Source organism: Vicia villosa, unplaced genomic scaffold, assembly GCF_029867415.1.
Source record: "Vicia villosa cultivar HV-30 ecotype Madison, WI unplaced genomic scaffold, Vvil1.0 ctg.000893F_1_1, whole genome shotgun sequence".
Taxonomy (NCBI): Eukaryota; Viridiplantae; Streptophyta; class Magnoliopsida; order Fabales; family Fabaceae; genus Vicia; species Vicia villosa.
Window position 1 is genome coordinate 316,634 of NW_026705402.1, and position 72,089 is coordinate 388,722.

General features: G+C 33.0%; 6 protein-coding genes across 6 annotated transcripts; 4 read left to right on the forward strand and 2 right to left on the reverse strand.

Annotated features, from left to right (window-relative positions):
• The first annotated feature begins 1,896 nt into the window (after positions 1–1,896).
• LOC131632013 (uncharacterized) lies at positions 1,897–6,301 on the forward strand. Its single transcript, XM_058902777.1, has 8 exons — positions 1,897–2,208; positions 3,448–3,578; positions 3,688–3,843; positions 3,933–4,076; positions 4,166–4,368; positions 4,577–4,666; positions 4,763–5,204; positions 5,353–6,301. The coding sequence occupies exons 1-8, from the start codon at positions 1,897–1,899 to the stop codon at positions 6,299–6,301; spliced, it is 2,427 nt and encodes an 808-aa protein (XP_058758760.1).
• A 1,188-nt stretch (positions 6,302–7,489) lies between these two features.
• Positions 7,490–11,112, forward strand: LOC131632015 (uncharacterized). Its single transcript, XM_058902779.1, has 5 exons — positions 7,490–8,606; positions 9,247–9,465; positions 9,555–9,891; positions 10,003–10,415; positions 10,535–11,112. Exons 1-5 carry the CDS (start codon positions 7,490–7,492, stop codon positions 11,110–11,112), a joined length of 2,664 nt encoding a protein of 887 aa, XP_058758762.1.
• Positions 11,113–12,071: 959 nt separating this feature from the next.
• LOC131632000 (uncharacterized) lies at positions 12,072–21,637 on the forward strand. Its single transcript, XM_058902764.1, has 3 exons — positions 12,072–12,593; positions 20,526–20,702; positions 21,205–21,637. The coding sequence occupies exons 1-3, from the start codon at positions 12,270–12,272 to the stop codon at positions 21,331–21,333; spliced, it is 630 nt and encodes a 209-aa protein (XP_058758747.1). The 5' UTR covers positions 12,072–12,269; the 3' UTR covers positions 21,334–21,637.
• A 5,537-nt stretch (positions 21,638–27,174) lies between these two features.
• On the reverse strand, positions 27,175–30,270 carry LOC131631995 (mitochondrial pyruvate carrier 4-like). Its single transcript, XM_058902760.1, has 5 exons — positions 30,111–30,270; positions 28,823–28,921; positions 28,506–28,558; positions 27,850–27,923; positions 27,175–27,504 (listed from the first exon to the last, which is right to left on the reverse strand). Exons 1-5 carry the CDS (start codon positions 30,163–30,165, stop codon positions 27,462–27,464), a joined length of 324 nt encoding a protein of 107 aa, XP_058758743.1. The 5' UTR covers positions 30,166–30,270; the 3' UTR covers positions 27,175–27,461.
• Positions 30,271–47,434: 17,164 nt separating this feature from the next.
• Positions 47,435–49,407, reverse strand: LOC131631997 (mitochondrial pyruvate carrier 4-like). Its single transcript, XM_058902762.1, has 5 exons — positions 49,268–49,407; positions 48,478–48,576; positions 48,257–48,309; positions 47,884–47,957; positions 47,435–47,676 (listed from the first exon to the last, which is right to left on the reverse strand). Exons 1-5 carry the CDS (start codon positions 49,317–49,319, stop codon positions 47,637–47,639), a joined length of 318 nt encoding a protein of 105 aa, XP_058758745.1. The 5' UTR covers positions 49,320–49,407; the 3' UTR covers positions 47,435–47,636.
• Positions 49,408–64,720: 15,313 nt separating this feature from the next.
• LOC131631984 (uncharacterized) lies at positions 64,721–65,728 on the forward strand. The gene has a single exon (XM_058902748.1). It carries the CDS (start codon positions 64,881–64,883, stop codon positions 65,520–65,522), a length of 642 nt encoding a protein of 213 aa, XP_058758731.1. The 5' UTR covers positions 64,721–64,880; the 3' UTR covers positions 65,523–65,728.
• The last annotated feature ends 6,361 nt before the right edge of the window (positions 65,729–72,089 follow it).

The following is a 72,089-nucleotide window of genomic DNA, read 5'->3' on the forward strand; positions in this document are numbered from 1 at the left end:
GAATTCTGCGTTTTTCAAAACAGCCCTATCACTTTTTCATTTATCTATTGTACAATGCACAACTCCCTTTTCCAGCATTGCACATTGGGCCACACAAATTACTCTATAAAACTGTCCTTCTCTGCGCAGGTACAGCAGGTAGATTGGTACACATTCCAGCATTTTGGGAAATTCTAGAGATATGTGTCACATCAACCTTAAATGCCATGTACTCCTTGACACGGTAAGTCAAACATGTTCCATAGGTTCTGTTTTTTTTTAATGACATCCGTTTCATAATTATGTTAAATTCTGATGTGCACAAGCAAAAGTAATGTAGGATGTAGTTGTAATTGTATTGTTACTTTAAACTACATCCCAGGCACTGCTGCACACTTGCAGCATGTAATGATGTCCTGTCTCTAGCTGTGGCTGCATAAATTTAGCTTCTGTAACCAAGTAGTTTATCCATTGTCAATTTTTGATCCATTTTATAAATAGTTTTCGTAACTACATATTATAATAGCCAACTATTTACCTATGTTTGCCGCGGATTATGAATTACCACCACATTTTCACTGCAACCCAACATGTGATGACACTTAACTTTGGTTTAAGGGGGGACTGTCACGATTTGTTTAAAAAATTTACATCTATTTTTACTCTAAAGAAATTAACTTTAATAGGTTCTAATATTATATTCATTGGACAAAAAAACTGTACTGACCTTGACAAACTTTTTTTCGGTTGAGCCTTTCCAGTGAGTTTGCCTTGGCATTGAGCACAAATAGGAGCATTTGTTAACATCTATTTCGTATGCAACAATCTTGCAACCTCATTGTTCCTGCTAAACAGGGTCGATACATGAGATTGGAATAACTTCATCAGGTGCAAATCTACTAAACTTACCATTGCTTGTCATCTTTTTGCCTTCCTGCGAATTTGGTATGCCAGACACAGCCTAAATAATGAAAGAGATATTTTAATGGGATGAAACTGAATATAATGGGGTTATATGAACTTATGTTCCATGGCAGAATATTGCTTAAACTTATATATGTATGCTAAAAATAGGACTAGATAGTTTAACATTTTCAGAAAATGCATAGATAGATATTCAGCAAAGAATTTCCTTGAAGTGATGATCTCAATAGTCAATGCCATCTATGAAACAAAACCTAATTGCCACTGTGTTCAATATACAGCAAGAATCATGTATGGGACATCTAAAATGTGTTGAGTTCAGCCTAGCTTCTGTAGTACTTCTACAAAATAATATCTGCTCAACATATTTGTAGAAGTTCTATGCTTATTAATCACTGTGATCAATATACAGCAACAATCATGTATCTAAAAATATTAGAAAAAACCTAATTACCTTCCCTTATTTATCACAGTGCTTCCATTATTTATCATGTGAAGGAGCATGAGACTCAAATATCACAATGATCCCTTATTTATTCTGATTAGGAATAGCCAAAATTTGTTGAATATTGCACACAGTGGCTTCTCTCTATATAATGGCAAACATCGTTTAATTCTTTTAGATAGCACGGATTGGTATCTCTTTATACAAAGTGAGGTTTGTTGAAGCATTTAATGTATGGCACATCTACCTCAATAAGAGCATTAACTAATGTATCAACTGTTTTTATAACTTTTCTAAGTCATATAGATGATGTCTTTTTTCTCTACCATTGAGAATTTAATGCTATATGTTATTTACTTTGAGTGAGGAGCAGTGAATATTTTGTTCAACCAAGGATAGAACAATATTAATGGTTCTGAGTTAAGTATAATATGACTGGTTGATGCACAAGTGTTTTTAAGAATCATTTGCTTTAAGATCGTCATCATTTACCGATTACTAATTGTAATATGATTGCCACTGTTGTAGATAATTTTCTGTTGCGACAAATGGAACATATTCACAATGCATCAGGAAAAAAGGCTAGAGCTAGAAGAATGTTGATTTTGAAAGAAAATCGGTCTAAACATCAAAAATTATCTCCTCAACAAATACTCCGTGGGCAGACTGTGATTAATAATCCTACCTTCCACACTCCGAGACAACCTTTGTCCGACCTTACTCAGGCATTCCAAAATATTATTACAAGAACACCAGTTGATCAACATTCTATTAGTCCAAATGTCAGCGACGCAGGGACAGAACCTAGGCTATCAATACACGGTTTTAAAGATCTGAGAAGCTGCCACATTGGCTCCTTGGTGAAGGATAGAAAAACACTTAGAAGGGGGGGTTTGAATAAGTGTAGTCTAAAAACTTGAACGATAAAAACAATATGCACAGTTATTTTTATCCTGGTTCGTTGTTAACTAAACTACTCCAGTCCACCCCCACGGAGTGATTTACCTCACCTGAGGATTTAATCCACTAATCGCAACAGATTACAATGGTTTTCCACTTAGTCCGCGACTAAGTCTTCCAGAGTATCCTGATCACAACCTGATCACTCCAGGAACAAATGCTTAGACACAAGCTAAGACTTTCTTAGAGTATCCTGACCACCACGTGATCACTCTAATTACAACTGCTTAGACACAAGCTAAGACTTCCTAGAGTATCCTGATCAACACTTGATCACTCTAGTTACTTACAAATTAATGTAATCAAATAAGAGTTTTACAATGCTTCTTAAAAGCTATAATCACAACAGTGATATTTCTCTTAACGTTTAAGCTTAATCTCACTAATATATTACAACAGCAATGTAGTGAGCTTTGATGAAGATGAAGTTTCTGAGCTTTGAGTTTGAACAGCGTTTCAGCAAGTTAATATTCACAGAATTTGGTTCAGAGTTGGTAACCTTGCTTCTCATCAGAACTTCATATTTATAGGCGTTTGAGAAGATGACCGTTGAGCGCATTTAATGCTTTGCGTGTTCCGTACAGCTTTGCATTTAATGTTTCACGCTTTTGTCAACTACCTCGAGCCTTGTTCATGCTGTGTCTACTGACGTTGCCTTTAATAGCTTCCAACGTTCCTTTTGTCAGTCAGCGTAGCCTGCCACCTGTACTTTCTTCTGATCTGATGTTTGTGAATAAAATATTTGAATATCATCAGAGTCAATCAGCTTGGTGCATAGCATCTTCTTGTCTTCTGACCTTGAAGTGCTTCTGAGCGTGATACCATGAGAACTTCAGTGCTTCTGCTTCTGATCTCAAGTTCTTCTGATGCTTCCATAGACCCATGTTCTGATTCTGCCTTGACCATCTTCTGATGTCTTGCCAGACCATGTTCTGATGTTGCATGCTGAACCTTCTGAGACAAAGCTTCTGAGCGCTGATTTGTGCATACTCTTTATATATTTCCTGAAAGGGAAATTGCAATGTATTAGAGTACCACATTATCTCACACAAAATTCATATCCTTGTTATCATCAAAACTAAGAATATTGATCAGAACAAATCTTGTTCTAACACTTGGGAACAAATCTTTACTCAAAGTTTGCATCAACTTCTACACTTAAGGAAAATGATACTTTTGGTCTTCCGAGCATAACTAATCAGCACCCCCTTCCGCTTCATGAAAAGAACGTCGTTCGAGCCGGAAGTTCTTCTAATAGAGCCACGCTATTGTAATTATTTTTCTTTCATACATACTGTTTCAACCATTGTTTATATCTAATATGTCAACTGGCTATAGGTAAATATTTCTAATGTATTGCCCATTTTCTTTGTCAATAGATGTCCACCGGATTCCAAGACAGCTCGGGGACGGCCTAAAAATCAATATGGAGTTCCAAATATGGCGCTTAACTTGTGCAGAAAGTTTCCTATACCAACGAATACGCAAGAAACTGCCATGCAAACTCAGACCTCAAATGCAAACCCACAGCCTAGGTAGAATATTTGATCATGTAATTAAATTACCCTTCAAACCACCTATGTATTTGTAAGTTTGATCTTACTAATCTTTGAGAATTGAATAGGTGTTCAACATTCCATAAATCTGGCAGGGGCAGGCCTAGGAAAAAAACCACTGCTCCTAATCTCCCTATGAATCAGAATACAGATATCAACAACCAAACAATTAACTTGCAACAATATATTCCAACTGAAGTATGCAGATCAAGGTACCAAACATGACATTCTAACCATTGCTTTGACAATTTGTTTCAATGCTAACTCTCTAATATGCGAATTGGAAATTTCACTACCACAGCGAAGTCGTTACACCATATGTCCATGGGCTTCAAGTACCGCAAAATAGGGGCAGTCTTGGTGCGGACGAGCATACGCCGGTCTCAACGCCTACACATGGTCCCAACAATCGAAAGACGCCAACATGTCCAATTTTTACACCTACGGTCAATTTGGATTTTAATAGCGACTCAGACAATGACAGCGACTATGACCCTTTTGCAAGTAAGTTTAATAATTCCATATTAGAGAGCCGTATCTTTGGTGGAAATTCATAACTGTCTCAACAACCCTTTTTGGAAGTAAACCGTATTATTGGTTGAAATTCATAACTGTCTCTACAATGGTAGATGGCCATTATGTTTCAACTATACCCACACATGTGATTATTTTCCTTTACTCAGTTTAAATTTTGTTTATCATAACATTACAGCATATCTATCCGAGGATGAGTTATTATCGGAAGACAAAGATTATGATGCACCTTTCACAATTCATGATAATGCTGCCGGCCATTCTGAAGGTATCAGTTCTTAAACACAGCCAGCATAACACAAAAACAGTTATGCTTAAATATTCCATTTCTTCTAAAATATTGATATATTCCATGCTTTTGTAGAATATTACGATATCGGATCCCCTCTTATTGAATGCCGTTATTGTAAAGCGATGATGTGGTATCAAGAGAGAATGCATAAAAGTTCTCATTCCGCCAACCCAAAGTTTATGATGTGTTGTGGGAACGGGAAAGTTGAACTCCCACTTCTTAGAGAGCCTCCAGAAACCCTTGCAAAACTTTTGTTTGATCACGATAGTTTGGTTAGCCGCAAGTTCCAACAACAGATCCGAGTATACAACATGATGTTTGCATTCACGTCACCGGGGGCAAAGGTTGACAATCGATTTAACAATGGACGTGGGCCTCCAACACTAAGGATACAAGGTCAAACATGTCACCGAATAGGAAGTTTGTTGCCTCCGCAAGGTCAAAAACCTAAGTTTGCTCAGTTATATATTTATGACACCGAAAATGAAGTTGAAAATCGAATGCATGGACTAAGGTTATTTCTTGAAACCCATCCCTGTGAATGTGACATATATATATATATATATATATATATATATATATATATATATATATCTCATTTGTAAACTTTGTTACTGTTTTAATATCTTTTGAATTAATATTCATTTTTTGTCCATATCAAGGAACAAAGAAGATTTTGATCCGGAAGTTGTCAGTCGATTGGCAAGCATGCTGTATAAATTCAATCCTCATGCTAAAAGTTTTCAAATGGCAAAACAATGGTTAAATAATGGGGAAACTCCAAATTTAAAGCTTTGGCTCATTTCCAACCGATCCACCGATGGCAGGGTCTATAATCAACCAACCGTGTCTGAAGTGGCTGCTTTGGTTGTTGGTGATATTGACACGGCAGAAATGAGGGATATCATAATGCAGACAAAGGGAGGAAGACTTCAAAGAATCAACGAGCTGCATGCGACTTACATGGCTTACCAGTATCCTTTGATATTTCCTTATGGTGAGGACGGTTATAGACCTGATGTTGCACATAGAGACTTGCTCGTCAACGAAAACAGCATAAGAAATAGGCTCACAATACGCGAATGGCTTGCCTTCCGCATTCAGACAAGGTTATGTGAAGCTAAGACTTTGTTATCTTCAAGAAGGTTGTTCCAACAATTCCTGGTCGATGGTTACACAATGTTAGAATCCGAGAAACTAGAATGGCTACGTAAAAATCAACCAAAGCTTCGAGTGTCAAAGTACAACTCTTTAGAGAAAGAGGGCGATCAAAGTCAGGCGCCAGGAATAAGCATAGGTAAACGAGTTGTTTTGCCTTCTTCCTTTGTTGGCGGTCGTAGGTTTATGGATCAGTTGTACTATGATGGGATGGCTATATGCAGTAAAGTCGGATTTCCCGATTTGTTTATTACTTTTACATGTAACCCAAATTGGCCGGAGATTCAAAGATTTCTCGGACCTCTACATTTGAAGCCTCAAGATCGCCCGGATGTCATTTCAAGAGTTTTCAAAATCAAATTCGATCAACTCCTTTCAGATTTAACCAAAAAAGGCGTTCTTGGAAAAGTGCTTGCTTGTGAGTTACCTTTACCCATTTACTTAAACATTTGAATACCATTGCTTTCATGTTTTCTAATTTTGTTTTATTTTGCCCGTGCTAGATATGTACACCATTGAGTTCCAAAAGAGAGGATTACCTCATGCCCATATTTTGCTGTTTTTGCATCCTTCAAACAAATATCCAAGGCCCGATGACATTGACAAGATCATTAGTGCGGAAGTCCCCGATCCCAGAAGACACCCTCAGTTATACAATTTGGTAAAATCTCACGTGGTCCATGGTAGGGCTGGACAAATAATCCATTTCGAACCGAATCCGACATGCCCGTTGATTATTTACAGCTTTCGGGCGGGTGATTTTCGGGTATCGGGTGAACCGTTGAAAGGTTGTCAGTTTGAAATGGTTTGTGATGGGCGGTTTCGGATGTAGTAATTCAATCCAACATAATCCAAAACCGACCGATTGTATGGATTTTATTGATTATATATTTATTATTTCTGGAATGGCAAGTAGGTTAATGTTAATAAAAGCAATTTATTTATACGATGTCATTCACTTTTCTCTCTCTAAAAACATCAGCATCTCTCACTTCTCTCTAATCCAAATCAATAGCTCTCAACTTATCCTCCACTCTTTCCATTTTTCTTTCCTTTTCAAATCAATATCTATCTGGTTTTAAGTGTTTCCATGATTCCATCTTCATTGATAACTTAAAGAACTTTTCACAAGTCTACATTTTTCTAGAAGAGTGTTGGTTTGCTTTAGATCTAATAAGGTGAAATACACATGCAAGGAAGGAGTATCCTTAGATCTCTGATCTACCTTTCAAGTCTACACCATAAAACATCAGATCTGTTTCTACCACCATTGTTTTGCTTTTGATTTTTTATCTGTATAAAAGTTAGATTTGTTCATCAGTCTTCTTTCAGTGTTGTTCTTAAGTGAAGAATATTTGTTTTATTGATAGTTAATTATTTTTTAATTAAATTTGTTTTCTGTATTTCTTCTTGAATCATGAAGATATGAAGATGCATGTAATCTGTTTACAAGCTAAGCTATTAATTAAAATCAAATATTTTTTTCTAATGTTTATATATGAAAATATGGGATAAGCTTCTATTTTTTAAAGCTTTTGCTTTAGATCTGAAGCATACACTTGAACCGTTCCAATCCATCCGTATAACCGAAGATCCGTTTAAACCGAAAACCGACTTAACCGATTGCAATGACGGACGAAAATGGTTGGGATGTTCTCACCCGCGGTTGATTTCCGGTTCCTTATTTTTGGTCCGCCACCGACCAAACCGAACCGTTGTCCACCCCTAGTCCATGGTCCTTGTGGTTTGGAAAATCTCAACTCACCTTGCATGAAGGATAACAAGTGCACCAAGTTTTATCCTAAGAAATTTCAGCCTACGACTATAGTGGATCACGAGGGCTATCCGGTTTATAGGAGAAGAAACAACGGACACACAATTGAAAAGAACGGCATCATCTTTCATAGTGGTCATGTGGTTCCTCACAATCCAAGTTTGCTATTAAAATTCGAAGCCCACATCAACATGGAATGGTGCAACCAAAGTACTTCCATCAAATACCTTTTCAAATATATCAACAAAGGTTCGGACCGTATTTCTGCAATCATACAAGGTCAGGACAAAAACAATGTTGACGAGATCAAGCAATATTTGGATTGTCGATACATCTCCCCAAGTGAAGCATGTTGGAGGATCTTTTCTTATTCTATACATGGAAGGAAGCCCGCTGTAGAGAGACTGTTTTTTCATATGGAAGGTGAAAACTCCGTGTACTACAAAGACTACGAGCAAGTTGGTGATGTTTTACTCAAACCAAGTGTAACTGAGTCAATGTTTACATCTTGGTTTGAGGCAAACAAAACTTACGAGGAAGCAAGATTGCTAACTTATGGTGACTTTGTTTCTAAATTTGTTTATCATAAAAGAAGTCGAACTTGGAAGCCAAGGAAAAGAGGATATACCATTGGTCGACTCATTTGGGTTCCTCAAAGTACTGGTGAATTGTTTTATTTAAGAATGATGCTCACTGTCACAAAGGGTCCTTTATGCTATAAAGACATTAAGAAAGTTGATGGAAAACAACTTAAAACTTTTAGGGACGCATGCTTTGCGATGGGATTTCTACAAGATGATCGAGAATTTGTCGAGGCCATCAAAGAGGCACATCTTTGGGGTTCCGATCCATTTTTACGCAAGTTATTTGTGACAATGTTGTTATCTTCTTCCATGAACAGACCGGAACATGTTTGGAGAAAGACTTGGATGTATTTATCAGATGGCATTCTCTATGAGCAACGCTTATTCACAAGAAATCAAGGTATTTGATTTTTACTCTCACTGTCATGTTTGTTTAGATATATTGCACCCTTCATGCATTTAACTATCTTGCTGCATAATACTGTTTTTATTTTACAAATAACATGCATCCAATATATTAGAACCAGAAGATCCAAGTAATTGCATTAACTTAGAGTAAACAGTGGGGAACACCAACATATAATAAATAAAATACCTTGCCTATTTAAACATATAAATGTCATTATGATTTTAGTATTTACAACCTATGTACTACATGCTGATAACGATAGAGAGAGTATAAATCACCATGTACACGGGTTTTTTTATTTTTATGACAAGCTACCTTACTGGTAGGTTACAATATATGCTGGTGTTCAATGGAATTTGTAATGTACAAACTATGACTCAGACCGTGTTTTCTATTTTTTCATATTATCATATGCGAAAATATATCACTGCCAGGTTGCATTGGCAATTTAAGAAACATGGAAAGTAGACTATAGAAACAGTGGCTCATTACGTTTGTACACCTCTTCATTTCCAAAACTGATACCTTGCCTATCATCCATAAGTAACTATCAGGATTACAATTGTCTGAGTAATATATAGTTCTCATTTCTAAAATGCATAACATTCTATTATTACCAATTATGTCGTAGGTCTGACAATGAGCGATGCCGAGCTCAAAGAAAGGACACTTATGGCCATTGAGACACTTTTACAAAATAATAATCGAACTCTGAAAGACTTCAAGACAATGCCATATCCAAAAGATTTTGTCGTCTCCTTTACTGGAAATAGGCTACTTTACGATGAACTTCAATATGAAGTTGTTGCTCAAAAACAAATTTTTGATACTTTGTATGCTTCTCTTACAAGTAAGTAGACTCTATTGAATAAACATTTGAAAATACATCAATTTTATGTTTTTATTAACACTCTGTTTTGAAATCACTATTATACATAGATGAGCAACGAAGCATTTTTGAGGAAATCATGGATGCTGTAGAAAAGCAACAAGGTGGGGTGTTTTTTTTATATGGCTATGGTGGGACTGGTAAGACCTTTATGTGGAACACTTTATCAGCAACACTTAGGTCCAAAAAGAAAATTGTTTTGCCGGTTGCTTCGAGTGGAATTGCAAGTTTGTTGTTACCAGGAGGAAGAACAGCTCATTCTAGATTTAAGATTCCCGTTCCTACTTTAGAGACTTCTATTTGCAACATTGAAAAAAAAGATGATATTGCTGAGCTTCTTAAGTTTACAGATTTAATCATCTGGGATGAGGCTCCTATGGCTAACAAGTTTTGCTTCGAATCTTTGGATAAATCCTTAAAAGATATCATGAGTGGCCCCACACATGCATCTAAATAAATATTTGGAGGCAAGGTTGTTGTTTTTGGTGGTGACTTCAGACAAATTCTCCCTGTTATACCAAGAGGTACTAGATCTGATATTATCCATGCAACAATTAATGCTTCTTATATTTGGGATCATTGTAAAGTATTGAGACTTACAAAGAACATGAGATTGCAAAGTGGTCCACCTACTACTACAGCTGATGAGATTAGGAGCTTTTCTGAGTGGATTTTAAATATTGGAGATGGGACCATGTGTGAACCTAATGATGGTTATGCTGATATCTGTATTCCAGATGAGTTCATAATTTCAAACTTTTCAGATCCGATTCAGGCCATTGTTGAAGATACCTACCCCGATCTCATTCATAATTATCTTGATTCCAATTATCTTCAAAGTCGTGCGATATTAGCTTCAACAATCGAAGTAGTTGATGATATCAACCAATATATCACTAACCTTCTTCCAGGTATTCATATGCCACTGAGTTCATTTCCTAAATGTTAATCATAAAGATCTTTTATACTATGATATAACCTTTTTTCTCTTAACATTATTAACTAATTCTTGGTATTTTTCATGATGTAGGTGAAGAGAGAGAATACTTTAGTAGTGATTCCATTGATAGATCAGATGTAACTAACTTTGATGCATATGAGCATGTGACACCCGAGTTTTTGAACGCTCTTAAAACCTCAGGATTGCCTAACCATTCAATCAGGTTGAAAGTCGGGGCCACTATTATGTTAATGCGCAACCTAGATCAGTCAGAGGGCTTGTGCAACGGCACACGACTAACTGTAACCAGACTTGCTGCCCATGTCATTGAAGCCAAGATCATTTCTGGAAAAAATATTGGTAACATCTTTTATATTCCTAGAATGTCTTTATCCCCCTCACAGTCTCCATGGCCATTTAAATTGGTGAGACGCCAATTTCCAATTATTGTTTCCTTTGCCATGACTATTAACAAGTCACAGGGCCAGTCACTTGACAATGTGAGATTGTATGTGCCAAAGGAAGTTTTTAGTCATGGGCAATTGTATGTCGCTATCTCAAGAGTCAAATCCAAAAAGGGATTAAGGATTCTTATTCATGACAAAGAGAAACAACCTATGCTCTCTACCACCAATGTTGTTTTCAAGGAAGTGTTCCATAACATTTAAAAGGTGCGAGGTTTAATATTATTTCGTACCAAACATGTATCAAGTTGGTTAACACTATGAATTATTATTCATTTGCAATTTAACTGAAATTGTGTTTTTTTCATATCTTTCAGGTTATATTCATTCACTTCATTTTGGAATGTCATGTTGTAGCTCAACTTATTTTTTATAAGCTTTTGTAACGCATTTTGTATTTCTCTACTTATTCATAGCAGCATATTGTTTGGTCAGTACTAAGCTTATAACATTTGGAATTTTACTAGAGCCAAAACAATTCAGACGGAGGCTAATACTTCTTCATTATCATGACATTAACAATACTATCAATATATTTTTTGGCTGATTATATCTTTTCATTATAGTCATATTCCATGTGTTAATTTCATCCGGGACAACACAACATCACTAAAAAATAACCCGTGCGGCAGCACGGGTCTGTTACTATTTTTTTCAAATCATATCTTACACACTAAAATATAGGACATTATTAATAATGACAGTTATAGTTAATTATTAATTAATTATATTATTAAATTATCAAATAATAATTTAAAGATATGACACATATGCACAATGATTTTAGTTTTAAGAATTTTTCAAATGATAACTTACATACAAAATTAAGACTACTAATAATAACAATTTAATTATTTAATGAAAACAATTTTACTAAATTAATATTTAACTAATTAAATTCTTAAATTAACAAATAATAAATATGACAAGTATGCCCACTAACGTAACGTTCCTCTTAAAAATTTCAAATCATAACTTACCCACTTAAAAAACACTATTACTAATAACGATTTTAATTAGTTAATTAGTAAAAATAAAACTATGGCCTTCTTTCCTTCCTATTAAGTCTATTTTATTAATCAATTAGTAATTAAAAATCAATTATGAATAGTGGGTTAGTTTCTTCTAATATTTATTGATTTTATTTACTACTATTTCTTTTACTATCATTAAATCGTTTCTCAATCTTTACAACTACTACTCTTTAGAGAGAGAAACACAGGGTTCTTGAAAAGAGCAAGATCGAGAGAGTTCAAAAACCAAATTCCCGAAATTTAGAAAAAAAAAAACAAAAATTCGTCACTGTTAGAGGTGGATCGGAGGCCCAGACAGTCGGAGGAAGGCGGATCTGGTTAGTTACCATGGAAGGAGTTGGGGCCCGACTGGGGCGGTCCTCGACCCGTTACGGACCGGCAACGGTTTTCACCGGACCGGTGAGAAAGTGGAAGAAGAAATGGGTTCACGTTTCACCTTCTTCCGCTTCTTCTAATTCCAATAACAACGCCAATCACAATCACGGTTCTTCTAATAACGGTAATAACAACGGTTCTCATCTTCTTCTTTATAAGTGGACGCCTATTACTCAGAGCCAGAACACCAACAATAACGGCAGTCATGGGAACGTTAAGGACGCGCAGATTGAACCGGTGGAAGAGCCTCCCCGGAGGAAATTTAAATATGTTCCGGTAATTTCTTTACGATGCAATTCTTTTGTTTTCTTTATTGGTTTAGGGTTTTATTGGATGAAGATGAATTGATAGGCTTTTGTGGATGCTGATTTTTTTTTTTTTTGCGTTTCTGTTATTTGTTGCACTTCTGAAATAATAGCGCGTCTTTGTCGGATACCGAAGCGATACTACACCTGTGATTAAGTTCAATGGTGTCATGTTGGTGTCCGTGCTAGCAATCTTAATTTTGTTTTGATAATTTTTATATTTGAGTGTTGGTAAGATAGCAAAATCCCTTTTTGGCGGCTTTCTGAATCGCACAAGTATAGGAACCAATTAATTATCTGCTTAACTTTTCAATATTGCCTAGGCTATAACTTATAAGTTGGTTTACAGTTTAGCGCGAAACTTGAATCAGGAACGCGATTTATGACTTTTTGTTTAAGAAATGAAATTCACTTTACCGTGAATGTCCCGAGATGGAAATGGAGGTACGGATGCCTTGTGGGAAACATGAAATTCACTTTACCGTGAATGTCCCGAGATGGAAATGGAGATACGGATGCCTTGTGGGAAACGTGAAATTCACTTTACCGTGATTGTCCCGAGATGGAAATGGAGATATGGATGCCTTGTGGGAAACGTGAAATTCACTTTACCGTGAATGTCCCGAGATGGAAATGGAGATACGGATGCCTTGTGGGAAACATGAAATTCTCTTTACCGTGATTGTCCCGAGATGGAAATGGAGATATGGATGCCTTGTGGGAAACGTGAAATTCACTTTACCGTGAATGTCCCGAGATGGAAATGGAGATATGGATGCCTTATGGGAAACGTGAAATTCACTTTACCGTGTGATTGTCCCGAGATGGAAATGGAAGTATGGATGCCTTGTGGGAAATGTGAACTTCACTTTACCGTGAATGTCCCGAGATGGAAATGGAGATATGGATGCCTTGTGGGAAACGTGAAATTCACTTTACTGCGATTGTCCCGAGATGGAAATGGAGATATGGATGCCTTGTGGGAAACGTGAAATTCACTTTACCGTGAATGTCCCGAGATGGAAATGGAAATATGGATGTCTTAAGGGAAACGTGAAATTCACTTTACCGTGTGATTGTCCCGAGATGGAAATGGAGATATGGATGCCTTGTAGGAAACGTGAAATTCACTTTACCGTGAATGTCCCGAGATGGAAATGGAGATATGGATGCCTTGTGGGAAACGTGAAATTCACTTTAACGTTAATGTCCCGAGATGGAAATAGAGATATGGATGCCTTGTGGGAAATGCGTTGATTGCTGTGGCGACGAAATAAAGTTAACCGATGACGTTTTGTTTAAGAAATGAAATTCACTTTACCGTGAATGTCCCGAGATGGAAATGGAGTAATGGAAGCCTTGTGGAAAATGTGTTGAGTTGCTGTGGGGACGAATAAAGTTAACCGACGAGAACTCCTATAAAAGCGGTGGTAGTTTTTTTGTTCGAGGATAGAATTTGGAAAGTGATTTATGATAAATAAAAGTTTTTGTCTTGTATGATATTATGAATAAAAGAAAAACTCTATTGCTGAAAGTGGCCTGATTCAGATATTGGAATAAGAATTCTATGAAAAAGTAAGTCCGAATGAGAATCAAAGAGTGTTAGAGAGAGAAATGGTTTATTTCGGTGAAAATGAAAAGGAAAGATGTCATTACATAGTGGTCTGTGGCCCTAGACAGAGTCTAGTGGTAAAGGGGGATCTAGTTAGCAAAGATACAGATATTTGCCAAAGTATTATTCAATAATTTTTTAGTCTTTATTCATGTCAAAATACTGATCTCTCCATTGTGTCGGTATATTCCATAGGGTTATTTCTTAATACATCTCTGGGATGAATTGCTGATCACATTTTCAGAATATTGTATACTATCATTTCATCTCCTAAGAAATTCTTTAGGATTATTGATTGATCATCTCAGATAAGCTTTTCTTGTCTGTTCTATTATTATATTAGGCAGTATTATGTTGTTGTGATAAGACAAACATAATTGTTCATTCAACTGTAAACCCTCAATTTAGTTCTTAAAAGATTTTTGAGAAAATGTTCTTAAAAGATTAGCAAGATCAATCTTCTTATGACATGAAATTCGGTTTACCGTGAATGTCCCGAGATGGAAATGGAGATATGGATGCCTTGTGGGAAATGTGTTGAGTGCTGTGGGGACGAAATAAAGTTAACCGATGACTTTTTGTTTAAGAAATGAAATTCACTTTAACCTGAATGTCCCGAGATGGAAATGGAGTAATGGATGCCTTGTGGGAAATGTGTTGAGTGCTGTGGCGACGAAATAAAGTTAACCGATGGCTTTTTGTTTAAGAAATGAAATTCACTTTACCGAGAATGTCCTGAGATGGAAATAGAGATATGGATGCCTTGTGGGAAATGCGTTGAGTGCTGTGGCGACGAAATAAAGTTAACCGATGACTTTTTGTTTGAGAAATGAAATTCAGTTTACCGTAAATGTCCCGAGATGGAAATGGAGAATGCCTTGTGGGAAATGTGTTGAGTGCTGTGGCGAAGAAATAAAGTTAACCGATGACTTTTTGTTTGAGAAATGAAATTCACTTTACCGTGAATGTCCCGAGATGGAAATGGAGATATGGATGCCTTTTGGGAAATGTGTTGAGTGCCGTGGGGACGAAATAAAGTTAACAGATGACTTTTTGTTTAAGAAATGAAATTCACTTAACGTGAATGTCCCGAGGTGGAAGTGGAGATATGGATGCCTTGTGGGAAATCTGTTGAGTGCTGTGGGGACGGAATAAAGTTAACGATGACTTTTTGTCTAAGAAATGAAATTCACTTTACCGTGAATGTCCCGAGATGGAATTGGAGATATGGATGCCTTGTGGGAAATGTGTTGTGTGCTGTGGGGACAAAATAAAGTAAACCGATGAGAACTCCTATAAAAGCGGTGTTAGTTTTTTTGTTCGAGGATAGGATTTGGAAAGTAATTTATGATAAATGAATGTTTGTGTCTTGTATAATATGATGAATAAAAGAACAACTCTATTGCTGAAAGTGGCATGATTCAGATATTGGAATAAGAATTCTATGAAAAAGTAGGTCAGATTTAGAATCAAAGAGTGTTGGAGGGAGACATGATTTATTTCGGTGAAAATGAAAAGGAAATATGTCATTACATAGTGGTCTGTGGCCCTAGACAGAGTCCAGTGGTAAAGGGGGATCTAGTCAGCAAAGATACTGATATTTGCCAAAGTATTATTCAATAATTTTTTAGTCTTTATTCATGTCAAAATACTGATCTCTCCATTGTGTCGGTATATTCCATAGGGTTATTTCTTAATACATCTTTGGGATGAATTGCTGATCACATTTTCAGAATATTGTATACTATCATTTCATCTCCTAAGAAATTCTTTAGGATTATTGTTTGATCATCTCGGATAAGCTTTTCTTGTCTGTTCTATTATTATATTAGGCAGTATTATGTTGTTGTGATAAGACAAACATAATTGTTCATTCAACTGTAAACCCTCAATTTAGTTCTTAAAAGATTAGCATGATCAATCTTCTTATGACATGAAATTCAGTTTACCGTGAGTGTCCCGAGATGGAAATGGAGGTATGGATGCCTTGTGGGAAATGTGTTGAGTGCTGTGGGGACGAAATAAAGTTAACCGATGACTTTTTGTTTAAGAAATGAAATTCACTTTAACGTGAGTGTCCCGAGATGGAAATGGGGTAATGGATGCCTTGTGGGAAATGTGTTGAGTGCTGCGGCAACGAAATAAAGTTAACCGATGACTTTTTGTTTAAGAAATGAAATTCACTTTACCATGCATGTCCCGAGATGGAAATGGAGATATGGATGCCTTGTGGGAAATGCGTTGAGTGCTGTGGCGACGAAATAAAGTTATCCAATGACTTTTTGTTTGAGAAATGAAATTCAGTTTACCGTGAATGTCCCGAGATGGAAATGGAGATATGGATGCCTTGTGGCAAATGTCTTGAGTGCTGTGGCGATGAAATAAAGTTAACCAATGACTTTTGTTTGAGAAATGAAATTCACTTTACCGTGAATGTCCCGAGATGGAAATGGAGATATGGATGCCTTGTGGGAAATGTGTTGAGTGCTGTGGGGACGAAATAAAGTTAACCGATGACTTTTTGTTTAAGAAATGAAATTCACTTTACCGTGAATGTCCCGAGATGGGAGTGGAGATATGGATGCCTTGCGGGAAATCTGTTGAGTGCTGTGGGGACGAAATAAAGATAACGATGACTTTTTGTCTAAGAAATGAAATTCACTTTACCGTGAATGTCCCGAGATGGAAATGGAGATATGGATGCCTTGTGGGAAATGTGTTGTGTGCTGTGGGAACGAAATAAAGTAAACCGATGAGGACTCCTAAAAAAGCGGTGGTAGTTTTTTTGTTCGAGGATAGGATTTGGAAAGTGATTTATGATAAATGAATGTTTGTGTCTTGTATGATATGATGAATAAAAGAACAACTCTATTGCTGAAAGTGGCATGATTCAGATATTGGAATAAGAATTCTATGAAAAAGTATGTCAGATTTAGAATCAAAGAGTGTTGGAGGGAGACATGGTTTATTTCGGTGAAAATGAAAAGGAAAGATGTCATTACATAGTGGTCTGTGGCCCTAGACAGAGTCTAGTGGTAAAGGGGGATCTAGTCAGCAAAGATACTGATATTTGCCAAAGTATTATTCAATAATTTTTTAGTCTTTATGATCTCTCCATTGTGTCGGTATATTCCATAGGATTATTTCTTAATACATCTCTGGGATGGATTGCTGATTACATTTTCAGAATATTGTATATTATCATTTCATTTACTAAGAATTATTTTAGGATTATTGATTGATTATCTCAGATAAGCTTTTCTTGTGTGTTCTATTATATGTTAGGCAGTATTATGTTATTGTGATAGACAATAATTGTTCATTCATTCACCTGGAAACCCTCATTTAGTTCTTAAAAGATTAGCAAGATCAAGTTAGTCTTCTAATGACATGAATGACATTGCATTGCTGATAGATTAAAAGTTGAGCTGTTAACACAATGACACTGTCAATTGATTTTGTTTTCTAAACAACACTCGGTTGATGAGCATATACCTAGACCTAACTCTTGGAATTGTTCTGTGTAGTACAGCTGCGGATTTTTACTTTTTTAGATAGTGCTCGTCATATGCATATACTGAACATAATAGAATATTTTGTTTTGTTCTCTTTGATCCACACTTCACATCAATCCTTTTAGTGGAATTAAAACGTACCACTTTTAAACTTCATTTGTCGTTCTATTTTATAGTATAAAACTTAAAAAATAGATGTTCCAGCCATGTATACCACTTATCAAATGCTACTTTAGCGTTCCCTTCGGTAAATCACACTTATGTTGGAAATGGCTTGTGCAACCTTGAATAGTGTTTATTTCCCCACAGTTGGCCATCAAGTGGAATCAGTGTTGTTGATGGTAGATGGCGGAGCCAAAATCCCGGCATACCGGCCACTTTGCGGCACCGTTATAGCAGATTATGGCAGAAAAGCCTGCAATATCTGGCCGATATTTACCTTTGCGGTGAGACTACAAAATGCCATGTATATCCACCATAGCGGCCATGGCGCCGCTATTTGCTATTTGATAACACTGGGTGGAATCTACTGCTTAGAGCTATAATCATACATGGTTGTCAATTTCTGTATCATATTACTTTGCAGTAGTAGGTATCGAAGTTAAGTTAACTCAAAAAATTGCTTTTGTAATAGACTTGGATAGACGGGCACAGTCTTCAGTATGAGTACAAATTGTACAATACAATGGCAGTGGCAGTGTTTTTTTAAAAACACTAAGATAAGAACAACAGTTGAATGATATGTGGCTGCGGTATAACCTAGTTATGCACTTGACTCCATAGATGCATTTAGCATCTCAATGTGAACTCATCTATAAACAAGGGAACTTTGTTGTGTCGAGTCTCAACCTTGCAGCTTTTGGATTGGTAGGGTTTTATGGATGCCGATTGTTTTTTGTGTTTCTATTAATTGTTGCATTTTTGAAAAAAGGTCTTGTCTGTGTCGGATATCGAAGCGACATTAAGTTCAATGGTGTTGTGTCTGGTGTCCGTGCTAGCCATCTTAGTTTTGTTTTGATAATTTTTATATTTGAGTATTTGGTAAGATGCCAAAATGCCTTATTGGCGGCTTTCTGAATCGCACAAGTATAGGAACCATTGTGGGAAAGGTGTTGAGTGCCGTGGGGACGAAATAAAAGTGACTACTGAGAATTCCTATAAAAACGGCGGTAGTTTTTTGTTCGAGGATAGGATTTGGAAATAATTTATGGTAAACGAAATTTTGCACCTTGTATGATGCATAAAATTACAAATCTATTGCTGAAAGTGGCATGATTCAGATATTGGAATAAGAAAATTACAAATCTATTGCTGAAAGTGGCATGATTCAGATATTGGAATAAGAATTCTATGAAAAAGTAGGTCAGAATGAGAATCAAAGAGTGTTGGAGGGAGACATGATTATTTTGGTGAAAATGAAAAGGAAAGATGTCATTACATAGTGGTCTGTGGCCCTAGACAGAGTCTAATGGTAAAGGAGGATCTAGTCAGCAAAGATACTGATATTTGCCAAATTATTATTCAATAATTTTTTAGTCTTTATTCATGTCAAAATACTGATTTCTCCATTGTGTCGGTATATTCCATATGGATATTTCTTAATACATCTCTGGGATGGATTGCTGATTACATTTTTTGAATGCTACCTTAGCGTTCCCTTGGGTAAATCACACTTGTGTTGGAAATGGCTTGTGCAACCTTCAATGGTGTTTATTTCCCCATATTGTTGGCCATCAAGTGGAATCAGTATTGTCGATGGCAGATGGCTGAGCCAAAGTCCCAGCATACCGGCCACTTTGCGGGGTTGTTATAGCGGATAATGGTGGAAAAACCTGCAATATGACTGATTTTACCATTGTGGTGAGCCTGCAAACAGCCATGTATATCCACCAAAGAGGCCATGGCGCCTCTATTTGCTATTTGATAACACTGGGTGGAGTCTACTACTTAGAGCTATAATCATCCATGGTTGTCAATTTCTGTATCATATTACTTTGCAATAGTAGGTATCAAAGTTGAAGTAACTCAAAAAGTTGCTTTTGTAGTAGACTTGGATAGACACGCAGAGTCCCCAGTATGAGTACAAATTGTACAATACAATGTCAGTAGCAGTGTTTTTTTTTAAAACCCTAAGATAAGAGCAACAGTTGAATGATATGTGGCTGTGGTAGTAACCTAGTTATAGCATGACTCCATAGATGCATTTAGCATCTCAATGTGACCTCATCTATAAACAAGGGGAACGTTGTTGTATCGAGTCTCAACCTTGCAGCTTTTGCAAGTCTGCAATGAATCAATGCGCAAACAAGGTGAGTGATCCTAAATCTGATGAGCTGATTCCAGCTTTGACGAGGAGACCCAGTCCCACCCAGCGTTATCAAGCAGCGGCGTGATGGCCGCTATGGCAGATATACATGGCGATTTTCGGGCTCTCCACAATGGTATATAACATCCGATATTGTGGGTTTTTCCGTCATAATCCGCTAAAACGGCGCTGCAAAGCGGCCGGTACGGCGGGATTTTGGCTCTCCGCCATCGACAATACGTCCCACCATCATCCACTTTTCTGGAATTTTCTTTCCCATGCTTTAGTCCAGCCTGGAACTTGAAGTCATTTTTGTTACACTTTCACATTTCTGCCATAATAAATCATCTCAGTATTCCTTGTTTTGATGCCAATTATCTCGATGAATGATAAATTCAAATGTGATGTTAACTGTCATGGGGATTGGGAAGGCAATGTGGTAATATTCTGGACTGTCTGATGATGATGCAGGTTGCTGTACTAGAGGAGCAGAAAAATGAGGCCACCGAAATTGACGAGGTTGCTGAAAAGGTAGAAGATGAATCTAATCCAATAGAGGCCGATTCAAGTGCAGCAGAACCAACTAGCAAGAATGAGATTTTGGATGAAAAACCTGATATAAATGACGTCCCAATGGAAGAAAGCGAGGTAATCCCTTGCTAATATCTTCATTTCATGTTTATCTGCATACCATTGTAATTTTCTTGAATTTAATAACTGCAGTTCACATTCTATACAAATGCGCACATAGATAGATAGAAGGGAGATGTTTTTGCAGTTGTAGTTAGGACATGTGTTAATGAGTTGGATAAAAAATGATATGGGATAGAATATTATGGCATTGTCTGATGACTTGGGGATCACTAGATAAGACCTTAGTTTCTCTTTTACCTCTTTGTTCTTGTTTCAACTTGATAAAAATATAAAAGAAAAACGAAATGGGCAAGTTTTAGAGTTCAAATAAGCATTGCATTACCCAATTTGAAAATTTGTAGTTTGGAATTATTATCATGTAAATAGTAACTACATGTCTCAACTTTGTCGTGTGTGTTACCAACTCAATTGAAGTCCACAGCAATAACTAGCAAGCTATTTGTTATAATTTTTTTTTACTAACTTTATCATGTATAATGACGACTTTATATTTCAGCCTCAAGATAAAAATCAGGTAGTTCGTCAAGATCTCAATGAGAGTTTGGATTTGAGTTTGGGTCTGACATCACATGATGAGGAGAATGATTCTGATTCAAAAACTAATCAAACTACAGAAGGCCAGTAACGCAAAGTGAGCTCAAGTGGCACTGAGACATGCGCAGGGTTGCCTCGTCATTCTAAGTGATTCAGACTATATATTGGCCTAATGGAAGTGAGTTTTCACCCTGGCTAGATGGTTCACTCCCTGGCTGGTTTAGGTTGGATTATTGTGGTGGCATATGACAGTTGTATGTTATTATTATGCAGTGTCCTTGCTGGTGTAATCAGAATATGTAATGCAAGAACATATATACATTTTCCCAATCATTGGACATAATTTTTTTCCTAGGCAGCATATTCTGGACTAATGAGATTCTATTTTTTTCCTAGGCAGAATATTCTGGACTAATTTTTTCCTTGCTGGTGAAATGGTTTTTTCTTTTTTCGAAAATCGAAAATCAATAACCTCACTAATGAGATTCTGCTATTGGTGTCTTATAGTTGTGTTCTTTGAATTATGCTTAATACTAAAAGATGCAAAATTATGACAAGGATCAATTGAGAAAAAACTTCTTTACAGCAGAAGCAGCTCCAGGAGAGAAGGGAATTATTTCCGTATGGAAGCATAAAAAGTAAGCTACATAGAAAAAAACTGCATTTTTGCACAGCAGGTAGTTACGTAGAAAAAAATTGCTAGATCTTATAGAGAGGCAAAGCAATTTGGTTATTGTATATTTCTGTAGCTCAGATATAATAGTCTTCTACGAGCCCTCTTTCTGTATCTGAGTCATTGTATGGACTTGCTTGCATCATTATTCGCTGGCTTGACTGCAAGCTTATCCTCAAGGTAGAGATGAGGATATGTCTATCCAAATGGCATTCGCGCCCATGTAATTTTGGTGTTATGAAGTCCTATTCCAATGAATCAAGGGTTGTAAGCATTCTCCCATGTGATTATGGTGTTAGGAAGTCCTATCCAATAAATCAAAGGGTTGGAGATCTCTGGTTGTCTTCAAAGTGTGGGAGCCAGTACTGGTGAGCAAAGTTGTTATGGTGAGAATCTGTGAAGGTCGTAAGCAATTGTTACAATGGTGTGAAGGATCTGAAAGGGACAGTGGTGTGAAGGATCTGAGAGGATCCGAAGTACCGCTTTGAGAGCTTAAGGGAGTAATATCCACAAACTGAGGAATGGCCCATAGATGTGGGTCTGATTATCTTTGACCTAAACAATCTTAATTTCATTGATCCTAAACAATCTTAATTTCATTGATCCTTTATACTTGTTGTGAGTTGTCTTCCTCGTATCTATATGATTTTAAAGTCATTAGTTTATGTTGATTTGCGATATGGGAATTTCCACATTGGTCAAGGTTATTTTGGATTATTTTGTCTCTGACTTTTGTTTTTTTCTTCAGTGTGGCATGTCTTCATATGCACGTCTTTATAAATTCTAGGCATGAAGCTTAATTAACGATCCTTAAACTTATACTTAGACGTGATAATAATGACATGGAAAAACATAGGTGAAAAGATTCTAATCTAAGTGGCTTTTTGTGTTTGGTTTTACTTATGGATTTTTCCTATAAATAAGAATTATCACATTCATTTGTGTCTTTTCATCTCATTTTCCTTCTTCAATGTGTGAACTCATGTTTCTTCATTGCTATATTTTCTATGTCCTGTTTCTTTGGTTGGATTCCATCATGTTTTTTTGTGTTGATGTGGATATTTTTAGTAAACACATTTATTTCTTTTTTTCACGTGTTCTTGAATTGTGCGTTTGTATGTGAGGTTTTCAGTGTGGATATCGATTGTAGTGCGAGCCTTCACTTATGGCGCAGTAGTTTCTTCTCATGATGGCATTGACCTCTTACCTCTTTGCTTAGTATTTCTTGTTGCCGTAGGAGATTTATACATACAGTTAGTGGAAAAATGTATATTTTGGCGAGACAATGTTAATGTCTAATGCATCCCATTTGGGCAAGCATTTATGAGTGAACTTCATTAGTATCCCTTAATGATCTTGTTGTACTTGCAGACTTAACGATCTTGTAAAAACCCCTCAATCGACTTTACCTTGGTTTCCATTCCATTTAATATGAGATCCATATAGCTTGCAATATTTTGACCCTTTGATGAACTTTGGGAAGCTTGAGGAATAAGTCGTCGTCCTCTATGGTGTTGATCGGATATGTGGGTTTCTTTTGGACAAAAGTGATGGTCGATGATTTTGATAGTGAATGCCCGAGGATTTCGTTCACAGAGTCAAAATGGGGGGAGGAAATCTCATAGACAAAAAAGTTAGAAGTTAGTATTACACCAAGAGTTCATTTACAAGCTGATGAATATTCTATGTTGTATTGTTTTTCAGTGCACTCATTTCCAATTTCTTTGTACCGCCCAACAAAGCACTAGAGGAAAGCGTATCCATGTTCTCGATTTTGGATGTATGATGTTTTTTTTGGGATCATGGCTTCTGGTTTCCTTTCATGAATCTATTGTTGGCTCTTTTTCTTGGTCCGTTATTCTCTGAATACGAGGCAAATATTACTTCTTTTAGTATTTATAGCTCTGAAAATGCCCTGTTCCCATATCCCGTTATTGAACCCCAATATAATTTGAAGATCAATAGTTTGGATGCTTGTAAAAGCATGGTAAATGATAAGATTGAGTGAATATCAGCTTTCAGACATCCGTGCCACCTTTATTTGTACCATATCTATGGGATTCGCATATGAGATAATTTTTTTTTAACATGAACACTATTTTGTGGGGCTTACCCCGACATATGGTCTACTTTGACGCTTTGTTTCTTTCTTTATGTGTTTTTATTTGCATGAAATTACATAATTACTCAGCTTGTATGATTTGAAACAAAGGCGTTTGCCCTTTTCTAGCTGTCATTGCCTTCTTGTTTTGAGACGACCAATGTTGTTTATGGTTTTGAGAGGATTAAGGCCATTTATCTTGATAGAAATTGATTTTGATTTCCTTACGTATGATATTTGTTATCTTTGTTTCTTGCTGCGGTGGAGTTCCATAATTGGTATGTTCCCGACAAAGGGATACTCTTTGTCTGACTCAAATCCAGGCTTCAACCATGGAAATGGGGTAAATCGCTTAAGAACGACCATGTGCCTTTTCAGCGATGAGTTGGGTAGTGAGGTCTTCTTGCCATTATATGTGGCTTTATTTATCATCTATATCTTTGTCTTGTTGATAGTTTTTTTATAAGCAAAATTATATTATCAATAATATTGAGTACAAGGGATACTCAACCCGGTACATAGAATACGCTCAACAAAACTTATACAACATAGATAAAATTTAAGGGAGTTTGGAACCAATTATAGAATGACGAACACCTCCCCCCTCTCGTGCCGATAGCTTGCTTGCCAAAATTGTTGATAGTGATGTTCTTTGTTTGTTGGAGCCTTTATAAGGGCTTTACTGCTTTACTTCGTCGTTTAGCGATTCTATGGTATTTCCATTTCGGAGAAACTTAATTTTCTAAATATTTTTACCTGATCATGATGTGTGAGAAAAGAAAGTTTCAATTGATTAATAATGATAAATGCAAGATGGAATTAAAAGGGGGTGACAAGGTTTATTTCAACATAAAGAAGATTGAAATAAACATAAAGAAATAAAATCTAAAACTTGCATTCTTCGGTGTCGGGACCTAACTAATTTATAGAGTTTCAACTTCAGTCCTTCTGCTTGCAGTGGCCTTCGATCCACCTATATATATATATATATATATTGGTGTCAAATGGGTCGAGGTGGGTGGTGCGTTAGTGCCTTCTTATGTGTTGGTAGGCGGTATTGTGTTTCTTCATTTGGTAAGGATATCATATCACCTGAGGTGGGAGATGCAAATGAGAAGTAGAAAACATCTTAATTGGTGGTGGTGGCAAAATCGATGATCCCTGGTGCAAAGAGAACATTGTGAGTCTATTATTAAGTCCGTGGTTGACCTTAATAACTTACTAGCTCCAGATCAAGGAGGGAGTAGTTGTAACACTCTGACACTTAAGAGATCATCGATAATAAGAAGTATTTTTAGGATAAAATTGTTTGTCCTTGATTTGACATCTTACTTCCTTTTTTTATAGTAGGATCCTAAAATTTGAGAACATAAAACCTTCTACACAAAACATATTTGTTAAAAGAAACTTTTACATTATGACCCTAAAATTTGAGAACATAAAACCTTACGTAGAACATATTTGTTAAAAGAAACAATTGTTTGGATAAAATTCATTCTGCAGTCATGTTTGTTCCATGATTAAGTGGTCTTCTAAGGCATATCCATGTTTGTTCCTAAGGCTTTAGAACCTTTCTTGAAACCATAATTAAAATAATGACATCTTTGGTCTGACGTCATTAATTTGATGTTAATGGTCCGTTGTCTTCCTTAAAAAATTGTAGCACTTAAAGGATTCTGTATTGAGGGTTTCTTAATCCACCCTATCAGGTTTAAAAATACACTATGCAATTCTGAAAATGACCCCAGAAAACTGAATGTATTTCTGTTACGCACCTTGACACATACAATTCTTTTGTTTTTGAAATACGCCATATTTTACGACTAAATTTATTCGGAAATGCATTTCCGGAAATTTCTCAAAATACATATCCGGTTCCTAAAATGCTGCAAGTGACCGAAAAAGCTTACTGTCATCTATCTACACATAATTAAGCAGCTTCTTTCCAAAAAGGCAACAAGGTACTTTCTCAAAACCAGAGCATTTTGCTGCTGCCATATGATGAACATTAGTCACACTATTTTGTACTGTTTGTATACATTGTTTTGGTTAATTTATGCAGTCTAGATTTGTGTTTTAAAAAATATGAAGGGGTGTCAAATATTGGCCATGGCCTGACATCGGTGGTGGGTTTTTCGGCACTCCGCTATGGCTGAAATGATGACGGATGGTAGCTCCATATGTGGATATAAAACTAGGAATCAGAAATGCATTTTCGTAAATTTTCAGAATTGCAATTTTGAAATAAATTAAGTTATACAGGGTGTATCTCAAATTTGAAAAAAATTGTACGTGCATGAGTGCATTCTAAAAACGCATTTCCGGTTTTTAGGAGTATTTTTAAAATTTCGCTAGAAAAACATAGGGTAGGTTAAAAAATCCCCTTATGTATTTAGGCGGGTGATCAATGATCACTCAAATGTGAGATTTCACGTGTTGACGAAAGGTCGGTGGTGAAATCCATGGATACGTTCTGTCATATTTGGAAAGATACTGGAAGAGGTTTCAAGAGGCCAAATGATTTCTAATTTGAATGTATGACATTTGAATGTTTGTTAGGTGATGCATGCACACACAGATTCCATAACATCTTGTGCAAGGCGTGGTCATGCGAGTAAGGCATCCAAGCAAACCAGGGTGCCGCGTACCCAGGAACGACCTCCAATGGGAATCTCGTGGAAATTTTGTAATTGAGGTCCGAACTCAGACTGCAATGGAATAAGAAGTCTATCTTAGTAGTAGAGGATACCCCTATTTGAAGGAAAAAGTAGTAGCATGAAGTGAAGTGGTTGGGGCTAGAACTTAGTGGAAAAGGTAATACCAGCAGTCCTGCAGGGCGTGGGACATAAAAATAACATAACTGATTTAAAATAAAGGTCCTACCGAAAGAAAAAAAACAGGGGAAATTATTGATGATAGTGGGGCAACTATTCTAGACATAAAAGTTTTGGAAGATGTGATCATACTTTTTTAGGAGTGTGATTAATGTAGGGTATTATTGGTAATGGCTCGGCATGACAGTATGGGTGGATCCAATGACAATGTTAAACATGAATCTGCAAATTCAGGGGCAAGAAGCATGGGATGCTGTTAATAAGGTGGAGCCCTTCAAAGTGATAAGAGAGATGTTATAGGTCAACTGAATAAAGGACATGGTATAATCTATGAACATAACAATAAATATAAAGATGGATAAAATAGGAGCATGTGGTGTTGAGATTGCCCACTTATCTTGAGTCCCTAATTCTACAACATTCAAGTACCATATGAAAGATACACACAGAATGGAGAAGATTTAACAGTTTTACGCTTTTTCCAACTACAAAATGAGCCACACTTCCTAAAAATTATAATTCAGATAAATGTTCAACATGAAAATTGCAATTAGGGCATCAAACTCCAATAACTTATTTTCAAATTCTTCATCATTTCACATTCTTCGTCATCATTCTTTTGCTACAACCTCCTCCTCTGGGAAATAATCTTGCCTGGGAAGTAGTAGATCACGAGTTAATATTGTTTCAACATGCAGACACAAAACAGTACCAAAATCAATCTTTGCAACAGCACCAAATATATCAATATATCAATGGCTATCACATAAGGTTAATCTAAAAAAAAGGATGTTTTTCAATTGACATTGTAATTGTATTTTGTCCTTCTATGTTGCTTTTCAGGATTTTCAAGAAAATGGCAAAATTTGATTTTAAGATAAATTCAACCCAATCCTCTGAATCAACTGCATATTTTTGGGCCCATGAACATTGAATCACAAAGTAGCAAATTAGCAAACTCACAGAAACTTCACATAAATACTGATAAATATCACTTACCGCAATTTGCGTGAGAGTTGGTATATGCCGGTTCCTGCCATTGCAACATTTACGCTAAAAAGGTTCCAATTTTTCTGCAACATCGAAAGTATTTGCCTCTAACATATCAGGATTACTGAAAATTGTATTGCACATAGAACCTACAAAAAATTTACGCTCCTAATAATATTCAGAAACTAATTTACGTAGTAGTTCTCAATATTCCTACTTTTACTTTTTCCAGCCATTATGATTAGTAAAAAAGTTGTTCATTTAGTAATTGTCTTGCAGCAAAATAGTACCTTAAAGTTGCTGTATAAACGGAGATTAAAATTATTGTATATTCTATGTTTAATATTAAGCCTAGCATAATAGGCAACAAAAAACAGGAATACAAGTATAGTCTTTATAGATTTTGCATTGTATGTTAGACATACCATGTTACAGTGTCTAACTGATGATATAGAATTTACAAGTTAGGTATGTCATGCTCTTGCAAGAGAGAAAATGCAATTACTAACCAGAATCACACACACTTGACATATAGTGATGAAGGTAGTGAAGTAAAACTTTACTTGCATTAAAGGTCCACAAATGATTCTCAGTCCACTAAATTTCAATTTTTCATGAATTAGTCAAAAGTAATCTGTCTTTGAGAGAGAGAAAAAAAAACTTACTGGTGTGATTACAGTGCTGTAACGCGACCAGATAAGTCCAGTAGCCATGACAGCTGTGTTAAAAACAAAAGGAATCAGCAAACACATAGATGTAAATAAAACCCAATACACAACAATATAGGCTAAGAACTGCTTGCAACTTGAACACTCAGCATTCCGTGAATTCATTCACTTGCACATGGCTGCTCCTTTCAAAGAATCCAAAAATACACATTTTCACAAGGATGAGTGATGAGCTAATGCTCGCGGGCGTCTGTGTGACAGAGAGAAGTCTGCAATATATAACACAAAATGCAGTTATATATGCACATGCATACCTAGTTGCTGAGGATATGAAATCTTCTCAGGTGGTTTTGAAAAATCAGCAATATTGGCAATGCTGATACCCCACTTAAATGTAGGGGCCCAGAAGTGAACTGCACAAAATAGATAGTCAATTTATGCATCAATGCAAGTCAACAATAACACTTTAACACTTGACAACAACATTGGTAACTGGAAACAAAAAAGAGACAACATTGATACTAATGCTTAAAGCAACAGACACACACACACACACACACACACACACTCTCTTCACTCACTATTATAAGTAAAATTGATATTTTTTTTCCTATGAAGCACGGACACCGAAACCAAGACACTGACACATCGACACTTGTATTATTTAAAAATTGAATAAATTAAATTTAATCACAAGTCTCAGTGTCGGTTTCAGACACCAGCACTGACACATATTTTTTCAGAAGTATTGGTGCTACAGAACTTTTTTGAACAGTTGATGTATAGACTACATATAAACCAGATACATCAACATATGAATGTACCAAAAAAAAGTCAAATCTGCTTATAATAGTGATAAGAGAGTGTGTGCAGAATACATAAATCTTCACTATCTTTTTTTATCTACAAAAAGACTAAATTATGCTACCTTCACTCATCATACATGCAACAATTTCCTTCTATAATTCTAAATCTTTGATAGTATGCAACAATGTCCCCACTTATAAGCACATATTCAAGTCATATATTATCCGATGTAAGACTCTTAACATAGAAATAAATGGTGAGTGACCTGATAGAAGAAACCTGATAGCAGGTGGACCATCCGATCTTAAAACTGACTCTTATACCATGTTATGATTACGCCTAATTCATCCTTTCAAAACCGACTTGTAAAATTGTCGTCACTTATAAAGAGACATGTTCATATCATATATCATATATTATCCAAAGTGAAACTCTTAACCATAAAGATATTGCAAAACATTACAATAAACATAACAAGCAAAATAATGAATTAAAATGAAGTAAGAACTGAAACTAATAAACAAATCCCCAATTTCTAATAACAAATTTTTGCATCCCTTCACCCTAAAAAATACCCCTTTTTAACATAGCAGTCAAAAGCCAGATTAAGCATTGACCATCTAATAAATCAGTAATCAGGAATCAAACATTTACCATCTAATTAATCTTAATCACTAATTAGGGATCCAAATCAAATAGCTGCTATATATACAATCAGAAATACCGTATCAAAGGGAAAACAACGAATTGACAAACAAAAACACAAAGGAATACGAAAAAAGCAAAGTAACTGACTGGTTTTGGGTCCGGCTGGATGATTCCAAAAGGCTTGAAGCTTTGAAGTCGCCATGAAAAGAATCCTTCTTCACGTCTCCGATTGAAATTGAATTGGATTTGGTTTCAGCTTCTCCAAAACTTAGAGAAACTATATTATTTATAATAATTTATAATGTTATTATATTTTTTATGGGCCATGATGATAACGTCTCAGAGCATTCTTTAAATATTCAAAATAAAAAATAATTATTAATTTATTTAATTTAATGAATTAAATATTCTTATTTTTTTAAAAAGTAATTATTTTTTAAATAATTTAGTGACTAGGATATCATCATTTAAAAATAGGAAAAAAAGAAATACACTGATACTGTAAAGTATTTTTACACTGTCAACCAATAAGAGACATGAAACTAAATCCTATTTTTAATTTTAAAAACTTGAAATTACATGACAAATTAATTTTACGTGTAAAATTATTTTACGTGACAGTACACTATTTTTAAAGTCCTAAAAATATATAACTGAGATATCATTCCCTACTAAAAGATATTTCTTTTATTCAACATTCATTAACATCTTCTTTATTCTATACTAAAATCCAAATCCTCGTGTAATCAAAAAAGAAACTCAAATCCTCGTGCAACACACTATCTTAAATTTATATTAAAAGTTGATATTGTAAAATGTAATATTTAATGATATTTATTTATTTATTTATTTATTTATTTTGTGTGCACAAATTGGTTAAAATATTGTCTACTGCTTTTGAGAATTTTATGTGTCAGTCAATAGAGATTTTGCCCCCTACTTTTGTTAGGTCATGAAATAATGGTGTATTATTTAAAAGTAAAATTTATCTTTGAATTAAATTAAGATAATTCAAATTCTTAATTTTTATTTATAAATCAGATATTCTCTAGTGCAATTGAAGAAATTATATTTTTAATATAATTAATATTCTTGATTAGAGGTGGCAAAGCGGACGGTCAGCCCTATTTAGGCTCGTCTAAGAGCGGGGCAGAGTGGGACAACTTAGGTGTTCGAGTTTAAAAGTTATATCCGTCCCGTTTATTAACGAGTTGGCGGATCGGTCCGCCAATTTTTATTTTTATTTTATTTTAGAATTTTATTTACTACATAATTTACAAATCTCTTAATGATTACCAAAGAGTTCGATAATTTTTTTTAACAACATACAATAGAACTTCAATACAAGCTTAAGCACAAAATAAAAATCAAAATAAATAATACATATCATCCTATTGCTATTTAATAAAAACTAACTACTAAAATAATCGATTTAAGAATTTACACAATACAAACAGTGATAACAATTATATTGCATAATACATCACAATGCATAAAATAGTAGTGCATAAAATATCAACACCCGACTTTCTCACTATTTATATCATATAGATTCTTATATCGACCGATTTCTTATTAGTTAAGTTATAAATTTGTCACACGTATACACTAATCAAATCATTCATTTTTTAAAATGAACATCTATTTTAAAGAAAACACGTGAGCTAATGTATTGAGAACTTAATAATTATGCATGTCATACAATTGTTCTTTTATTTCAAACTTTTCCAATCAACACATGTATTAGAAAGTTATAGAAAGAACATTACACTTATAATTTAATTTGTATGTATAATAATTTAGAATACAATTCAATCAACATAATCCTAAGAGAAGAGTGTTGTTTTTATACTTAAAAGTTGTTTTAAATTCTGAGTAAAAAATAAAAAGTTTCAACAAAAAGTCCGCGGGCAAAATCCGCCCTGCTCCACTTTTTAAAGCGGATTATGCGGGACGGACCAACTTAAAGTTCCGAGCCTAAAAACTCAACTCAGCCCGTCAAAAATAACGGGTCAAACGGGCCAAACCGGCAGACCTGTTCCGTTTTGCCATCCTACTCTTGATGATAAAAATTAAAATGGGTTTTTTATTTATCAATATAAAAAACTTGTCATATACTTTTTAAATATATTTATCAATATATAATGATATAAACTTTAAATAAATTCTTTAAATTCACACTAATCATACACAATATTATATGTTATTATATGAAAGCTTAATAAAAATTGAACATTTTTAATAAATATAAAAATTATTAATAGAAAAAAAAACATAAATGAATGCACTATAGTATAAATAAAATTATAATAAAATCAAAGTTTTTCTGTTGGGTGAATTGAAGAACAAAAAAGTAATGTTGTTATTTAAATTTTTATTTCATGTTTATACTCTTCTGAACACTTGAAATGAGTTGTTAAAATAATAGTTGAAATTTAATGATTGCATATTTTTCCTTGATTATAAAACTTTGATAGAAAATTTAGAAGATTTCTCTCCATTATTCTATTGAGTGATGACCCCTAAGTGGAGTCACAGTGTCACACAAAGTAAAGAAAAAGAAGGAATGTCTTAAAAGTAATGGATTTGGTTGGTATTGGCCCTTGTACATATAAGAAAAGAAAGGAGATTTGAAATTACTAACCAGAAAAGAAATGAGATTTGAAATCACTAATTATTTTGATATATTTTTTAAAGAGTTATTAACTTTTTAATTTTTTTTTTGATTTTTTTATTTATGAAAGTGTTCTTTTGTTGTTTAATTTCCACCTTTAATAATGGTGGTAGTTTCCTCATGTGATTATAAAGTTTTTTGTGTGTATTTACCATTTTAAATAGTAAAATATTTTATTAGATTAGGTTATGTGATTTTTGTTTTCTCACTTTTGAAAAAAGTTTTTCATATTAAAAATTTGATGTTTTTTTTGTATGATTATTATTGTGATTTAATATATATATATATATATATATATATATATATATATATATATATATATATATATATGAAAAATTTATTATGAAATTAATAAGAAGTAATATAATATAATATAAAAACAGAAATAAAGGTGAAAAATAGAAGAGGAAAATAATATTATATTATTCTCATCAGTGTCGATTTCAAGTACAATATCGGTCATATTTATAGGATATATGTAATAAATAGAAAATCAATATAAAATCTTATAATTTTTGGACATCCATAATTATGTCATTTATAACATTAATGTCTATAAAAAATATGCCTCATTAAAATTTTGGGTTTTTCTATCCTATGCAAATTTGTACATGTTAAAAAATTTAAAATGGTAAATTTGTCTTGGAACATGTGTATTTTATATTAAATGTATAACTTTTTAATAAATAATTAATATTTTTCAATGAAAACTTACTACTTTTAGTTGCCTTAACATGTGCAATATTACACAGGTTTGACAAACCCTTAAAATTTTATTAGAAAAAACTCTATGGAAAAAATTATAGTGAAGGAAAAAGAGTACAATATTTTTTGTTAAGGAACTATCTCGTTACTAATTAATACAGATTATTACAAACAAGAAAGAAAATTTAGGAAGACAATAATTAATTGTTCATAACATAATAGTCCACTTTGGATATTTGTTCAGGATATTTCTTGTTAAAATCTTACTAGAAAAAATTCAGCGGGAAAAAATCTAGTGAAGGAAAAAAGTACAATATTCTTTTAAGAAAAATTTATTTCTCCCCCCCGCTGAACAAATTCATTTCTCTCCTCAACTGAACGATTATTTCTTCCACGATGAAGATCAATCTTTTTGCACTGAAAGGTCTGAAGTATATGTTTGACTTTGTTTAAATGTCTTCTTGTAGGTGAAGAACAAAATATTTTAAAAACCGGACCGGTCATCAAACCGGTGAGGATACTGGGTCACTGGTTCATCGGTCGAACCACATGACCAAACTGGGTTAAACCGGATAAAATCGGATTACACCTGCCATTATAATAAAACTATATATGTATAAAACCGGTCGAACCGGATCATTCAATCTCTAAAAAAATTATAACTAGCACTTACAAGCTTTATAACTAGCACTTAAAAGCAACAGCATAATCTATAAATAAGCTCTTAAAAATCACAAATTCAGAAGTTGTGCATTAGGTGCTGAAAATACTAATAATCCATATAGTTTAAGGCTCTTAAAAATCACAAATATAATAGTTTGTCAGCACTTAAAAATCACAAATTCAGTTCAAATTTAAACATAAGTATTACACATAACAAAGTAGTACAAATTACAAAGAGCATGTTCTATATCAAGTGTATTCAACATCAATGTGTGGTTCAATGTATGAAAGTTTCTCACACCATAAACTCATCGCCAATCACATGAAATAACTCTTTCAATAAATGACAAAATTGACATAAAAGGTACTTAGAAAAAAAGTTGAAAGTGACTTTATATACAGAGTCTCATCTAATTAAATTTTTTATAAAACAAATTTGATCTAATAAATATTTGTTATCTATATTAAACTCTCAAAATAAATATAGTAATTTGGTAAATTGTAGCAGTTCAAAATTGGCCATAATTTGAGATTGAATTTATTTGGGAGAATTGATAGCAGCATAAAAAATAGGATGTAAGAACATACTAGAGTCCCATCTAATAAAACAACAGACAAGATATAAAGACATAAACTTGTCTCTTAATTTTTTTTAGCAAAAACATCACAGGTACAGGTGAAACATAAATATAATTTATAAGGTCTCCAAACCCTCCATTCTATAGTCATCCTAATACAGGTGAAACGTGAAAACATTTGATTTTCAACGACAACATTTGAACCCTAATTTTTACCACATATCAGAATAAAAAATAAAGAGTATACGGTGGTGTTTCAGGATGCACAGCGTAGCGGCGGTGTTCGAACAACGGCCGACGGTGTTCTATTCTAGAAACGGCACAGTGGTGCTATTGAAATCGGCGGCGGCGTTCGTTCTGCACTTTCTTTTTCTTCGTCTGTTTTTGTTTTTCTTCGTTTGAGTTTCAGATTTTTCCTTTTAATTTTTTTTCTATTTTCAATAACTCAAAACGATGTCATTTTGGTTAAATTTTTTAAAAAAAAAACGCATCAAAACCGCTGGTTTACGGAAACCGTCGGTTTTCCGGTTTTCATCGGTCCAACCCACCAGTTTGATGACGAAGGCGGTCCAGCTATCGAACCAGACCGGCCACTGGTCCGGTTCCCGGTTCAACCGGTCCGACCGGCCAGTCCGGTCCGGTTTTTACAACTATGTGAAGAACTATAACCTGCTAGTAGCGTTATAGAAATTAACATATCATGGTGTGTATAATTAGTAAGATAGATTAGTGCTTGAATTACACTAGGATATGGTACTTCAGGACCAATGATTTTTTTCATCTTGTTCTCGAGGTCTAAAAGAATCATCTGTACATCCGATGATCTAACATCATAAAGGTAGACAATATACAAGATTTATCCATATAAGAGCATTTTAACATTTTGCTATATATGAGATTTTCTCATATAAAAACGTTTTAACATTTTTTCTATATAAGCCTTCTTGGTATGTAAAAGTTTCATTTTCTAAATGTTCATTTAGTAATGACTTTTTCTTTTCCAAGTCGTTCATCTCAAATAATTTCTTTAAACAATTTATTGCTTTTGGAATCTCTTCAAGAGTTTCAATAATTTTATGTCATCTACATCGACAACTATTATAGAAATTTTTTTTATTGAAATTTTTATAAAAATACAACAACTTATGAACTTATTTGTATATCTCTCCTTTAACAAATATTCATTGAGATAATTATATCACTTGTCTCCATATTTTTTTTAACACATGGAGATACTTGTTCAATTTTATATCTTATCAGCTGGACCATACAAATAAGATGTTACAACATCCATCATGTTCAAATCAAGTCATTCCTGTGCTACAAGACTAATTAATTATCGAAAATTAATTGAATCCACCACAAGTGAATATGTTTCATCAAACTCGATCTTAGGTCTTTGTGAAAATCATTGAGCAAGAAATCAAGCTTTATAGCATTCTAATTTTGCTTTTTTTACAAAAACTCATTTATATCCAATTGCTTTCACACCTTGAGGTGTTCAGACTACATGTCCAAAATTAAGTCACTTATAAAGTAAGTTTAATTATTCTTCAATTGAATATATTCATTTTGGCCAATTTACATTTTGTCTACAATATTTGATAGACTTTGACTCATAATTATCGTTATCATTGATCACTTTTAGCGCTATATTGTATACAAGGACATTGTTAATATTGACTTTATTTTGGTTATCTTAATTTCGGTTCCATCATATTTCATTCATGACATAATTTATTGAGATTTCTTTATTTCATTTTTCAAGTACTTGATTAGTTCTTCTGGAACTGAAAAATAAATTATGTCAAAGTGCTCTTAGAATTTTCATATCCTCAATTGAGTCATACTTAACTTTAACTTCTTTTCTAGGTAGAGGGTTTTTAACATTGGAATTGACTTTCTTACAACGCTTCAGGCACGACTACAACTCATTTGCAATAGTAGATTATCCAATAGGAGAATCCACTTTGAATGGAGTATTAACAGCAAATAATTTCATAAACTTTGCAAATGAATAATATTTTGAACTTCTGGTTCATGTTGGTTTGTAGGAGGATCAAGACAGCAATTTATTTTTTAATTGTTCATTTGATTTTCAGGTTTACTTTTTCAGCCGCTTATTTTCTCCCTTTAATATTGGAAAAATTAATTTCTCAATTAAAAATCAGCCTACTGGGCCGCAATCAATTATACAATTATTAGATCAAGATATATTCTCAAATACGAGATTCATATAAAAATACATTTTCTCTAATATTCTTTCAAGACTCGTCTTAGTGTACTATATTAGAGCAATTGAGTTATATACAACACATTCAAAAGTTTACTTAGATGAGAAGTATTAGGTTATTAACCTAAAATAAATGATAAGTTATGGGGAGAATTAACATATAATAACTTGTTGGCTTAATGCAAATACATATCTGAATTTTCATGGTTGTGTGTTTCCTATATATAATTTATAACTTATGATTAGGGGTGGCAAATGGGCATGTGCGTCCCGTTTAAGTGCGTCCCTCAAAAGCTCGCAAAAAAATGGGGCGGGCATAGTTGAGGATGTGAACCTAAAACCTAGTTCCGCCCCACAAAAAGTAAGGGCGAAGTTGGGAAAGTTCGTGGGCACTACACCCTTTAAGTTTAAAAACGTATAAATTTATGTAAATACACGTGCCCGTAAAAGCTCGCGTAAAAACTGGATGGGGCGGGGCGAACACATTAGAGGGTGAGGGCCTAAACCTTTGGCCCGCCCGTACTAAAGTGCGAACAAAACGGGTATGCCCAACGGGTTGGGTCGGTTTTGCCACGCCTACCTATGTCTCATAAGTATCGACTATGTAATTAACTTTAGATGTCTAAAGAATGGATCTTCAAGTTCATTTTTATGAACATATACTACGTGATGTTCGTTATCAATTTTAATAATATATGTGATACTAATCAAGAAATTTCTAAAAAATTCAAAAAATAAGATCTTAGTCTAATTAGTTGAAAAAACAATTTCACAAACTTTTGGTTGTGAGTAGACATATGCATGATCTTTTAGTCAATGCCACAATTAATGTCATAAATATTCAATCTCTCAAAATTTCCTTTAGGTTCAATTTCTCTATTTGATTGAAGAAACGTTTGATTCTTCAAAACTCGTTGTCGCATCATAGCACAACCGAGATGATCCAATTGATTTTGCCAATAACACATTTAAATGTGATTTGCAAACTTCTGGTTTACAATAATATATATAATGTTATTCTTCTAATTTGTTTCAATTCATAGTAAATAATAAAATTATTTATACAAAATATATTCTTAAAAAATTAATGGCATACAATTTAATTATAATTTTGACATTTAAATCAACCATTTCTAAATTTTGCTAATATTAATTATATTATAGTAACACAAATCAATAATAATTTTTTTTAGCCAAAAAAGAATATTATATTAAGAACAAAATAAAAGAGGATACAAGAGACACAAGAGGGGGACCAAGCCAAGACCTCTTATTTACAAAGCCTAAGCCTAGGGGTAACCGCCTTATCTAACAAGTAATCCGGTCTAATGTCTTCATGAATAAAATTAAACCAAGTAGAGCTTTTGCTTTTCAATCCTATATTAGCCAAGATATCTGCACAAAAATTGGCCTCTCTAAAGATATGCGATATAATAAAATCAATTCTCAGAGTGTACGCCTAACACGTAAGCCAATGAGACTTGAGAATCCAAGGCACCAAATAAACATTTGCAAAAGCCTTTACAACTAGCATGCAGTCTATTTCCAGCTATAACTTGTTCCAGTTCTTTTTCTTAGCCTTCTCTATAGCTAGAATTGCCGCCATAAATTATGCAAAGACAAAGCTGCCATTGCCAAGGAACACCCCAAAACTGGTCAAAAGAGTTGCTTTGTCATCTCTAAACAATCCTCCACAAAAGGCTAAAAGCGGATTGCCCGAAGTCACACCATCAATGTTGCACTTAATCCATCCACAATTAGGCGGGCACCAAATGACTTCCACAATGATTAACCGATTATACAAATGGATATCAATGTCAAAAGCTTTAAGAATAGAAAAACTACTCACTGAGCTATTGGCTTTCTTAGAAGTTAAGGTACCCACCATTTTTGCCCTGGTTGTTATATTTGAGATGCAATGCTTCCAATGAGTAGCACAATCATCAAATCTTCTTTTATTCCTTGCCTGCCATATTTGGTAAAAAGCAAAAACAATGCTAGCTCTGATTACAGTAAGAGCCTGCGAGCTCCAGGACTCTTGAAGGACCTTGAGGCAGTCAACAATGCTATTGATAGAGTATGAAATTTTTATTTTTTCACATAACCATATCCATATTTTCCTTGCAATATCATACGTGAAGAAGAGGTGAGGAGTTGTTTCAACATCTTTGTGACATAGAGAGCATATAGAAGGGAAAGATAAGCCACGGATGGTGAGATTCTCATCAGTGGAAACTCTATTGTGCATCAGTTTCTACACCATCACAGAGTGCGCAGGATCTGTGTCTTGGTTCCAAGGGAAAACTGACCATTTTGTCAAACCTGAGGTTTTAGTGACCATGTCATAAGCATGCTTGATAACATCTAATTATAAAATAATTTTTTGTCAGTCTTAACAAATTAGTCACAAAGTTATAACATTCCGTTATGAGACAAATACTAAGTTAATCACATTAAATTTATCAATCAATAATTTATAACAAATTAATAATATTTAGTTATAAAATATATATTTTCAATCCTTCATGATACTTTAGGATTATTGATATAATCCTTCTGGGTTTCTTTAACATTATTGATGCAATCCTTCTGAATTTTTTTACTTAAACATTATTGATATAATCCTTCTAAGATTCTTTAATATTAATGATGAAATCCTTCCGGGATTGTTTAACATATCAATGAAGACAAATTAGTCATTTTTTATCAATTCTCAAGTGATAATCATTTTTTGACCATTGCATAAAAATAAATCATTCTTTATATATATATAAAGAGCTAGATCATTGATCGTTTCAAATAAGCATAAAGATAAATATTTTTTTGTGCAATTCTTTGATAATGCTTTAAAAGTTCTTCAGAAAGTATATAAATTATTATTTTGCTATCCTTCAGGGATGCTTGATAAATTCTTTAGAAACTATATAATAAACTCGTTACTATCCTTCAGAGATATTTGTTAAGTTCTTCAGGAACTATATTACAAACTCATTGTTTTGTAATCCTTCAGGGATTATTTGATAATTTAATAATATATATTAAAATTTAACATGGGTAATGGAAAAGAATAAAATGTTAAAACAATATTACCTGTAATAGTTAAGTCTTCAATATTTTTCCTTTTCAAGTTTGATAGAGTTTCGTGCTGATAACGTGATATGAAATTAATGAGAAGCAATAAAATATAAGAGTAAAGATGAAGGAGAGTAAAGATGAAGGAGAGAAATTATATTGTATTATTCTCCTTATGTAATATGAGTCCTATTTATAGGACATATGTAATAAATAGAAAATCAATATGAAATCTCCTAATTGACGGACATCCATAATCATGCCATTTATAACAAGATTGATATAATACTATTGAGGGGAAAAAGGTAAACGCGGTGATAAATTTGTTGTCGTTTGAAAGATTGTGAATAGAAATACATTTTCTCTGATAAGATAGTTGTTGAAGTATGTTTTAAAATCTTAAGCGGTGTAGAGAAAGATAATATGTTTCGAAATTGCAAGCAACCAGGAAGCCAAATCAAATATTTATAATATTCTAAGAGATATTATAAGATATTTATAATATTTTAAGAGATATTATAAGATATTTATATTATTTTTTATTCTTAAAGATATGTTTTGAGTTTTGTTATGGATTTGTTGGGTTTTAACAATTAAAAATATGTATTTGTTCTGTTATTGTAAGTGTGATCATTTTAGAACTTTATAGCAAAAGGAAGAAATAATAAGAGTTTAGGATTTAAGAAAACATTTTAGAGTTATCTAGAAGGATCAGATAATACATTGAAAAACATTTAGGTAAAAAATAGGGTTTGTTCTTGGAAACTTTGAAGGCTATTTTCTTATAACTCTTTTGTAATTTATTGTAACAACTTTTGGAGTATAGTGGATTGGAGAACCATTGCCCCCTAGATGTGAATCATTTGATTGAATTGGATAAACAAACTTTTTGTGTTTCTCGACTTCTTTTTATCTTCTTCTGCCAAGTTAATACATTGTGTTATAGCATTAAAGAGTTACAATTGCTGAAGGCCATTTATTCTGATTGTCATTGTTCTTTGTCCCCACACATCAATTTTTTTTTGGGATTGAACTCTGAATAATTTATTCACGAGCGATTTTAATTATTCTATCAATTTCACAACAAGTGGCGCCTACCGAGGGGCAAAGGGGTATTATTTACAAGTGAGCACCATGGCTAAATGGGAGATCACAAATTTTTTTAGAGACAACGATTTTGAGTTGTAAAAAGTGAAAATACAAACAATTTTAACTCAAGAGAAGTGTATTGAAGCTTTGACAAAAACAGGGAAGACCGAAATGGTGGATAAGACTAAAATTGTCATTAACTTATGCCTCGGGATAAAATTCTAAGAAAAGTTGTCAGAGAACAGCAGGCCTGGCCCAAGGGCAAGGCAAGCCAGACCATTGCCTTAGGTCTCACTTTTTTTATCTCTTAAAACAGGCCTCAAACTAACCCGTAAACAAATATAATTAAACAAATGAAAATACTTTGTATTGTAACCCCGTGCAAGACCGACCCAACACATAGTAAGGATTACGACGTTTTAATATAATTTTTTATTTATTAATAATTATATTTTAAATTAAAAGTTTATTTAAAATAAAAATTTGTTTATTTAATTATTATAATCAATTTTGTTTAATCAATTTTTCAATTAATAATAAAAACAACCATTTAATTTCATTTTATTTTTTGCTTTTGCACCGGTTCCGACCTACATAAAGATCACTAATCTGACTCGTGCTACGGAGCCACGTCTACTGGCCAAATGTTGTTTCAGCCAGAAATCAAACTTGATATTAAAATAAAATTTTCTTAACTTCAATTTGATTTTTTTTAAACACACAACATTTATAAAAATCATTAACCTTACTCTTTAAGTAATATATAGATTTAGATTAATCAAATTTATTTATATAATTAAAAATAATAATTAGTGCAATATTTTTCTTATAAAGTTAATAACCTTAATTGCAACTTTAATTCCTTTATTTTATTTTTTCCTTGATTTTGATCCCTCTATTTTAAAAATAACTATTTTATTTTTTATTTGAGAAAATTATATAGAATTTGATTTTGATATCTTATCTATTTTTCGTTTGATCATAATTTTTTTTATTGTTTATACATGGATAAAAATAAATCTTTTTAATCAATAATTTTAAATGAAGTTTTTAAAATACTACTCAATTTTTAATATAATTCTTAAATTATATAAACATAATAAATAATTATTTTTATTATATAGCTCAAGAAATACATAAAATTAGTAAATTTAATTCACGTTATTAAGATGATAAAAAGTAATATGATAATTTTAAAACTTTAATTAAGGATTAAATTAATAAAATTAATATATTTTAACATTTATTTAATAATTTTATATTATTTACACACTTAATTGAAAAACTAAATTTAAGAAATTTATTGATAGTTTCTTTTAATTCAAAATAAAAAATTAATAAAAAATTTATTAATATATATTTCTTAGTTAGAAAATTATTTATCTAAAATTTTGTCTTTGTCTCCAAATTTGTTGGGTCGGTCCCGGGGAGTAGACTGTAACTTATATGTGGACAAAACTTGAATCGTTGTACACCATTTGGTCACATTTATAAGCAAATTTGACTTTTTTTGGTACATTTGACCATTAATGTATGTAGTCCATATATATACTACATACATTAACGGTTAAATGTAACAAAAAAAGTTTAATTTGCTTATAAATGTGACCAGAGGGTGTATATGACCAAGTCTTTTGTTCATAGGTTGTGCCTGAAATAGTAACTCTACTCATTCCAAATGGTGGAGAAAAAATCTATAGTGGAGCAGTTGACATAATTTTACAAGTTTATTGGTGATTTTGAGAATATCGTGGTTAAGATTGATGATGAGGGCAAGACTTTACTCTTGTTGAGGTCATATATCCTTTGAGAACTTTAAGGATGCCCTTCTTGATGGAGGACTCAATGAAAGTCCTGCCTAAAAGGCTGACATGTCTCGCCTGAGGGACTTAGCATTTCGCTATCCAAGTTGGGCATTATTGTGTCTAAAAGAAATTGGGCTCCTAAGATCATCTAAAACCCCACAGGGGGAGCACCAGTTCTCGGGATACCCTCATTGGTCGCAGGTGTAAAACACTTTGCCTTTTGCAGAAGACCTCGCGTCTGAGGGACTGTGTAGTGTTATATTTTACAAAAGGTTTTGCCTAGGACGGTGCCCTGGGGCCATCCTAGGAGGAGGCGACGACTTAAGGTCACCCGGTGGGAGGTATTGGCTGGCACATGTAGGAAAAAATATGGGATAAGACGTTGTAAGTTATTGAGTGCGCCTAAGAGGGGAGGATGAATTAGGACTTTGAATATTTATCGATCTTTAGAAACAAGTTGTTTTTATTTTTCTGGTTTGGTGCAAGAATTTAGAAATGTATTACTTTCTTTTCTGGTTCCGATCTAAGAAAGCAGTAAATGCGGAAAAGTAAATAACACGACAATGTATCCTGGTTCCCTTCACAATCCGAGAGTACTCCAATCCCCTTTCAACATGAAAGAGACTTTACTATTGTTAAGACTTATACAAGACCAACACAATCACCAAGAACAATCTTCTTGTGATTACCCAAGTTAAAATGAGAACAATCCTTTCAAAGTCAACTCTCTTGCTTCCAACAATCCTACATAGCAAGGATACAAATCAACCAAGTAAAACAAGAAAACAATCATTTCCTTTCTACTTTGTTGTTTCCTACAATCATGGACAACAAGGAATTAAAACCAAATCTGAAAATTATTTGATTAAATAAAGTTGATGAATATATATCAATCACTTGAATTTATATTCTCTTCCAAACAAGCAATTTATAATGACAATATAGTGCTCAAGTATTTATGAGAATGATATAAATTTTCTGGATTGTTAAGAACATACATGTAAAAAAATTCTTTGTGAAATATGAAGAACAAAAACACTTGTTTAAAAATTTTGAGAGAATAATATAATGTTAAATTTCAATGGAAGAGGTGATTTGTGATTTGAAATTTCATGTATTTATAAGAGCATAACACCTTTATGAATCATGGTGAAGTCATGAAAAGGTGTTAAAAAAATTGTTGCTTTTAAATCATCAAAGTTTTGATACATAGTTAGATTAAAACGATAATAAAGATACAAAGGAAAAATGTTAAGAAATAAAAAACGATAATAAATACAATATATTATTCTGGAATAATAAAAAATAATACATAAATTGTTCAGAAATAAAAAAGGCATAGCCTATTGCGTATGCCTAATCATCCCCCTGACCCCTCCTCTTCTTCCTATATCCCAATGCACTCGTTGTCTCCCTAACCATCCTTTCTACGATGGTCATCACCTCAGAACCACCACTCTCAATGATACTTAACTCCAAAGGCTTCTGCCTAATAAACTGTATCCGCTGACAGACCAGTAAGAGATCAGTGACATGGTCATCTTTGGCCTACTGGTTCTCCAATATCTCCTTATGAGCTGACCTAGGTGGACGTCCAGGAGCATCCAATGTCATGATAGGGTGTGACACTCTGTAGAACCATGTCATGTATCCCTCTACACAATGCTAACGACTGGATGTCTGCATTAACTGATACTCTTGTGGTACCATATGGTGCTCATAATCCTCAAAGATGTCATCGAGATCTCGACGGACAATGGTGTTGGAAGCAGCCTAAAATGGAGATTTGGGTATGGTCTGAACATAGTCAAACCACTGTATACATCGCTTTGGTAGATACCTGACCATAGTGCCGGTCCCACATGCCATCTACCTGGAGTACAATGAGATGAAGTCGAATGAGATAATCTCTCTGTGGTCCTCGAACGACTTCCCTAGGATGTTATCATGAATAGTCCAATCAAGATAGACTCGGAACGATAACACAACTTGATTTCCTATGTGGGGGAGATACATGGCAGCCCTCGACATCACCTTCATATAGTCAAGATCAAGATCAAACCATGAATGTGGTGGAAGTGAGAAATGACCCATCCTTAAAAACCGAATAAAGTGCATGTAAGAACAAATTATTAATAGTAAAATAAATTTAATAGTTGGAATGAAAGGTACCGTCGACAGTGTGCAAGAGCCTGTAAGCTGCCTCGTCCTCCTGTTAGAGGCTTCATTCAGCTTTTGGTATAGGCATACCAAAGAGTCGCCCCCTTGTTCCGCTCCCTCACCGTATCCAAATCCATGAAATACCGGAGGTATGTTACATCTACGTAGTTAGCACTTTTGTCCAAAAAAAGGGACATGCCAACCAAGAACATCAAGTAACACTTTAAAGCATACTCCCGGTGATACTAAACAAAGAAGGCATTGCCCTCATTCTCGGAATCAGTTGCCACAATGAGATGGTTGTGATAAAGATCCTTCAAGAATGAGAATTTTGCATGTGCCCCATTAGTCGAGGAACACTACTCAACTGCCTTTTCTGGTTGAGCACCCAAATAGACAACATCCATTCAATGGCAACATCATGAGTGATGCGAGAGTGGTTAAGGAGCCTCCCTCTATAAGGAAGATGTAGTAGGCATGCAACGACATCTAGAGGGATCGCCATCTATCCAACCGAAAAGTAGAAATATGACGTCTCCTTGTGTCATCTCTCTACGAATGCCCCATGCATTCCGTGGCTAATAATGTTGTAACCGGAACAACAAAGTCCGAAAAGTCTGGAGGCAAAAATGGTCTCCTTGAACCAATTCGCATTAGGATGATGTAGAGTAAATATTTTCCGAGCATGGTTCACGAACTTTAGTACCATTTGTTCCTGTAAAGATAAATATTAATATCAATTTTAACATATTTGTGCGTAAATCATTTAAATAAAAAGTGTAATAAAAAATATACATGTCTAGTGGAAACATATCGAACGATGTGATCGGAATAATAAATCAAGAGGGAGGTGTCAGAAGGCCCTTCTAGATACTGCGGGTTAACCAGTACGGGTGCCGAAACACATACCTCCTCGAGTGCCAGAGCATGAACCTTCTCCGGTGCCTCCTCGTTATCCCAAGATGAGGACGCATGTGATAGACGAGTCCTGGGAGCAGAAGTTGATGTTCCCTCCACTTCCTCCCACGATACCCGACCGCGTTCTCGACTCCTTGTAGTTTGCTCAACTCTCTTACGCCGAGTGGAAGCAGTTTGGCTTGGTCTGCCGAGTCTAATTTTATTCTGGTTGTCAGCCATTTTTCTAGAAAAAAATCAATACTTACAGGGAAGGACAAGAACAAGTTTGAAAAAAATTCAAAAGGATATTTTAACATTAAGTGTAGTATATATGATATATTTGGTACATGTATGTTAATATTAAGTAAATAATAGTATATTTTAACTAAAATAATATATATATTATATATATATATATATATATATATATATATATATATATATATATATATATATATATATATATATATATTAAATATTAAATAATGGAAGTTTTAATTCCCAATATATATTATAGTTACTGCTATTTTTATAATATTTATATAACCATTAATATATAAAGTACATTTTTATAATATTTTATATTTTATATTTCATAAATTATATTATAATATTTGTATACTATTTTATAAATTACTATTTTATAATATTTGTATACTATTTCATATTTTACTATTTTATAATGTTGCTATTTTATAAATTACTATATTTGAATCTAAATATTAATTTAATTTAATTTAATTTGTAAATATTAAATACATGAATATTTGAATATGAATATTAATTTTTTAATATGAATAAATTTATCCATTTAATATTAATTTTATTTAATATTTAATATAGTGTACATTAATTTTGTTTATATAACCATTAATATATAAAGTATTTTTTTTATCATATATATAAATTTAAAAAACAAATTTATTTATTATCATATTAACATTAAAATTAATAAAATGTTATATATATATATATATATATATATATATATATATATATATATATATATATATATATATATATATATATATATATGTTGCAACGTATAATAAAACTAATTTCGTTTATAACTTAATTTTATAAAATGAGTTTATTTAGAGATGCATCTCCGAAACATCCCTAATTTTGAGAAAAAGTGTTCCAGTGACGTTTCTCCGAATAAACCCCTAACAAAACAAAATGAAATGTGATACCTTCGGAGATTGCATATCCAAATTTATGGATTAAAACGAGAATTTTATTAGAGGCCCCTACAAAGGTTAAGAGGTATATAAAAAAAATTCCCTAAAATATTCATATTTAACTTAATTATAACATATAAATGAATATATCAAATGTTGGTTTTTTTTTTTTTTTTTTACTAAACAATGTGTAAGTGTGTTTTGTGTTAAAGCATCTCCAGTTGTTTAATGCACACTAGGATTTATAAGTTCCGAAACATAACATTTTTATCATTGAAATAAATACGCGCGACGTTCTCGTTACTTAAATATTTGTGTAAGTTGTTTCATGAAGCAATCCAAAAGTGTGTTGCTTATCATTAGATAATATTAATCTTGATAATTTGTAGAGCCAAATATAAATTGATTGGGTCACATATAGATTGTTTATTGAAATTACCATTGAAGTAAAATTCGTTTAGATTGCTTAGATGTTGCTTAAATATAATGCGACAATTTGGTCTCACATAAATAGCTCAAACAATCGAAATAAATTCTCCTTATCAGAGATGCTCTCAGGTGTCCGGGTCAAGAGTTTATGTTACACAACAACCCGACATTTTCAAATTCTTCTTCATCATTCTTTTGCTACAGCCTCATCTGAAGAATAATCTTCCCTGAAAAGTAGAACACGAGTAATTAATATACTTGACCGCATGAAAATACAAAACACAACAATCAAGTATGGACACCCCAAACACAACTCTAACATTGATACGGCGAACAAACAAATATTTTTGGGCCATGAACATTGAATCACATAGTAGCCAAATAACAATCTCACGGAAAATTCACATAAATACTGATAACTATATATCACTTACCTCAATTTGCGCGAGAGTTGGTATATGCCAGTTCCTGCCATTGCAAGGTTTACACTAACAAGGTTCCAGTTTTTCTGCAACATCGAAAGTATTTGGCACAAACATGTCAGGATTATGGAAAACTGTACCGCAAAGAAACTAAAAGAAAATAACACTCTGAATAATATTCAGAAAATAATCTATGTAGTAGTTATTTCAGACTGGCCAGAATAGTCTCACGCAGCGGATTGGGAAGCTGGCATTTATATACCTCAACTCAACAAGGTGTCTTTTCCACATATCGAAACCCAAAACGAACAATACATCTTAGCTGCGACTGCAAACCATATACTACTTAAAAGCAACCTGTCTTTGAAAAAAATATATAACTTACTGGTATGATTACAGTGCTGTAACGCGCCCAGATTAGTCCAGTAGCCATAACAGCTGTGTTAAAAACAAAAGGGATCAACAAAATATACATGCAGGATAATTACTATATGTCTGCAATTTGAATACTCGGCATTCCACAAAATTCATTCACTTGCATATGTCTGCTCCTTTCAGAGAATCCAGAAATACACATGATGAGCAAAAGGGCGTGCATGCACATACCTATTTGTTGAGGATAAGAGATCATGTCAGGTGGTTTTGAAAAATCAGCAATATTGGCAATGCTGATGCCCCACTTAAATGTAGGAGCCCAGAAGTGAACTGCATGCAGATAAAAAATAACAACATTAACACTAGACAACAACAGTGGTGAATGAAAACAAATAAGAGACAACAATTTGGATCAGGTGAAAAATGTAACCTATTTGGTATTTGTTCTTAAAGCATGTGAAATTTATACATGCGAGTGTGTATGCTAGCTTCACATAAAAAATCCAAAAATTTTGTCCTATAATTCTAGTTCTTTGATAATGATAATAGTAATAATAATATTAAGTGCAGGTTTCATGAAGCATCAAGATATTGCATCAAATGGAAATCAACGTATATACTCGATTAAAATGCAATAAGCATTGACAATCTAATAATAACTTTGCAAACCCTTTAACTTAAGAAATTAAACTTTTTTTTACCGGACAATCAAAAGTTTTATAATACCGTCACTTTGGAAGAAAAAAATGGTAATGGTGTTGGTGTCCGAAACAGACACGACATTATGATTATGTGAAATTTATTTATTTATTAATTATTATTGATGTCGACGTGTGTTAGGATCGGTATCACCTTTGTGGTGTGTTTGCTTCATAGATCAAAAATCTGATTAAGCATTGACATTCTAAGAAAACACTAATCAGGATCCAAATCCAATAAATGGATGATCAAATTGAAAACAACGAATTCATAAACAAAAACACGAAAGGATAAAACAAACGAAAAAATAGAAGCAATTCACCGGTTTTGGGTCCAATTGGGTGATTCCAAAAGGCTCGAAACTTTGAAGCCATGAAATGAATTATTCTTCTTTTCTTCGATTGAAAGCGAATTGGATTTGGGTTCAAATTCTTCTACCTGTGAGAAATTACATTATCTCTTATGTTTCTTTTATTTTATACTATAGTTTTTAAGTTCAATGATTTAATAACGGATGAAATACACTCCTCCATGTTAGCCAATTAATTTGCGACACGTGGATCCAAGTTGGTGAGTCCTATTTTATGAGTCTTCATGTTGAAGCGTGCTGATTGGAACAAAATATTTTTTCTAAATAAGTTTTTTAAAATAGTTTATAAAAATAATTTAACTTTATTTTATATTGTTTTGTATAAGTATTATTTGTGGATGGATAAACTGAGTGTGAGTGTTGGGATGTCACCCTAATTGTCTATTCCTTCGTTATCTATATCCTATGTATAATCTATATCAGCGGTAAACAAAAAAAATGTATATGAATTTTCGACTGATGACAAGATCAACAGTTAAATTATTAGATGTTCTTGTACGAATGAGTAGAGAGAAACATGCATGAGAAGATTTGACTGGGATTTTTTTATTGTTGGGATTGAAGACTGAAGATTTTACTGACAACTCTCAAAACCGCTTCAAGTAAAGTGGTCAAGCATGAGAAAACGTGTTCTGACAATTAATATAATTTCATATCATTTATCTTGAGAATTTCTTTACCCACCTCCTAACCTTCTTAGTCACCTCTGGTGAATTTACCAAAATACCCCTTGTTTCGGAAATACATTTCCGAAAACGTGTTTTTGTTGAAAAAAAAGGTGTTTTCGGAAATGTATCTCCGAAAACGTGTTTTTTTTTATGAAAAACATTGATTTCGGAAATGCATCTCCAAAATAACGTTATTTTCCAGAAAATTGGTGTATTCGGAAGTTCATCTCCGAATTCACCCCCTTGGAAGAATTCGGAAATGCACTTCCGAAATAAGGTCTGGACAGAAGAAAAATAACAAACAACAACGATTCCCTTTATTTAATCGGATGAAGATTACATCGATCATATTACATAAGATTAAAGTTACATATTATTGAACACGATTCCCTGCATTCAGTGGTCTTTTCGGAAATGAACTTCCGAAAATTGGCTGAAAACAAGTATATTTCGGAAGTTCATTTCCGAATTATGCAGAAATAGAGGTGAATTTTGCATTTTGTTGATTGCTTAGTGTTTTGTGTAGAAAATAACAAAAGCATTCAAAATAGACATAAATTAGACAATGATGACATAAAACATACTTATATTATATATGTATTGAATCGGTTCGATTTTACATGGTAAACGACAATACATACAAAAACGGTCCTTACAAACAAAAAACGGTCTGGTACAAACTAAAATTCACCGAACCAATCGGTAGATCCTAAATCTAAAATAGATATGTTCTTTGACCGCTCTCTATTTTGCTCGCGCTCTTGGCTCATCATTTCTTCAAACTCCGCCATTCTTAAAACGAAAGGATCTGGCCAAGTATCCGCCTCATTTGAATGATGTGTCGCCCATTGACAAGAAGTAGCCGGTATAGGACACCCCGGTTTCAAAAACACTTGCACGAAGTGCCGCGATCTTAGATACCCGATGCATATGATGCGGCTCGACGCGTCCAATGGCGGTCAACTATGAAGTGGAAAGAATGTCTCACATAGTCCAAATCCCGTCAAATCGACACACACCCGATCATATGCACTTGCTATTAGATGGCCCATATCGGGGAATGACATCCACTTCGAAACCGGAGCGATACCGGTAAGTGATGGAACTAGTGAATCATGAAGTTTCTCAAAATTTTCTTGATTTTCATATAGTCGGGTGTAGATGTCCCGATGCGAAGTCAACTCCGAAAGAAGTTCCCGTCGAACTAAAGTGTGATTTTCTTCCCCTTTACCGAGAAAACCCGCAACGGTCCGATATCCACAATTGCCGTCGCCTCCAACATCAATTATGTTATCGATATATTTGTGCATAAAACGTGGCATCTCATCAATGTATATAACGGGTGATTTTTTGATCGGTGGTGTGCGAGGTGGCTTCGAAATATAGGCTCCTTTGTTACCACTACCTTTGGATTTTGGGGTCGGTGAATCCGGGAACAATGCATCAACATGTTCAAAGTATGAAGGAGATCGTTTTGTTGATGTGTCTTCTTGTGTATTTTTGGACTTTTTCGGTGCACCTTTAGTTTTAACCGGTTGAGATGGCGGTTTCAAATCGGTGGTCTCCGGAAATGCAATTTTTCGTAATTGTTCTTTTATGTGCATCTTCATTGTGTCATCCGCATTAGCAAACTTCTCCATTATCACTTCCAACTCGTCGGAGATGGTGATTTTGGAGTCATTTTCTTTCGGCGGGTCAAAATCATCAAAACGAAGCTTCTTCCAATGGTCAATTACCTCATCCATGCATATCGGTGAATTCAACTTCGTTTTTTTGAAAGTATACAAGCACATGGAAGGCCGTATGTCTTTCTAATGGTGCACCCACATAAAGAACTATTTGGACTCGTGGTCTCCGCCCGCTTCGCCTCATGAAACATAAAATTCAAAACCGAACGGGATATGTTGTAAATCAATTGGGAGAATATAATTTGGCCCTTATATCGATGTTCTATAACCGTCTTGCTCCGACGGAATGATGTTTGAATTTTATTGTGTTGATTTTGGAGCATTTGGTTCACGGTGTCCCATCCCCGACACAAATCTCCCTTGCTATCACCCAACCACCTCTTCAAGACCGCATGTGCGGATCCAACTCGGTTAATCGTGGTGCAACCAAGATGTCTAACTCGATTCATCCAAGCGCACACAAATTTTTCCCTGACTTTGTCAAGAATGGTGGATTCGACGTAATGACAAAAAGTCTTAATGGAACCACACAAAGACCTAAAGTGTACCAATTTCTCGGTATACACCTCTTCGGAGTGTGCATCTAAAATCTCCCTCCATGCCGCCATTATCCTCTCCACAACAACATCGACTTTGATAACTTTACCATTTTCATCCAGCCTATCTTTTGTCCCAACTGCGGGTTTCAACTTACTTCTCACGTTGCAAGTTATGTGATACCGGCAAAGTAACGCGGTCGATGTCGGGAAGACGATATCGACCGCATTCATCAAAGCATTGTCCCGGTCGGTAACAATGACGTTTGGCATAAACTTTTGATCAACTAACAAAGACTTGCATATTCCTAATGCCCATGTAAAGTTTTCTTCTTTTTCACACTCCAAAAAAGCAAACCCGACCGAATAAGTCTTGTCCGTCGAGGTCACACCGACTATCTCTAGAAGAGGAAGCCTATATTTTTTTGTCTTGTAAGTTGAATCCATGACAAGAACGGTTGGAAATGTGTTGAACGATTTGATACTTTCGGGATGAGTCCAAAAAATATCACGCACCGTAACTTTGTCCTCAGACGTTCGGAAGCTTGACACATATTGGTTATCGCCTAATAGTTTCAAAAGTTGTTGCATTTCCGACCGAGGGTCCATTTTCAAGACTTTAAGATTGTGTCCTTCATTGTAAACTTGCTTGATATTTGAAACGCTATCCGGTTTTTTACGCTTCAAATCGGCAAGTATGTTGCGAGGTGCCACTTTGACTATCGTTAAATCCGAAATCACATTTTTCTCTTCGCGGGACAAACGACATGCCATTGGATGTCCGTGTAACTTGGCATCCAAGGCATGATTATGAATTCCACAAATTACGGTTAAACGCCACAAATCATCAACCCTCCGAGTCGCGTGCAACTTAAATGGACACCCACACTTTCTCGATCCCGTGTCTTCGTGTTTTAACACCCGGTTTGTTTGTACATAACTCTCACCCCGCTCGCAATTCAAAACTACAAAAGCTTTCCGTCTACTATTTCCATTGTCAGACCTTAAAATAACAATTCTGAATCCAAGTTTACTAGCTTCTTGTCGAACCCAATTAAGCAATTGTTCACGACTACCGAAGCTCCGATCATTTGTAAATTGTTGTCGCACATCAACCACATTGATCATAGATTTAACCTCGATAACCGGATCGTTATTGACGTTGACAACTTCCGGAACTACTATGTCATCGTCGACAATGTTGTCCGGATGCACCATACCTAACATATGCATTTCCGAAATTAGCAAAATTGGCAAAATTGGTCAAAACTGTTTTTTTTTTACTGTCAGGGCTTATTTCGGAAGTACATTTCCGAAATTTGTTAGGTAACTTATTTCGGAAATGTACTTCCGAACCATCGCAGTTTTCAGCAGAATTTTGTTCTATCAATGTAGTGAAATAGGGGATGAAATGAGAGATGTTTACCTAAAATTGTAGCTTACTATGCTCCCTTTAACTTGATCAACGGTTTGAAACTTGATTTTGAGACGAAAAATGGATTGAGATTGATTGAGTTTTGGAGAGGGTTTGGAGGAGTTTGGGAGAAAAATGATGAAATAGTGAAGGAGGGAAAATTGTATATGCAGAATTATTTTCGGAAATGAACTTCCGAAATATTACCTGATTGTAAAAAATAACGTTTTTTTAAATTTTCATGCATTTCGGAAATGCATCTCCGAAAACACCAATTTTTTTGGTGAATTCGGAAATGCATTTTCGAAACCTAAAAAAATCTGGAAAAAAAATTACTTCGGAGATGCATCTCCGAAGCAAGGGCAAATGGGGGATTTCGCTGGGGGTGACCCCCATAGGGAGGTGGGTAAAGAAAAAACCTTTATCTTTAATACCTTTGGTTTGTAGCACGAGAAATAGATAATCTTTTTACAGAAAATACACATACTCATGCATAGCAATGTTGCGTCTCTAGAACAATCAATGTGATTTTTAAGATGGTTGATTTTATCATTCAAAATGGGTAGCGACTCAACTTACTGTTCGTTTTCCTATAATTTATATATAATTTTGGTTATATACAGTGCTATTATTTTATTTAAAAAATATTTTTTTTTTATACCATAAATATTTAACATGATATATGCTTATGGACTGCAAGTGTTTTTTTTCTAATGTGAGCTAGATTGCCTGTTTTTTAAGATTATGTATTGATAGAGAGTGTTAAAAAGAGAGTGAGAGTTAAGGAGTGTATTAAAAAGATAGTGTTTATAACACTTCTCTTATCTTTAACGTTAGGTTCAACTAATTGTTGTAGCATGTGACCTGGGAGGGGTGGTAGCCTTCACGATATATGGTTCAGGGGTACTAATGTAAACTGAATTGTAGTATTATATATATTGCTTGTATCACCGTACCTTAATTTTGTTCGAATTGCGTTACCAAAGATAGATTGAATTCGTAGTCTTTTACTTCTGTTTCTCTTAATCTTCTACATTGGTGTAATTTTGGCTTACGACGACGAAAGGTTAAGGATATTCGTTGGCTCCGTAAAGTTTATCAAAAACCACTACTGAGACAAAATTGATCGATATGGAGGATGCCAATTGGGCATAGATGAAGGAGAAAACTGCGATATTGATTCATCTATGTTTTTCATACGAGATAATTCATCATATTTTGGACTTAACAGCGCCGAATGAGGTTTGAGAAAGTTGTAGATTCAATATATGTCAAGGACATTAATGAATAAATTATTCGCGAAGCAACGACTATACAATCTAAAGATATATGAAGGATCTAATTTGTAACAACTTGTTAGTGTCTTGAATAACATAATCACCGATAAGGAAGTTATCTTGTTGTGCTTGTTACCTAGTTTTTATGATCACTTGGTGACTATTATTACCTACAAAAAATACACTATGAGTCTTGATCTGATTACTGCTACACTTTTGTCTCATTATTAAAGAAGACAGAGTATGGAAGAAGGAACTCAAGAAGACTGTATATACGTGAGGGAGAGGGTCAAGATCATAGGCGGAACAAAGGTAAACAAGTTCTATAAAGAAGATGTAAAAATCTAAGGATAAAAAACCATTGAGTGTTATAGTTGCAAATTGATTGAGCATTAGAAAAATGTTTATCCAAACAGAAAGCATGGTTTATCCAGTTATGCAAATGTGGTTCAAACCAATGATTATGGTAGTGATTCATATTTATATAGTGTGTTTCATCCAACAACTACACATATGTGTCGACTCTTGACTCTGGTTGTTCTTACCACATAACGTCGCACTAGGAATGATTCACTACATTCAGGTCAGGTAATTTTGGATTTGTCTATCAGTCATGGAAATAAAACCCATACCCGCTGGTACCCACCCGAACCCACCCCAAAGTTAACGGGGAAAATCCGCTTTGACTGGGTTTGGGTTCGGGTTTGAGTTTTCCCTGATTCTAAAATATGGGAACGAGTCGGGTAATGGGGACACTATTACCCACCTCGAACCCGCCCTGTTTATTTCATTATGTACATTATTATTTATATTTTATAATTTATATTATTAAATATGTGGCTGATGTTTTGAAAATTTGATTTGTATTTATTATTTAAAATATTTGAAATGTATGTATGAAATTTGTTGAGATTGTTTTATTTTATTATTTATAATGTAATTTGATTTTTTAAAAAGAAAATATTTTTATTAAAAAAAATTGATTTTACTAAATGGGTTCTGGCGGGCGGGGATACCCGAACCTAACCCAAACCCGTTTGGGACGTGTTTGTGTTTTAATTCTTCATCCCTGTTTGAGTTTGGGGCGGGAACGAGGATTGATTGGGGATTCGGGTTTGAGTTTGGGGGAGGTAAAAACCGTCCCCGACCCGCCCCGTTTGTATGATAGACTATATCTTGGTGGTAATAAAGCATGTACTATTACTAGGATGGGACAACTTAACATTGTCATGGACGGCAGTGGTGTATGAACATTGAACGATGTCAAATATATTCTAGAATTGAAAAAGAACTTGATTTCCTTAGGTACTCTATAAGTAAATGGTTTCCCCTACATGTATGATGGAGATATGGATATTTTGAAGGTTAGAAAGAGTGCCTTAACTGTAGTGAGAGTAATGAGCATTGCAAGTAACATCTAAAAATTGTTAGGGGATACTGTTGTAGGTGATGTTGTATCATTTGAGTCTAATAACGATGCAACCAAACTCTAGCATATGCGTCTGGATCATCTTAGTGAGAGTGAGATGATGAAACTTCATAAGAGAAATATATTTAAGGGTGTTCATAGTTGAAAGATGGATTTATGCAAGTATTATGTACTTGGAAAACAATTTCGTATTTGGTTCAAAACTGAAAAGTACAAAACAGAGGGAATTTTAGACTATATGCATTATGATGTGTGGGGGGCTACCAAAGAGGTTTCTATGGGTGGTTTCAGGTATCTTTATGACTTTCATGGATGACTTTTCTTGCAAGGGTTGGATGTATTTCTTGAATAAGAAATTTTAAGTCTTTACCAAATTCTAGTATGCTCATTCGAATTTAAATAGGTTCTGTTAAAAACACAAAATGTAAAGGCATTTCTTAGTGTGTAAGACACCACAACAAAAATGGTGTGGTAGAAAGAATGAATATGTCTCTAATTGAAAGGGTAAAATGTTTGTTGTTAAATGATGGACTTTCAAAAGGTTTCTTGGCAGAGAGAGGTAACTTGGCCTTATATCTTTTCAACAGGTCACCACACGCTTCATTAAAGGGAAAGCTTGCAGAGGAAGTATGGACAGGTAATCCTACCCATCTTGGTAATTTAAGAATTTTTTGATGTTCAGCTTATGTGCATATATCCATTGAAGATCAACCTAAATTGATCCATAGTTGAAGTAGAGCGTCTTCCTCGATTACACAGAAGGTATAAAGTGATTTAAGTTTTGGGATCCGATTAAAAAGAAGATGGAAATCAGTAGAGATGTTGTTTTTGATGAGCAGTTAATATTAAAATAGTTAATTGCAACAGAAGTGTCAACATTTAAACGAGAAACTCCCAACATACAAGTGATTCATGTGGATGTTGATCCGCCACCTATTAATAATGGCCAGGTGTTTCATGAAATACAAAAGGAATTATACTCTAATACTGAAATTTTCTACGAACCTGAAGTTTCAAGTGGAGTACAATATATTCTTGTATGTGACAAAGAGGATTGTTCAACCATGGCACCATGAAAGATATTATGAATATTTGGAAACATATGGACTTCTTACTATTTATGGAGACCCTTCCATCTTTCGAAAGGCTATATCTAACTAGGAAAAAAATAAGTGGATAGGAGTAATAATGAAGGATATGAATTCCTTGAAGAAAAATTAGACATTGGAGCTTATTCAGCTTCTTGCGGAGAAAATGGACATTAGTTGTGAGTGAGTGTTCAAGAAAACACCCGTAGTAACAAAAAAAAAATAAGGAGAAAAGTTAAAAGCTTTTCTTGTAGAAAATGGGTGTTCATAGTAGAAGTAGACTGTCTAAGGTGAAATTTTCTCTTCGGTCGTCAGACATACTTCTATGAAGACAATGTTAGTCCTGTTAGTCACTTGATACATTCATTTAGAAAATATGAATGTGAAGACAATATTTCTTCATGATAATCTAGATGAGAAAATTTAAATGGAATAGTTAAAGGAGTTCAATGGCACTAGACATGAAAAACTAGTTTGTAAATTGAAGAGATCTTTGGATGGTTTAAACAAATCATTTGGGAATGTTAAGAAAGTGTTTCTCCATAGAAGAAGTCTAATTCGTTTTCCTTTAGAACACTTATGGAAATCAAATTCTTACTGAATACAACCCAGCCCCCGCACTTGCCTTCGCCCTAAACTTTGTCGGAGAATAATTATTGAACACTCACCTCCACCCTCTCCAATGGGACACAAGTTTATTTGTCCCACACTCATAAAACATTTTTTTTCACAAAAGTAAAATAAAAAATCTAATAAATATATAATCAAGATTACTAATTCAATTTTTCATATTTCATTTTTTCTTAGTTTCAAAAATCAAAAATCAAATTAAATAACAACATTCAACATGAAGGATTTGATTGGATTCAAATTTTGTTGTCATATCTAATTACATCCTCATTTTTTTTTTGAAATCCTCATTTAATCAATCAAAACAAATAATCATAAACCTATTTCATTTCATACAATCTCATTTTATCCAATTCTATCTATCCAAACAAATTCTAACCATTTCTATTATCAAGTCGCCTAACTCTACTTTGTTGTACAATCAAATAATAGGGGTAATTTTTGTATGGGCACAAATACAAATAAAAATTATTTAGGCACACTCACAAAACTACACATTATTTAATAATTTTAAAATTAATAGTCAAATTTTATATTTTCTCTTTTTTTTCTCTCCATTTATGAGTGTGTGTCTAAACAAATTTAATTTGCGGTTGTGATCAAGTAAGCATTACTCAATAATAGCATTCGAATGTAATTAAATAAAAAACAGCATCTTTAGTATTCAACACAAATTCACAATGACCAATCTTAACCTAAATACAAAACACTTGCTAATTCATAAGCCAAGAGCAGTCAAAGGGAATTTGAGACTTGTAAATATACTGTAAAGCTTTGACGAAGTCACAAGCAAAGTCATTAACATAATTTTCAAGGAAGTTCACTATCCTATATTAAAGTATATTAACAAATCATTGATTTCATTACAACAACTTTCAACATATTTTACTATAAATTTTTTTAACTCGGTTACATGGTCATCCTTTAATTAAAAGTTTGAAACTTTGGTTTTATAAGAAAGGAATGACCAAAAAGAAAGGAATGACCAAGAGGCTCTTTTTGGTCTTTGGTTTCTTTCTTGCTTTTTTGCCTTTGTTTCAACTAGACTGTGACCCGCGCGATGCGCGGTTGTTTCCATAATTAAGAATTTATGTATAATTATTTGTATGCTTATAATTTTAGAAATGATGTATCAGTTAAATTTTAATAAATAAAAGTAATAGTATACATTATCATTCATTTTTATAGTCACAACAAAAAACACTTTCATATATCACTTTTTAATATGAATTTAATAATAAATAAAATTAAAAAATTATTAACAATATTAATGGGCCGTTATTAAAATTATCAATAATATTAGTTGAAAGTAATAAAAATTAATAAAGCATTTGAAATGCGAGATTGAGAAATATGAGAAGTTCAAAAAAAAAGTGAAAAATGTATTTTAGTAATTCATTTATTCAATATTTTATTTTAAATATTCAAATTTTAAGATGAATTAATAAAATTGTGACCAAATAATTGTTCTATATAATAATTTATTAGGAATGTAAAAAATTAGATTAAAATTTTATTTTGTGAAGAAACAATTCAATACAACAATATATTTTCTTTGAATCAATTAAATAATTAATTATAGTTGTTGAATAAATTAACTACTACTTATTTTATTTTATTTATATTATTAATATTTATTAACATATATTAAAGAAAACTTTTTCATGTATCAACTAAATTAAAAAAATATATTTTTTGAGTTTTAATTTAGATATCAAATTGAGTTTATAATTCTTGTTCTAATATTCTAATAGATTGTAATAAAAAAATAATTATTTAAAAGATATACATACGTGGTTTTCTTCTATAAATTATAAATTTGAAAATATTTTAATAAATACATGTGTATCACAAATTGATTTTTTTAATAAAATTAATAATTATAATATATAGGTTTATAACTCATTCATTATGTAACATGAATGTAGTTAATAGTATTATAATTCTTTTATTATGAAAATTTGTATAAAGTAAAGATAATGAAAAGTTTTTAAAAACTGAAGTAAAATAAAAAATAATGAGATATAATAAAGAATGACTACTAAATAATTAAAAAAAACCATTTGCTAAAAAAATAAAATATATTTTTTCAGTTGTCTCTTAAGTTTGGTTGTCTCTTGAAAGTCGTCATATCATAATATATGTAGATTCTTTTGCCTGTATATGTAAATGTAAATTTCTATTTTTATTTGATTATTATATTATTAAATCCAGAAAGTACACTTCAAGATATTTGATATGGATATAACACCATATGTAAATTCCAACTTTGATTTTATTATTTAATCAACAAAATACACTTCAAGATATTGGATATGCATATAACACCATATATAGATTCCAACTTTGATTTGTAATATATTTTAATAAGAAAGAAATACTTTGATAATCGTAAGTAAAATAATTAAAAATTTAATCTACTTTTATGTAATAGAGTCAAATATTGAATGCAATACATATCAAAATGAAATAATAATTATACATGTAAATAAAAATTATATTGATATTCAAGCAAATTATTATAAAAGAGTTTTCTAAAATATTCATTAATTAATATAATATAGTAAGTTGAGTCTTTATCCTTACACATAGATATGAGAATATTGAATTTATGTGAGGAATAAAAAATATAAATTAAATTACATTACAAAAAATTAAAAAAACGTATACATGACTCTTGTAATAGTAATTGATGATACAAAAATGAATAGTAATACTAATTGAAAGTTACCAAAATTAATAGAAAGGTGAGAAAATGTACACTCCTTGTTAAATAATCTTCACCCTATATATTGTTGTTGATATGCAATGAAAAAAGATCTTCATATTATAATCATTTCAACTGCAATTCATAATATTAATGCTCAAGGTTAAAAATACCTAAAAAGTATATAGCTTATGATGAAAGTTTTACAATACACCGCAATAACTCAAAAGCTTACATAAGAAAGACAATGAATAGAAAGAAAAGTGGTTAGTATAATTTAATATATATTTAGTGGTGTAATGTTAAAGAAAAATAAAAGAAACAAAATTAAAAAGTTATAGTGTCTACCTTTTTATAAGAGAATTGATCTTTCAACAAAGTTCTCATATATATCTTCAAAACCTGCACATGAAGTTTTAAACAAATAATACACATTTTGAAAAATAAAAGAGGAAACATATGAACTCCTAAATCTGCACATAAACTTTTTAAATAAATGATACACATATTAGAAAATGAAAGAAGAAACATATGAGAATGAAAAAGAAATTGAAAAAATGAAAAATGAAAAATTTGTATATAAAGAGTCATGTTAGTGAAGATGTATAATTACGAAAATAGAAAATAATTGAAAGGGTGATAGTATATTAATAAGAGAGGAAGTTATAAAATTAATAAAATAAATACTTTAAAATACATTAAATAGAATTTATAATGGGTTTTTATGGTTTCATAAATTATATATTAATTGTTATTATAAAGAATTATTAAAATTAAGAGAAAAACGTTTTAATAGTTATATTGTTATTAAATAGAGAACCTTGTAGAAATGAAAAGTTTTTAAAAAAGATATAAAAGAGAAAATTAATGGATTTATATATAAAAAATGGATAAAAATTTAAAAACATGTTAAAAAAATAGGGGTTTTGTTAGATTTGATCTTTGTTTTTATAATTATTTAAATAATTTTATGAATTAAGTATAAAATTATGAAAAATTATATGAACTCCTAAATAATAAAATATTAAAAAAATGATACTAAAATCAGTATAAAAAGATAGATAACTAATTGAAAGGGTGATAATATATTATTATTAATAATAAAAAATTTAAAATTAATAAAACAAATGCTTTAAAATATATTAAATAATAAGGACTTTTAATTTTTTTTACAAATTACTTTCATTTTATTTTTTAATTTAAATAAAATATTATTAATCATTTATAACAATAGTTTGATTTTTTTTTAAATTAATAAAATATAAACTTATGTTAAATTTATTTTTATTTTTAAATCTAAAATAAACTAAATAATAAAGACTTTTAATTTTTTGTTACAAATTACTTACATTTTATTTTTTAATTTAAATAAAATATTATTAATTATTTATAACAATAGTTTGAATTTTTTTAACAAATTAATAAAATATAAACTTATAAATATTATATGTTACATATTTATATAATTATTATTAATATTCGTGGCTGAATATTATATTATTATTATTATTATTATTATGATTATTATATTTATTTATTTTTAATATAGGGTTAAATTAGTAAAAGTCAAAATTAAGATTTTTGTTTAGATTTATTATGAAAGTGACATGTGGCCAAATTTTGTTTAGAGATACTACCAAGGTGACATGTGGCTAGGGTTGCCATCATGACAACCTTGGATTTATATATATTAAGATTAAGATTATAAAACTATAAGATATCCGTGCTTTTAATAAGATTTAACCGGGGATGATAGTAAGGGTGGATATAAGTTGGGTTGGATCGGATTTGGTTTAATCCGTTATTCAACCCGTTCAAATTTTAACGAGTTAGGTTCACCGTCCAACATGCAATTTTATTATCAAAACTAACTCGAACCAACATGTTTATTTATGGGTTGGGTTGAGTTCGTGAATTGTGTTTCAAATTTAATAATAATATATTTTTTCAATTTAAAAATATTATAACACAATTTAATACATTTATACTCATTGCTAACACACAAAATAGATGAAACACATCATATAATATCTAATAATATTGATCAACATGACATAACACTAGATAATGATATAAAATTCTACAAGATACATTATTTTTATAAAATACGTAAGTTGAAAATGAGATTCTAATTATTGGATCATTGGGTTAATGGTTGAATCAATGAGTCACCGGTTGGACTACATGGATTCTAATAATTAGAAAATATAGTTTTATTTTTCTTTTATAACTTGAATTTTTTAAAATAATTTTTGTTAGTTTAAAGTATTATTATATCGTATAATTATTTTTTTTAATATTTTTAATTTATAATATTGTTATATTATATGATTAATACTTCTGTCCCAAAATAATGTGGTATTTTAACAAATTATTTGTTGCAATAAGTTTCGTTTTTAATTTCTAATACAATTTTTATTTTATTATTTTAATATTACCCTTCAATTAATATTACTTATATAACTCTCAATTTACTATTTTTCTCTTTAATTAAATTAAACATTAAAGAGATTCATGACGCAGTTGGTAAAATTATAATCTTAATAATTTTGAAAGGTTACTAATTTTTAAAATTTGACAAAATTTTTATTTTTTTAATTTTGATATTATTTAATTAATATAAATAATTTATATAATTATGAATATTAATAAAATAAAATTTTAAAACAGAGACATCAAATTTTAAGAAAATAAAAATAGGAATCAAAATTGTAATCAAGTTAAAAAAATAATAAATATAAAAAAGTTAGTCGGATAAAAAAACTCATCGGTTCACTGGTTAGGCAAATGAATCAATTGGGTCACACTAATTTTTACATAATCAATTACAACAATAGTTTGATGATTTTATTGAATCGCTTTATCCTCTGGTTCACGGTCTAACTCGACATAATAGTTCGGGTTTTAAAACTACGGTTATATGTTTTAATATGAGATTTGAATGAAAAACTAAATATTATTTAATTATTTAAATTAATGTTTTTTATTATAAAAAATTGGTGGTGAAAAAACAATTTAAATAATTAATACAATTAAATTTTAATAAATAGATTGTAGAAAATATACTAGAAATATTATCCGAGACTTTGGATTCAAACAAAATTTAACAAAAACAGGAATAATATCGAAAGATGCTACAGTGCTTAAAGTTTTTCTTGATTGATGATAAATAGATCAATATATTCAAGACATTGGTCTCTACTTCTGTCCTATTTTACTAGCATTGTTTATTCATCCATTATTTGGATAAAATAATTACAATAATTCTTCAATGTACAAGAGGCAATTGACGGTAATTAATTAATTATATGGTTAGTTGAGTCTTGAAGATGACACTTTTGATATTTGGACTTCAATGTTTGAAAAATCTCTTTGCATTCGATCATTATTTTAATAAAGAATGTGACAATGAATATTCTCAATCATAATATAAAAAATTAATTCGATCGGGTTCGGACCAAGTACCCATCAAGTATTTGAGAGTATCAATTCAGTTTCGGTCCAAAAAAAATATCCATCATTATTTTGATCCGATTCCAACTTACCCAATTACTATTTCGGTGGGAGAGTAAATATCTGGATCGGACCGGATCAAAAATAGTCCTACTAGTGACTATGAGTTCGGCTGGAGCCATATAGCATGATTGAATTTTAGACCTAATGTATGATTGATTTTGAGTATACTCCTACTATTCAAACTACTTCCACCCAAAAAGAATTGACAATAACTTATCTTTATTTATAAGTAAGTAGTACTGCATAACTCTTTTTTTCTGACACAAGGGGACACAGTAAATATAGTCTTTATATCCGTATAAATAAAGAAGGATTCAAAAACAGACCCAGAAGAGACGACAAGGACAAATCATACCCATGGGTCCCACCTCCCCCCATACACATCATATCACCATGTCCCGCGTCACACCCTATCAAACCCCTAGCCCAAAAACTACGTCAACAAAAACAAACAACTCCAATAACAAAAAAACACTCATCAACCCTTCAAACATCAAAAACCAAACACTCTCTCTCTATCTCTCTCTGTTCGGTGTTTGTTAAGAAAAAAAAAAAGAATATCAAAAATCACTTTCTCTTTCTCTCTCTAGCTTTATCTTTTTTTGTTCAACCATGAAGAAGCTCTACCATAAAGCGACGGTTCATCCAACCCCACCGGTCATCACCGACCAACTCTCCTTCCTTCCGGCGACCATCCTCACCCTCGCTGCTGCTCTCTCAACGGAGGACAGAGAAGTCTTGGCTTACCTCATCTACTGCTCCTCCGCTGCAACCCCTACCGGAAACGCTAAACGGAGCACCGTGAGAAACACCGATCATGCTACTCTCTTTAACTGTAGCTGTTTCAGGTGCTATACGAGTTACTGGGTCAGATGGGACGAGTCGCCGAACCGTGAACTGATACATGAAATCATCGATGCTTTTGAGGAGTGGTTGGCTCAGAGTAGTAAAGGTGGGAAGAAAGGGAAAGGGAAGAAAGAGAAGAGGAACAAGAAAGGGTTTGGGGGTAAGCGGTCTGGACCTGGTTGCTCCGGTGAGTTGAATCGGTCTGTGGTGAACGAGTTGGCTGAGATGGAATCGGTGGGGGAAAGTAGTAATAGTAGTAGTAGCGGCGGTGGTGGTGGTGGTAGTGAAAGTGGTGAAAGGGTGGTGGTTGTTGGAGGTGGTGGTGGTGGTGGTGAAGATGAAGAGAAAGGGTCGGTGAGAAAATTTGTGAGTTTCATTGGAGAAAGGATTTGGGGTGTTTGGGGATAGTGAAAGAATTTGCAAGAGAAAAAAATAATGAAGAAAAATTGAAGAAATTAAGGTAGGGTTAGTTTATGTTTTTTCTTTTGTTGTTAAAATCTTTTTGTATATTAATCATCATCATTATGTAATGTTAAAAAATGTTTATTTGGTTTTGTGATGAATGTCTTAGATTTTGTTGTTTAACATGATACCAATGTTCTGGTTTCTGTTTTTTTGCTTCAATGACAATATTTTGATTTGATATTGAGCTTTTTTAGAAGTTATGAATGATTTGCTTCTTAATTTTGGGTAACTAACTTGTTCTTGAGTCTACAAGAAAACTGGAAGAAAACAATTTTAATTTGTTGTTTTAGATAAGCATTGAATCTTTGTTCAATGGAAGTATTCAATATGTAGGAATAATGTTCATTGGGTCAAGTGTTGTAACTTCATCTACTTTCCTTAAATTAGAGGATGAATTAAATTGACTACTAGTATTCCATAGTACTTGCAAAGAAGATTTTTAGGGTCTCTTCGGCACCACTTTCTCACGAGCTTATGAAACACATGTTTGTTATATGTCATATTTTTCATGATATCTTTGGTTTTTTTAGTTTATAATTTATTTTGATAAGAACTTAAAATTTAGAGTTTACTCATTTTTCTCTCTTAATATTACTTGTGCAATATTTATTGTCAAAATATAAATGATATTTAAATATAACTTTTTAAGTTATTTCATACTATAAGTTACTTCAAAAAAATTGTTCAGGATGGTAATCAAAGTCATGTGTGGACTGAGATGTTGGACTTTTGAAGCAGTGCTACAAGTCTCCATTACAGTTGAACACGGGAGTGAATCTGCAATGTTAATATTTTAACATTAAAAAAAAAAAAATAGAGTGAAGTTTTGTAGAAGCGTCTGTTTTATCTGCACTTTTTCGCAAGGCAGACTTAGGTGTTAGGACTCCATCCTCTAATATGTTCTGTTTGTCGCGGTGAAAAAAATCAAAGATTAAGCTATTGATTAATTTAACTCGCAAATAAAGCAAGAGTCTCCACTGATCTTTATTATTTACAAAGGAATGAGAAAAGAGCGAATAAAATTCAAAGAAGTTTTAAAACAAAAAATAATAAAACAAAGAGAAATGGGTACGGGAGTTGATTATCCAAGGGGAATGTATTAGCATCCCTCACATCTGTGGTATTCTACATGAACCTTTTTGAAAATCTGTGTTAAAACAAAAGAGTTGTGTGTAAAAGATTGATGAGATGAGAAAAGAACATTTTGGTTGTTTTTATTTATTTATGCTCGACAAAACGTCGCATCATGTGCCTACATACCTCCTATGTGCAATGAAGCAGTTAGAGCATTTGTAGTTCTGCTCGCGTAGAAAACATGATGGTTTATTTTTGGTTGATTTTAAATGAAGAGACACTTTATCTTCTTAGAGGAGAAAACTCAACCATTAGTCATAAACATGATAACGGATGGATCTTTGCATCACAAGTGAAAGAAAGGCTCCAACTTGGATAGAAATCAACAAGTATGCCACTAACTTTTTTAAGTAGAAAAGAATCAACACCATATCAATCAATATCATGAAGATAGAAGAATTACATCTCAACTATGATAATTACTCATGCCTAATCTTTTGGGAATTTTTTTTTTTAAATGAAAAGCCAAATGGAAAAAGATTTGAATGAAGTTTATGATCACTTGACAAAAGTCAAGGTTTATTGCAAAAAAGAGTTTAAGTTTGAAAACAAAGAAGATTTTGAAAATGAGGGAGAAGATTTTGAAAATTTAAGAAGATAAGCAGGAGATGGAGAGACTATCCTAAAGCATAAAAGCTAAGAACACGAAAAATCTAACCAATAAAGAAGCCAACACTTTACATAGAGTCAACATAAGCATTCATTTCCTTTGGATTAACTTCAAAGCATAACATCAAAAGCACTTGAACAAATAGCCAGAGGTTCAAAATAACAATTCCATTAAGCATGTGTCTGAAGAATCTTGAATTTTGCCTCAGATGAACTTACATCAGATAAACTCTCAAAGTTTTAGATCAATAGAACACCACACACAGACAAGACAACCAAACAAAACAACCTGATTATAAAAGTTCCAGGGTCCCAGATGCATTCGTATCAGGTAAAGGTTCCAAAGTCAAAGTTCTAATCCTAGGTCCAGAGATCCAACTCCTTGAGCAAAGGATAGTAGCCATAGTCCAAAGTTCACAATTAAGTCTTTTAGGGTTTTCTCATTATTACATGTCTTTTTACAAGCAAGAATAAATTAAAAGGCTCAAGTGAGCAAATAGAAAACAAGTGCTCAAATGAACAAAAGAAAAATGACAAAGAGATAAAATGCTATGAATAATAAATGGCATAAAAGTAAAGAACGGAAAAGTAAAGTGTGAAATAATAAATTGCATTAAAGTAAAAGTTAGCACAATAACATGGTCAATTGTTAATGTTAGAGTTAATCATCTGATTCGAGACATATTTAGTGCTACGTTAAGCAATCGTAGATGTACTTATATAGAAGTAGCATCTATGAGGTCGGTCAATGAACTTTATGTACCATATTCGTTATAGAAATGATAGAGATCATTCTCCTAAAATAAATATCACAAGTCAAAATAAGATAATCAAGACTAAGTTGAGGAGATGAGATCATTACATCAATCAAGTCCTTCTTAGCACCTTACGACAAACTTATCATTAATCCAAAGTACTCAAAGTAATCTCATGATCACCTTAAAATAGATTTGAAATGATGAAAGTTTATTAAGTACCAATCCAAACCTAATTGAACAAAGATGAATCATCAATCATCCAATTGATCAAGAAAAGAAAAAAGAAGAGGGAGATGGAAAGGGAGAGATCAAACAAAGAGTCTTTCACCAAAAGTGGATCATGAAAACATCAAAAGCAAATAGGCAGTTAAAATAATTTTTAATGATTTTTTAAATGACAAATAAAGGAGGAAGTAGAAAAGGTATATCAAATCATCAAGCAAAAATCAAACAAAGGTCACCATAGGCCATAGACTATCATTAGATCATACCATAATTTTTTTTTATAATTTAGATGGAGAAATTTTTTTTTTAGCATTTAAAACATAAAAGAAATGAAGAAAATTATAAAAAATCAAATGATAAAATAAAATTCTGGAAAAATATTCATAAAATCAGAAATAATACAAAATATTTTTGTGTAATTTTTCATAATTTTTGGAATTAAAATGAAGGATATATGATTTTTTGAAGTTTAAATGAATAAAATAAAAAGAAAATAGAAAAATCATAAATTAGAAAAAACATAAGGTATTGGATCCACTTCATTAATCATACGTGGATGATCTGATGGTCCAAACATGCGTGCTCATGGTGGAAGCAAGTCAAACCACTCACACTGAAATAAAAAAGGTCTAACAAATAAAAACATTTCAAATGTCATTCTATCATTGGTTGAGATGATCCACGTAATCATCTTTAACCTCCAGCTTCTCAAACTTGCAGAGATTTAGGGTAGAAATCGTATTTCTCAAATAAGTAACCATTGCTCATAAGACTGGTATCATTAGAAGCGTCTCAAGGAGATGATCTCAACCATGTCCTCGCGAAATATTTGTTTAAACTGTAGTTTAGTTGATTTAGAAAATACCAGAAGAAGTTTCAAACACAAAATTTAAAAATAAACATAGCAAATGGATATATCAATGATCAACAAGGATCATTCCATTAATTTGAGTTGAGAGAATTGGTGCCTCCAACTACCTGTTCGAAGAAGGTGAAAACAACTCTGAAACTCGACTTGGTTATGGAGTTTTAGTGCACCTCAAGATTTGATTTCAATTGCTTTAGCTTCAGCGAAGATCAAGGAAGCTAAATATGTAAAGAATTTGGACTGAGAATCTCTGAAAATATGAATTCGAATTTGCAGAAAAGTGAGTTATGGAGAGGGTTTGGCAGGGTGTTTCTGGCTCTCAAAAGCTTGGGAAATGAGGGAAGAATGATCTTTATTTTTAGCTGAGGATGATGCAATGCTCAAACATGTGAGAAGGATCCAGAATTATTGAATTCGTGTGAGCTTACAAAGTGAAAAAAGTGTGACCTCAAGGTGCATCAAAACGCAGCCAAAGCTTGAGTTTAAAGGTCAATTCCCACTTTGAACATGTGCTCATGAAATTGGACATTAAATTGGCTTGTAATTTGAATTAGCAAAGTTTAAAATTCTGATCATGGTGTAAAATCCAGTTTCAATGACCATATTCAAATCCATGGGGCACCCTATATAGGAGGCTTTATTGTCTGATTCCTTTTACAATTGAAAAGCCTTCCCAAAAAGTTTCACAATGTGCAAAGAAAGTTTCCATTTGGCAACTTGAGTCAAAAGTTATGGGACTTTGAAAATGGAAAAAACAACTGCTCTAATACTTAGAAAAATTCTATGTCCAAAATGCCTAAAAATGACTATAATGTTTCAATGAATTACATGTCCTTCCAAGAAAAATTAGCTTTTTATCCTTGAAGAGAACTTGTAGATAACATCAAGAAGTGTAACACCCCAAATCTACCTCGAAATAAGCAGGAAAATCATAGTGCAAAAAATCTCAAAACATGCATCATACTTGAGGTGTCACAAATTAACAACTTAATAAATCACAAATCATGCTCATAATCATAGATACATAACACATACTATGGAGGAATCATATTTCATTAGACTTTCAAACCAAATGGTGCATAATATCGCAGCGGAACAATATCAACAACAATAATCAAGTCATGCATGCCACACATAGGCAACTCAAAAATATCCAAAATATCTCTGTAAGACATAACAACATAATCCACTAAGAGGCAACAATATCCAAATATAGCAACGAAACAACAAGACAACATGACATAATCAAAACAAGCTAATCGTCCCCCGAGTGTCACGTATCAGAGCAGAGGCACACCGAATCGAGCTAATAGGTAAACGGCTACTCCACATCGTTACCTGCACGTTACCAACGGAGGGTAACATTCAAATAGAAAGGGTGAGATATCATTCACGATAAAGATACGTATGATAATATTCAAAGCGTAGTAAGGATCATACATATATCACCACTCCTCATCACATAACATGTTACCAACAATTCACATCATTCAAACACCTTATAAAATGGTAACTGTCAATAAACAAGTACGACAACATATTCTATTCACAATTATGAGTTTGATACACATCACATCAAACACACATTCAAAACAACATCAAATGCAAATCAAATGTGACTCGACTTATGCAAATGCATGTGGTACCATTCGGGATAAAACTCCCGTCTCAATTATTTCCATTGGGTCATAGTCGTTGCCATATTTCAGGCTAATAGTCATTGCCATCTTTCAGGCTAATAGTCATTGTCATTCTCAGACTAAGGGACACTTATGCAATGGATGCGACACAATAAAACACATCCACAAAACACATATTCACAATGTACGACAACATCGTCCAAACATCGACTAAACATCATTACTTTTATAGTAATTCACCACTTCACAATCACGTCGCTATGTTGCATCATCATGGAACAATACACCACTTCATCACAGCAATCACAACATCAAACAATTCATTTAAAGAAAGATTCAAAAAGGTTTCTAAAGGTTTTTAAATCATATTCATTGGAAAGATCTCAATTATAGCTTCACGTAGGTTCAAACGACACTTAAAAAGGAGTTACGGATCAAAAGTTACGCATATATGAGTTTTCCCAATTTTGCCTACAGTTCGCGCCGCTACCCTACACTCGTGCCGCGAACCACAAGTCAGTAGCCAACCATTTTCAAACAGACTCAGTTAGCGCCGCCACCATATGTTCGCGCCGCGAACACAATTCAGTAGCATTTTTTTGCACGAGTTCAGCATAACCCCCTTCCCATCCCAACACCCAAATTCATGTTCCAGCTCAAAATTGCACACGAAATTCACATACATATCATATATACAACTCATATGTACCAATAGATTCATCAAAACCTCATTAATCATGCAAATCTATGAATTTCACCCAAATCCCAAAAGTTAGGTTTTCACATTCTTTCCACCAAACATGCTATAATTCGAAAGTCACACATAAAATCATGGTAAGAAGCATTATAACATATCATTTCCATCAATACATACAACATCACCCAATTGATTTCACTCAAAACCTAACATTTATCAAGAAAATGATTCAATACATATAACTCTTAAACCCCACCATGAACTATCATCATACATCCCTTTAAAATGAAAGAACTCCACCCTTACCTTAGGTTTTGGATTGAAGCCAACTCTATCTTCAACCTTGAGATTCTCCTCTTATCTCCTCTATTCTCTTCTTTCACCAAAATCCCCAAATGAGCTTCTAATTTCTATTTCCTCTAAAACCCTTATTTTAGTTAAACCCTTACTATCTTAAATTACTAATGGGCTCTAACTAACACCCGTCACTTACTAATACCGACTTAGGCCCAATAATCAACAACACTTACTATCTTATATTATTTATTAATAATTCCCAAATAAAATAACATAAAATCA

Excerpts from the sequence above, each read along its gene's own strand:
- LOC131632013 (XM_058902777.1), top strand. The coding sequence starts at position 1,897 with ATGGAACATATTCACAATGCATCAGGAAAAAAGGCTAGAGCTAGAAGA. Across the intron at positions 3,579-3,687 it reads TCTAATAGAGCCACGCTATT|ATGTCCACCGGATTCCAAGA; the intron begins GTAATTATTTTT and ends CTTTGTCAATAG. Across the intron at positions 4,667-4,762 it reads TGCTGCCGGCCATTCTGAAG|AATATTACGATATCGGATCC; the intron begins GTATCAGTTCTT and ends ATGCTTTTGTAG.
- LOC131632015 (XM_058902779.1), top strand. The coding sequence starts at position 7,490 with ATGGTTGGGATGTTCTCACCCGCGGTTGATTTCCGGTTCCTTATTTTT. Across the intron at positions 9,466-9,554 it reads TTTGTATGCTTCTCTTACAA|ATGAGCAACGAAGCATTTTT; the intron begins GTAAGTAGACTC and ends TATTATACATAG. Across the intron at positions 10,416-10,534 it reads TATCACTAACCTTCTTCCAG|GTGAAGAGAGAGAATACTTT; the intron begins GTATTCATATGC and ends TTCATGATGTAG.
- LOC131632000 (XM_058902764.1), top strand. The coding sequence starts at position 12,270 with ATGGAAGGAGTTGGGGCCCGACTGGGGCGGTCCTCGACCCGTTACGGA. Across the intron at positions 12,594-20,525 it reads GGAAATTTAAATATGTTCCG|GTTGCTGTACTAGAGGAGCA; the intron begins GTAATTTCTTTA and ends ATGATGATGCAG. Across the intron at positions 20,703-21,204 it reads TCCCAATGGAAGAAAGCGAG|CCTCAAGATAAAAATCAGGT; the intron begins GTAATCCCTTGC and ends TTTATATTTCAG.
- LOC131631995 (XM_058902760.1), bottom strand. The coding sequence starts at position 30,165 with ATGGCGACTTCAAAGCTTCAAGCCTTTTGGAATCATCCAGCCGGACCC. Across the intron at positions 28,559-28,822 it reads TTCATATCCTCAGCAACTAG|CTGTCATGGCTACTGGACTT; the intron begins GTATGCATGTGC and ends TTTTTAACACAG. Across the intron at positions 27,924-28,505 it reads ACAGCACTGTAATCACACCA|AAAAATTGGAACCTTTTTAG; the intron begins GTAAGTTTTTTT and ends TCGATGTTGCAG.
- LOC131631997 (XM_058902762.1), bottom strand. The coding sequence starts at position 49,319 with ATGGCTTCAAAGTTTCGAGCCTTTTGGAATCACCCAATTGGACCCAAA. Across the intron at positions 48,310-48,477 it reads CTCTTATCCTCAACAAATAG|CTGTTATGGCTACTGGACTA; the intron begins GTATGTGCATGC and ends TTTTTAACACAG. Across the intron at positions 47,958-48,256 it reads ACAGCACTGTAATCATACCA|AAAAACTGGAACCTTGTTAG; the intron begins GTAAGTTATATA and ends TCGATGTTGCAG.
- LOC131631984 (XM_058902748.1), top strand. The coding sequence starts at position 64,881 with ATGAAGAAGCTCTACCATAAAGCGACGGTTCATCCAACCCCACCGGTC.